This window comes from Mustela nigripes, chromosome 12 (assembly GCF_022355385.1).
Source record: "Mustela nigripes isolate SB6536 chromosome 12, MUSNIG.SB6536, whole genome shotgun sequence".
NCBI lineage: Eukaryota > Metazoa > Chordata > Mammalia > Carnivora > Mustelidae > Mustela > Mustela nigripes.
In genome coordinates this window covers 73255891-73327200 of record NC_081568.1, presented here as the reverse complement: position 1 = coordinate 73327200, position 71310 = coordinate 73255891, and the positions used below count along the sequence as shown (strand labels likewise).

Genomic DNA, 71310 nt, shown 5'->3' with positions numbered 1-71310 from the left:
GGGGCTACGTTCACCTGTACCGAAGGGTATCTTTTTCTGTCATATACTAGGCACCAGTTGGGCACAAAGGAGAACAGCGGGGAAGGTACTGGAGTAATCATTGCAAGGATGAAATGATAGTGGAGAAAGAGAGAAGTGGGCCTAGGACATATGTGGGGGTAGAGCTGGCAGGGCTTACTGATGGATTAGATGGGAGGCTGAGGGGAACAGAGAAATCAACAGTGAACCTTAAACCCATGGGGTACAGTGCTATCACTGACTGGGGTAGGGAAAACTGGGAGTGGACCATGGTTCTTTTTAGGAGGGAGGGCAAGAATTCATTTTGAGCTAGATTCAGTCTAAGATACATGCTAGATGTTGAACAATCAGATGTAGGAGCTGAGGGAATCTCTGATTTCAGAAATATAAAGAAATTATTGGCTCTTCTCAGGTCTTCCTCATGATGCTTGACCCACTGGGGACTGGAGCCAGGCAGAGGGAGGGAACTGGAGTTAGTCCAGATGGGTATTCTTCACCCAACAGAAGATTTTAAATAGTTTCAAACTCTCAGATTTCCATCCCTGAACACTTCTCCCCCTCAAGGTGATGGGAGACCCTGGTGGCCCCCCAGCTGTGCTTGGAAGGAGTCTTTGTATCTTCTGGCATCCCCTACCTGCTGTGGGCTCTAGAGCAATACATCTTACGCACATGGGCCCGGTCCCTGCTTGCCCTGCTGGCATTCATTGCTGACGCTGGCAGCCAGCGTGGCTTGGTGAGAGCTTGGTGGGGGCTCAGAGACTACCTGGCTGACTCAGCCTCATGCCAGCTGGCCCTGTACACCTATCTAGGTGTCTGCCATATTCTCCACCCAATTCCTGGCCCAAACACCCACCTTGGCCCTGTTGGTGTTTACTAGCTCCCTATCCAGCTAGGATCCATGGACGCATTGCCAACACGTGAAAATTTCTGAGTTCTATCCTCACCATGTGGAGACTGGGGATAGCTTAAGGAGCCACCACCCAGCTCACCTCTACCTGACCATGCCATAACACTGATGTTACTCAGATATGTTCATCCACCATCTGCTCCCCAACACCAAGGTTGGCAGAAAGGCCAGCTAGGTGATGCTCTCCATTCAGAGCTTCCAAAGTAAAATGGGCAAGGACACTCAGCATTCTCCTCCCTCTGCCTAAGTGGGAGTTCAGGGAGGAAAGACCAGCACTCCTATATCTCCTTCTGTCTCTTCTGCCCTACCTTCTTTTCCCTATAATCCCTTAATACCAGAAGAAATGGGCTTCCAGTTTTCATTCCTCTTGGTCCCTTCCTCCCCTGCCCTGGGGCAGCAAGCTCTACAGCCCAGCCAGCAAAGTCAGGTGGCAATCTTCTATTTATATACCTAATCCTAATATATTGAAAGATACAAAAATTCCTTCTGGTCTCACTGCTAAACCCTGATGGCTAAGGGAGTGTGAGAAGTGGTGATGATTCTTCATGGGAAACAAAATCTGGACCTGTTTAAATATATTACACTTGTAATGCAAGTTTGTAGTTTGTAGCCCAGTGAAGCTGTCAGTGAAGGAGACATAATTGGAGACTCATCAGCATGTGGATGGAGTAAAGCCAGGAAGGAAGGAGACATCTATGTCATGATAAGAGAGCTGAGAGCCCAGCACTGAGTACTAGGGAAACCCAGTAAGGAGAGGCTGAAATGGAGGGAAAGAGCCATCAAAGGTTACAGAGAGAAAGTGTATGAGATAGGAAGAAAGTCAAGAATATGTGGTGTCACTGAGGCCATGAAAGGAGCAAATTTCCAGAGGAAGGGAGCACTCAGTGGAATCAAATGTTCCCAGGAGGTCCAGACTATGATGGATCCTAACCCGTACTCTGATCCTGATCCTGACCCTACCACACCTTCAACTCTTCCTTAGAAGGATACTGAAGACAAATTGAAATTAATAATAATAATAATTTTTAAAATGCCTTATCTAAAAAGGCCAGTGGTAACAAAATTTCATAAAACCGTGTCACTATTTTTAATTATAATGAGGCTCTATTCAGAGAACGCTGTGCTCTTTGAGCCAAATTGAAACCCCATCGGGATGACTGAATTAATGAACACTGGTGATTGGAGATCCCCACTATTACTGAGAATTTTTAGAGGTACTCCACAGGATCTCATGAGAAGCAGAACAATGCTTCTTTCTTTGTTTTGCTTATCTTGTTCTGAAATCAACTTGGAAAACACACTTGTCTCTCCTCCTTTCAAACAGACACCAAAGCACATGGTTTTGTGGGCAGGGCCTCTGCTGGGTGCTGTGCTTGGTGTCCCACGTGCTCTGGAGACAGCAGAAGTATAACAAGAGGTAAAGCCTCCTTTTCCACCAAAAGGAGCTTTGAAATAAAGCGTTGGGGTGGGTATGACACTGATGTCCTTCTGCATCTACCCACCATTGTTCTGAATTTCTGGTGCCGCCATCCCTACCCTGACCTTCACTTTCAGTTGTGACTGTGACCACAGTAGGAATTTTATTCATTTTCTCTGTTCCACTTTATCTATTTCATCAAACTGAATAATCTAGAGTATGGAAATAATAAACTGTGAATACAGTGTTCAAGTGCAGAGTTTGAATGAACTAGTTCCTTAAATGGTCAGCCTCTGAGCAGAATGATAATGCAAAGAGAATGGGTTGAGTCCTGACTCTGTCTCTCACCAGTTGAATGACTGTGGAGGTCTACAGAACAGAGTAGGTTTGTGGATAGGTGGTGAGAAGCCTGGCCTCCAACTTGGGCTGGGTTTCTAGAACCTGTCACTAGTCACGGAGGGGGAACAGAGCTTGCCACGACTTTGGGGAGAAAGACTGAGTCAAGAACTGAAAAGAGAGTCATTTTGAATAACTCCATCGAAGGGAGCAAGATAGAGAAGTAGAAGTGGGGACAGAAGCCAATAGCTTGCATTTAAGGCCAACTCGATAGTTAACCAGTCTGAGGGGGTGCAAAGGAAGTGGATCCCAATATGATCCTACAGTGCTGCTGCACAGAGCCCTGCCTCCTCTGAGATGGAGAGCAGAGAGCGGCTCCATGCTGGCTGATGTCCAACCTCCAAGACAAGAAGGAGGCCTGGCTCTTGAGATAAGGTGAAATTCTACTCCAGAAGCTGTCCGCACTGCTGACCGCACTATCCCTATTCTGAACCACCACTCAACCTCTCAGCTGCTAAAGAAAAAGCATACATCTAAATTTGTCTTCTATTTTTGTTAAGGACAGAAAGAAATTGCACTGGTTTACATGGGTTCTGTTGGGACCCACCTCAGTTCAGATTATCTTTCAGAACAACTGTTCCTATGTATCAGCAGAGCAAAAATTACCGGATATATAAAAACACTCAGCCTTTTAAACAGAACATTCAGAGTGAATAACCCTGGGGGGTGGGGAGGAAAGCTTCTCCTCTCTCCCGTGTATTTATTTTTTTTAATAATTTTTTAAATAATTCTTATTCTTCCATTGCATTGATAAAATGAGAGCAGGCTATTACGGCAAAGAAGCATAACGGTTCTTGAAGATAAAAATTATAACTGCAAAACTGAAAAGAAAAATGGAATCCCAGCAGCAGTAAGCACAGCTAGCTTCCGTCTTGCTTTCTAATGCCATTCTCCAGTAAAAGGAATCGGCATTCTTTGGAGAAACAGCTGCCTCCAGACTGCCCCAGAAAATAGACAACGTGAACCTGGAACACCTTGTAGTGCCAGAAAGTAATGTGCTCACAAAACAAAAACAGAAATGGGACAATCACAGGGTCAAAAGGGACACAGGAGACAAAAAAAAAAGCTCCCAATGGTCAAAGCTGCAACAATATGAGCCACAAAATAAATAAAGCTGTAATGGATTGCAACCTGAAATGTAAAATAAATACCCGAGTCCACACTGATATAAACAATTGAATAAATAAATAAACAGGAAGACAAAGGTGCCATGCAGAATAATCCCAAATAATTTATGTAGATACTCAGCCCACAAGGAAGTGAAACCTAACTCCCCACTCTTTATGTGTGGGCTGTGTATGGTGACTTTCTAAGTCTACTTTCAAAGACTACAGCATGGAAAGAGAAATCTACTGTGGAGAAATCTGACAAACACCATCTCTGCCAGACCATCAAGGCCAATATCAACAGGGATAAGTCATGTTAGTGTTTGTATTCTTAAATGATGTGATGAAAATAAATCATTTCTGTGGTCTTCCTCCCTAACCTCAGTTTAATCATAAGAGAAACAGCAAGCAAATCCCAACTGAGGGACATTCTATAATACCTAACCTAACCAGCACTCCTCAAAACAGTCAAGGTCATCAAAAATAAGATCCTGAGAAACTGTCCTACCTTGGAGGAGCCTAAGGAGACAAAATGACCAAATGTAATGTGTTCTGGATGGGATGCTGGAACAGAAAAGGACATTAAGTAAAAACGAAGGAAATCTGAATAAGGTAAGGACTTTAGTTAGAAATAACATGTCAATATCGGTGCACTAATTGTAACAAATATATGGTAATTATGTAACAAATGTAAGCTGTTAACAATAGAAGAAACTAGATGTGAGATATATGAGAACTTTCTGTACTACATTCAGGATTGTCTTGGAAATGTGTTCTAATAGAAAAACTTTATTAAAGATCAAAAAAGAAGACAGGAAGACACTGGTAAAATGTGGGAGAGAGTAGGCTGCTTTTGGGTTCTGGTAGTATAGTCAGATTTTGGAGGAAGAGGAGCTGGATGGCTGAATCCAGGTAGAAAAACCAGTGGAAGTGGAAGTTTCAGTGGGATTTTTAATTAATGTTAGTGGAAAATATAAGGCCATTTTATGTGTCTTTGTGATTTGTATGTATCACCTTCCTCATTTTTATAAAAAATGGTACAAAGTGGGCTACATGAGCTTGTTACTTATTTGGGGGGATGCAAATTAAAATTTAAAAATATTAAAACAGTCATTAATGGGGGGGAAACCCATCCTCAATAGAGGCTTTTAAGCAACAGACTGGGTTCGCAGATAAATGAATTGGCAATTAAAAGACACAATCCAGAAGTGCCCTTAAAAATCAGAAGTAAAGACAATGGTAAGAAACTTAAGGGAAAAAACAAAGGCATGAGAAATAAGCCTATGAATTTCAATCTGTGTAATAAGAATTACAGAAGGAGAAAAAAGAGAACTGGAGATCAGTGAACTAAAAGAAAGACTTTTACTGGAGAAAGACTATGATCTTAAGATCAAATGGGCTACGTGCTGGTCAGGAATAAAAAGCATAATAGCCACAACTATTCAAATTCTGGTAAAATTTCTGAGTCTGCCTGAGGATGTAGATCATGCAGGCAGAAGGGAAAAGGTTTCCAAAAAGGTTTCCTACAGAGGAAAAAGAAATAGGAATTTCATCAAAGATATAATTAAAAATTGAAATTACAGATTCTTAAGAAATTAATGCAAATGAGCCAACCCAACACCAAAACCCACAGGATACTGCCCAGGCTGTGCTCCCAAGAAGGTGGGTCATAATCTGCTAAGAGCTGTGTAATTCTGGGAAAGTTCCTTAATTTTTCAATGCCGTGTCTTTAAATAATATCAGTTACTTCCATGATGCTACTTATGTGCCAGACATAAGTGCTAATTTATCCTCCACAAGAGCCCTATAATGTAGATGATATGATTAATCCATTGTATAGCTGTAGAAACAAACACAGAGAAGACACTTGCACAAGGTCACAGATTACAAGTGGCAGTAACCATCGAGCCCAAATCTGCACTCATCACCACTAAGCTATAAAGACATCTTATGAAGCCTTATGCAGTGTTATGAGGATTCAGTGGGATAATGCAAATAAAACGTGTAGCACTCTGCTTGCCATACAGTGTACTCAGTAAGTGAAGCTACTGTTTGTTTAAAAAATGAAGCAAACATATGACTCAAGGAGCTAGAATAGGAACAACAAAATAAATCCAAATCCAGTAAGGAGGAATGCAAGTATATAAAATGCTAATTTGGAAAGCTAAGAAAAATCATGCACAGAATTGATAAATAAAAGCATAACCTGAATATCTGAAAAGAATTGAATATATACATTTCTTACAAGGTTTTTTCCCAAGAGGAAACATAGGTAAAATGCACAATCTCACCACTTTGTTAGCATAAATCTGGGATCATTGTCCAGGAAAATGCACACAAAAAATTAAGAAGTAGAAAACCTAAAAGAGCACTAAAAAGAGAAAAACCAGAAAATTCCAAAAAATTAATGCCCAAAGGCCATCAGATCCAGGTTTTCCAGACAGGTTTATCAAAACTTAATTCATTTAGAAAAAAATTTTTTTTTTCTTAAGAAACATTATTTTCCATCAAGCTTATTTCCATATTCTGCTTAAGAGTCTGGAGAAACAGGGATGCCTGGGTGGCTAAACTGGTTGTTCATATGACTCTTGGTTTCTGTTCAAGGCATGTTCTCAGGGTGGTGAAATTGAGCCCTGTGCAGGGCGCTGCCCTGAGCTTGGAGCCTGCTTAGGATTCTCTCCCACTTTCCCTCCCCCCACCCACACTCACGTGCACACCAGCATGTGCATGTGTGTGTGTGTGCTCTCTCGCGTCCGCTCGCTCACTTTCGTTATCTCTCAAATAAATACATAAATAAATTTAAAAAAAAAAAGAGTCTGGAAAAACAGCTTAAGACCATTAGGTGATTGTTCCTACCCATTAGCTGCGGTCCAGTCCTCAGTAGCGGTGGAGGGCGGCAGTCTTCTGCTGGGATGGGCTGAATAAGCATGAGGGCGCCCACTCTCTCAGACAAGTCTGCCACATCGGAGCGAGTACCAGTAAATTTGGTAGCTGGAGCAGTCCAGGCACCTTGGGGTTCCTCCCAGATCAATCCCTTTCAGCAGCCGCAAAGCTCGTCCCTCTCAACAATCTCCCAGAACTAGAGGTTAAGCATGGCCTCTCGCCACCGCTCGTAGGAAATGGTGCTGCACATGCGCAGAACTTCCCGGGGCCGTCATCCTTCCCCTCAGACTCACAGAGAGCTCCCCTGTTGCTGCAGGGAATGGCAGTGTCCACAAAACACGGAGGACATTCTGTGTTACACGGAGCGATGATAGGCAGATTAACTAAGAGGCCTCCATGAGGGGCTGGTGGTGAGCCGTGGGGCCAGTAAGCAGCAGAAGTCATGGCTCCTGGGTCTGGTGAGGGAAGGTTCTGGAAGCAAAGTGGCCAGCAACAGGAGTGGCTCCAGGGGCAGCAACAAACTTCAGGACAGCCCTCCAGTCAGCATTCCTGGAGGTGCTAGGACACTGACATCAGTCAGGTTTTCAGTGGCAACCATGGCACAAGCTGCCAGCAGAAACTTCTCCCCAGTTCTTTTCAGATTTATGACATAGATGCCATCACTTCCTTTTGCAAATGTACTATTCCATTTGGAAGTCGAGGTTGGTGCCACCTAAGTGGTTTCCGCTGCAAGGAATTTAAAGACATCTTCCTCCATCATCTGCATTACATCAAGAACTTTGAAGATTGTGGAAGTTTCCCTTTAAGTTACAATGAGTACCCAGAACAATGCCATATGGACTCCTTTCTGGGTACCACAGAAAGGCCAGGAAATATTCCAGGTGCTGTTGTAATTGCTGTGCCCCAAGCTCTGCTTTGTTACTGGGTTTGTGGAGATGAGCAAGAAAAATCCCTTGCTCTTCACAGAGGAATAATGGCACAAAAAATATTCTCATACTATTTATGCTCTTCCAAAGTGCAGAAAAAGATGGAAAACTCCTAATTCACATTAGAAGGATAGAGTAACCCTGGCCAAGACCCTTAAAAAAGGGATAACTAAGAATGAACTCACTTGCAAATGTAGATGAGGTAGGTAATGTGTTAACCAGATACTTCTAAAAGAGAATTTGGCCTTAAATTTTTTTAGCTTTGTTCCCCTGAAAACCAAATGAAGGTAAAACGTCAACTAGGCCTGATTGGCAAAATGTATCTAGACGGGGAGGAGTCTAAATGAACTTATATTCCTCAAGGGGACACCACAGCCTCGGGCTCCCAAGTTCAGGGGCCTTAGAAGCTACAACTATGGAGCTCTCCCAAGAGATATTGACAACAATTGGGACATAAGGGTTTTAAGCCAGGATCATGCCCATCTCCTTCAAATGGGAGTTTGCGTCACACCTGAGCCATCTCATCTAGAGACATAAAGGAATAGCTCCTGGATGACTATATGGACCACTCCTGCTGAGAGGAACACCTCGTGCTGTCATCCTGGCAAACTGTGCTTCATCTACTCTTCTGAGGAAACACATATGGAGTGTAACCCAAGATGGTCTTATGAGTCTGAATGCTTAGTTGGCCCTATAACCAAACTTGGTTGAGTGACCGAGTCTAAAAAGACCTCCCAGTGAGCACTGAAGATAAAAATTCAAAAGAAAGGAATAGCAAATTGAACACAGCCTTTTTTTTTTTTAATGGTGATAGAGTAAGACCAAATAGAATTTATTCCAAGAATGTAAGGATGGCTCAACATTTGATAATCTATTAAAATAATTCATCACATGAATTACCAAACAGATAAAATTCATGATCCTGACAGGAACTAAAAAGATATTTGATAAAATTCAGCTATCATTTCTAATATGCAAAACTATTCCCTAATATGAAATCAATAGCAAACATGATACTTAAATGAAAAATATTGAAAGTATTCCCAGCAAAATGAAGAAAATGTCAGCAATGCTTGTTATTACAAAGAAAAAAAGGGAAGGAAGGAAGGACAGTTGGAAGAAAGGGAGGAGGGGGAAAAAAGGAAAAAAGACAGCATTCTAAAGGAATTGATTACAGCATCAGGGATCAGCCAACTAGGGCTGGCTGCCTGTTTTGTTTTGGTTTGGTTTTGGTTTGTTTTTTGCCTATTTTTCTTTTAAATAAAGATTTATTGGGACAAAACCGTACACACTGATTTACATTAGGTCTATAGCTACTTTCCAGTTACAACCAAAGAGTTCAATAGCTGCAAACAGAGACCACATAGTCTACAAAGTTCATAATATTTACTAACGGGATGTTTACAAAAAACGTTTAAAGAGGATCATTATTTTCAATGAAAACATACACTTAAGAAAAAAAAAATAAAGAGAATCAATGGAAAATCATTCCAACTAATAGGAGGAGGGTTCAGTAGTTGGTGGGTATATAAGATAAAGATATAAACATTAAGACATCCATTGTGTTAGATTGCATAGCCGAATTCTTTGCCATGTAATTGTTCAGTGTGTGCTCACCATGGGCAAGGTGACCTGCTTTGCTCATCAATCGGTTTCATGGCTTGCTTTGGCACTGAGATGTTGGCAGAAATGATGCAAACAGAGGCTGGAGATGACACTGAGAATTGGTCTTACTCCTTTTATACTTCCTCCACTACTGTGAGCATAATGTTTCTGGATTATCTTACTGGTCTTGTGCATATGGGAGCTGAGATGCTCTAACCAATACAGCTGTATCTACAGTCTACCTTCAGGCCCAAAGCCATACTTTGATATATGGATTGCACTCAATGGACTTGAAATATAGTCTATATAGTTGGGTCAGCAGAAAACAGAGGTTGATAAATGGCATAGCAGACGAGATCACAGGCTTTGGGATCAGAAAAACCCAGTCACTAGCCGTGTGTTTAAGGCAACCCTCTTAGCCTCTCTGAGCTTCAGCATCTATGGAGTGGGGCTAATAGAGACTGTGCAGAAGGCCAAGGGACATAATATATATATATAAATTGTTTCATATATTACCTTGCACATAGTAAGGGTTCAGCAAATTCTAGTGCCTTCCTCAATGTAACCCAAAACAGAAGTTCTCATCCCTTTTTAATTAGATGTACACCAAGAAACTGTCTGCTGCAAGGGGAAGGTGGGTCCCACATTCTCCAAGAAACACGGAGGCAGGTTTCTGCTAATAATGGGCTCTGTCAATGGGAAAATGTAAAGAATGCATTTACAAGGATGGCCTAGAGTATTATTCACTGATAGTGAGAAGGAGCAGAAGCCAAAAAGAGAGGAATGGAGCCAAGATCTTGGAGCTCTGGAAATTGCTTGGAAGCTAAACTCGGAGCTGTGGGCCCCGAGTCCACGGGACCCAGAATGTGCTTTGGAGCAATATGAGGGGAGAGGTCCAGAGCACCACCTAGAAATCACCCTCCCTGGGGGAGAATCCCCTTCAGGGATAACAGCATCCAGTGGGGTTTGCCCGTCACAGTTGGTTGGGAAACAATGACTTAGAAGTAACTATTTGGTTAAGAAATTCGTGCTTGAGGATTCTCATAACTAGCTATCTCTTGGCTATTTAAAAGAAAAGGCAGAATGGGTTTTACTTAGAAATTCTGTGTCTTTTTGTGTGTGTCATTTCATGCTGGGGCTTCCTAGAACAAATAACCACGTTGTTTTATTCCTAGAGCAATAATCCATGACACATGGGTGTTTAATCACAAAAATGTCAAACTTTATCTTTGAAACAAAATAATTGGTTGAGTATTTTCTTTTCTCATTATTGTAAAATATGTTATCTACACTACATCTTGGTAAGCATCCCACTCTCAAATCTTCTTGATATTTAAAACAGGTGAGTAATTAATTTCTGAGCTTGGTGTATTTCCTCTGTAGGAGATCATTTGCTTACTAACATTCTGGTATCACAATAAATCCTAAAAGCTAAACCTCAAAAGCTGTAGACTTTGCTAGATAAACATCTGCTGTTGTAATGGTGTTTTAAACTGCAGAGTTGCTATTTAAATATTCTTAATTCTTTTCATTTTTATAACTGAGTGGTTGGGAGGATAGAAAAGAGCTATAAGGAATAGTCACCTAACTTTCTTTCTCTTCCCGCCCCCCCACCCCGTTTCTACCTCTATGGAGTCAGAGTTCCCACACCTGGCATGCCTTCTTCATGTAGTGACTATGAGAACTGGAAGGGAGAAGAAATTGAAAAGCTCTCCAAAGTTCTGAAGGGACTGCCCTGCAGGAGGCTGTATTTTGTTGATTGCTTACTCACTCTTCAAATGCTTCCCTTGCTCAAATTTCATGAATGTTATATCTGTTCTTTGTTAATGATCCACTGGGAACATGTCTTGGTCATTTCATAAATAATATACATTAAATACAGTTTTACAAAATTAACGTTATTCATTAGTCATTCACTTAACCAGCAATTCCTGAGTACTTAGAATAGACCACGCCCTGGGAATACAGTAATGAACCAGAGTCTAGCATCATACCCTTCTCATGGAACTTAATCCCACTTGGAGGAGTAGATACAAGACAGGATTGTGCAGATTGCAATGACTGCTGTGGTCATGGAGGGCCACATGGAGGAAGTGGCACTTGAGCTGAAGCCTGAGGGATGAGAACAAGCCATACATGGAAGAGCTGAGGAAGAACATTCCGGGAAATCTTAGCAAGAACAAAGGCCTGGAGGCTGGAAATAGAAAGCAACCAATATGACTATCAGGTGGGAGCTAAGGGGAAGAGCAGAATATGAGCATAATCTGGACCAGACCAGATCACATTTCCAAGAGGAAATGTGGTTCCCTCTTGAGGAAGCATACCAAATTGATACCCCTATCCTTCTATGAGGTGGGGCTGAGTAATCTGCCCCAGATTCCAGTGCAGGTGAGTGTCAGTGGTACATGGATATGTGGAAAGGCTAGGTAACCAGCCCAAGGAGCACCAGTGTCCAATGATGACATTTCCCTGCAACAGTACTTGGGGGTAGATACAAGGGTAGGTGACCCAAGGCCAGTTTGTCAGGCCAGTATTTGACCCAGAGAGAATGGAATGTTAGTTCACCCACTTTTCTCCTGACTTCAATATGTAGGGCTCTTCACATAAACTGGGACCTACTTGAGATAATGCTGATGGTAGGTACCAGGCTACACCAAGAGAAGACCTTTGGCTCATGGGACCAGGAAGCTCACTCTACAGCCCACTGCAGAAGATGATGGGTATCCAGCACTTCAGAGAAGATGGCAGCCCATGATTCCAGAGCTTCCCCTGCCCTCCCTTCTGTACAGAGCCCTGAACTGAATAACAGGAAGGGGAATGGGAAGAGAGACGCTCAGGCCACCAACTCCTAGCTCAACATTTCCCAGGAGGGGAAGATCATAGATGATGTCTACTGATGAAACATTTCTTTGAATCTTTACAAGACTCTTCTGAGGTAGGCCTTACATGAAAACTGCACTCCCATTCCCCTTCCCATCATCCACATCCACGTCCTTGTTTTACAGTCAGGAAATAGAAGGATGAGAGGCCAAGCAACTCGCCCATATCCTTATGGCCAGCAAGTGATAGAAGTAACATTGGAACTCAGGCAGTATGATTGCAAGGTCACAGGTGTTAACCACTACACTCTCCTATTACCCCGCTGGTAACTGGGCAGCCCAGTTTTCTTTCTGGATCTAGCCTCCATCTATCCAGTAAGGGGGCAGTATGGTGTTTTCCTCAGTGTGGAAGGCACATCTGAGGCGATGAGAAAGGATCTCCACGCCTTACATACATGGCATTAAATAGTACTGATCTACACAATGGGAAGGTGATTGCCTTTTCAAGTCTCTTTTACATCTTCTAATGATGTTAGAAAAAGAAACATTTGATCTGATGCTGGCATATCTTTGACATTTCTCTGGCAGGTGCCGATTTCCATTTTTAGAAGAGATTTCCATTTTTACTAAGCTTCAAGAGGCAGGGTCTTCTGTAGGCAGTGATCTCTAGCTGGAATTTACTAGCACTATTGTATTCTCATTGTTACCTTCTATTGTTGCTCTCATGATTTTATTTTTCTCAGTTTTTTAAATGATTACTTCTACTTCTGTAAAGTGTTCATGTTGCTATTGTTACAATTCTCTTGTCCATACCTGCATGGTTATAAGATGGCCTCAGAAGCTCTTGTTATCATATCCACACTTGAATTGCAATAAGGGTTAGGTAAGGGCAGGTCTCAGCTACTTTAGGCTCCTGTTCACCAGAAAAGCTAGTGAATTCTAGAGGCATTGCATTGATCAGAACATGTCATGTGGCCCCTTGCAGCAGCGCAGTAGAGGGACTAAAAATGTGGGTGTTTGGTCGGGCCCATTGCCACCCCGAAATAGTGAGGATTCTATCAGCAAGAAAAGGAGATCACTACTCTGTAGAGATCAATACTCTGTAATCAAAGAGTTTGCCATAGGCTGGTAGGCCTCTGTAATTTCTCCTTAGTGCCTGCAGAGGACAAGTGTGGAACTGCAGGAGGATTTGGGGAAGTTAGCAAAAAGCCAGTTTTCCCCTTGTTTGCTCTCAAGAGACCTCCTTTCCCCATAGTCCGTCACGGCTCCTAAGGGATGGCATGAACAGCAACAACAATATTACCACACACTCTTACAGGGCTGGTGACTAAATCGTATGGATTTGTCCCACTTACTAGTGTGGCTCCAAGGAAAAGAATCCCCACTTTTGCAGCCTCTAGTCTGAGAAAGACACACTTTGTTAAGCCCACACACCCCCAAATGCCTGTCCCTGAAACTAGCTTTGAAACCTCATAAAATCATAGTTTTTGTGTATGTTTCTTACTATTTCAAAAACTGCTTTTCTCATTTATGTTTTGATTTAACAAGCATTTAGTGATAGACCGCATTTCCACAGGTGCCTGCCTGGGGGCTGAGGATACAAGGCTGAACTAGACACATATACATCTCTGTTCCTCAGCTTTCCCACCTATAAAACAATGGGGATAATCATAGTACTTATCTCATAGAGCAACAGTGAGACAACTTTCTGTCTCATAGTGGAAAAAAACAGCCTCATCAAAGAGGCAGGAAGCTAAGATACAAAATTATTTATTAAAAAATAAAAAATGGGCTCAGGTCATGATCTTGGGGCAGTGAGATTGAGCCTCGTCTCAGGCTCTGCACTCAGCAGGGAGCCTGCTGGAGATTCTCTCTCCCTCTGAGCCTCCCCTTTCTCTCTCTCTCTCTCTCTCTAAAATAAATAAATAAGTATTTAAAAAAAAAAAAAAGATAAAAAATGGGGATGACAAATTAGTATCCACCTAATTTGGTGTCTATATGTCATACATGGCTTAATTCCCATCAGGTGCTTAAAATGGTGTCTAGTATGTAGTACATGCTCAATAAATGCTAGCTGTTATCCTATTTCAAGCACTGAGTGTTGACTGGATGCTGTGCAGGGTTACATAATTTCCCTAAAGACACTAAGGAATCCTCAAGGCCGATTTTAACAGACACTGTTGCTACATTCTTGGTGGTACAGTTAAAGAGTTCCTCCTTCAGGCACCCATTTAAAGGAATACTTGCCCAAAGGTGCATTTGTATAAGATAGAGAATCTGGCCTGAGGCATGAAAAACACTGTTATGATTTGAGGATAAAGTACAGTAAGGTTAAGGTTGCAGTGGGTTCACCAGCGTGAGCTTGCAAAATCCTGACAGAGCAGCTCACAGGCATAATTTCTCATTCCCCACCTCCTCCTGGCCCTTCATTAGAACACCCATGACTGGCTAGTGGATCAGCATTTCCAATAAAGTAAAAAGGGGAAAATACAGACCTGGGTGTTCATGGAAAATATTCTAACTCTCACAACTAGAGCATCTGTCTTAAAAAAAAAATTATGGTTTTAAGATCTTTAACTTTTCCTTCAGCATCTCGGTACCCAACTTTTGAAAAGCATCTTTTCTGGAGAATGACATTTCCCAGCACAATGTCACATAGTCTTTGCCAAGTGACTCAATTCAACATATACATGTATATTTTCAATGTCAAGTGACCCAATCTTACATAGAAAAAGTGGGCACCTAGTATCAGTTTGATGTCAGGGTTTTCCCAGGTTTGCAGGGGAGCTTTAAATACGACTCCATCTCAAGGCATCTGCAAGCCAGCTTGCACCTCCGTGTCAAGATGCTCCTGCCCGTGGTGGTCCTTACCTCTGCCCTGCTCCTCTGCTCCGTGACCAGCAAGAGTTGTCCGACCTTCATAGGGATCAGGGATGTCACACACCTCATTGACAAACTGCAGGTAAACAGCAGAGCAGGGTGCCCACCGGAAAGGCAGCTATTGAAAACTTAGGTGAAACGTAAGAATGAAAAACTCACCCCCCATTATGGGTTCTTGTTTTTCTACTTACTTTAGGAACATCCAGCTTCAAAATGCAACTGCAGCCGCGCCAATGTGAGTCAATGCTCTTTTAAGAACTTTGCAAACTTACTGCCATGCTTGCGTCGGGCATCCTCACTCTGGAATTTTTCTTTTGCAGGTGACCGATTGTTTGTGTCCGACTATTCCTTCTGTAAGTATAGTAAAACAACATAATCTCGACCTTGTATTCTTTAAAAGTTTCAAGTAAAAATGAATTGCTCTATTTGATCTTTTAAGTAAGAAGATGTTACTCGATTGTAATTGTTATGGCTCAGTGTTTCCTTTTAAAAGCAGCCTCCTGAAATTCTATACCATCTACATCACTTCGTATCTAGTCAGCTTTATGCCCTTTCAGAAGGACTGAACACTCTTCAATCCTTTAAAAAGAATCTTGTATGTCTTTTTAGATTAGTGGCCATGTGCACAGATAAATGACACCAGAGCTGAGAATATCAGAATATAGCTTATATCATATTGCTTACTGATTTATTCCCTAAAACTCTAGAGTTGCAAAATGAGTAAGTAAAAGTAATTCTTTTTTCTTTCCTCTTGCATGAACTATCCAGGTGCTAGACTTTCTCTCCCCTTTCCTCCCTTCCTATCTGTCTTTTCGGCTGATGTAGGGTGGCTGTTGCAGTTTGAATGCTGGGAGGTTAGGGTTTCTAAGGCAGAGGGAAGGTGAAAAAAAGGGTTCCGGAGGGTCATTTATTCCCCATGTAAGCAAAGAGGAAGAGTGGCAGAAACTTTCTGGTTTAGGTGAGGAAGGAGGCAAACCCTGGGAGAATCTGAGCTTCTCACTTTAGCTGGGGTCAGATATCACAGCCCATCAGGGGGCATCCCTTCAAGGAGATGAGTGTAGGGTGCCTTCTGAGGATGGACCATGCATCTATAGTCCAGGCCAGACTCTCAGTTTATGGCCCATGATTTTAGTTTGCATGAAACACCGGCTCTATTCATTTGGCACATCCCATCAGACTGGTATGAGAAAGCTTTTCCTCTCTCTCTACTTTGGACCTTACTATTACAAGACATACAGCAGAGGAACATCAGGGGCTAAGGAGACTAGAACTAGTTTCCCAGCATCCATAGGCTTTGTGTTCCTTGGATGGAACCAACTGGAAATCTCCAAGGAGGGTCACTGAGGAAAAATGGTCTCACCTCGAAATGCTGATCATTTCCTAGACTAGGAAGGGACCGGTCTAAATACAATACCAGTTTAGGTTACGTCGGTTAAGTTAAAATAGCATCTGAAGGCATTCTCTTTGTGATTCTTCTCAAAGTAGTCTTCGGAAGGTTTCTTTGAATCAATTCTTTTTATTTATCAGGACAGCTGCACCACACCGTGCTTCCAGGAAGGTCTGTCCCAGATGACCAACTCCACTGTGGGAACAAGATACCCCCTGATTTTCAATCGAGTAAAAAGAACAGTCCAAGACCTAAAGAAAAACAAGTGCCAGGTGACTTTGTTTTTATCTGTGATATGCTCTGCTTAGTTGTGTTTATGTAAGGGTCAATGACAACTCTATCGAAATGAAAAAAGGAAAAGGGATGATGAACTTGGAATTGGTAGCTCAAGGTCAGTAAGAGAACTCTAAAAATTTACCCAGACTGACAAAAGTAAAGTGAGATCTGCCCCAGATAGTCCATTATTCCCTCTAGTTTTAAAAAACACTCACACCCATGTTGCCATTCACTTCTCTTGAATGGCGAAAGCATTTGTCCTGATTGTAGTTAGAAGCTGAAATCTGGGGGATCAGAGCTGTGTCTCAAAGGATGCTAGCTAAGTTACACTAGGGCACCTTCTCTTCTTCAGCATATGCCCTGGTCCCTGGAGGGAAAGTTGGGTGGAACTCCTTGGGATTTACCATCTCCACAACTGTCCCCAGAAGGCTGAGAGTCCTTCCTTCAACTACTTACTGAGCTACTTACCATCAACAGCACTGGAGTTCTAAATGCTTAATATTTACTGTTTCATTGCAATACCATTTCAATGACAGTTGTTTCAATGATCATTTATCACCCTCGCTTTATGGGAGGAGGAAACAGAGAAACAGATGCTCAGTGAGCTTAACCAATTTGCCTAAGGCTAGATACTTAATGAGGGGCAGAGTTGAGATTGGAAGTCTGGTCTATCTGACCCCAAGTCCCACTCTTAGCCATGACCTTGGAAGGACAACCAAAAAGGAAAATAAAACATTAAGACTCAACTAATCCTGAGTTTTCCTCTAATGAGGAGATTTAGGACCATTTGATGGGAGTGTGTGTGTGTGTGTGTGTCTGTGACACCGCAGGAACAGTAGCAGAATGTTAGCCACCTGCACTGTCTATGCAACATGCTAGCCCCGGACCTTCCCGAGTATTTGCCCTCTGCTGCCTGCATACCCCGCCCTACGGCACCCCTACCCCACCTCAGTACTCTAAGCAGGGTGATTCCTGGTCCACACTGTTCTAGTCACTCTGTCTTCGCTAACTTTTCTCCCCACAGTTTTTTTCCTGTGAACAGCCATGTAACCAGACCACAACAGGCAACACGCTGACGTTTCTGCGGAGTCTCCAGGAAACTCTTCAGAAACAAAGGGCGATAGGCAGAGTCTGAAGATGAAATATTATTTATGCTATTTATTGAATGAAAAAGCCTCCCCTTTAATCTGGGGCCATTAAAAACTCAAGTAAAGCCATGCTAAATCAAAATCAGTTGTAATTAACTTTTTAAAATTGTATTTTATTTTGGAATAAATATATATGAAGAAAAAGAACACCATCTGGTCTCCAGGTGCTTATTTGCTCCTTGCTGCTCAGAAAAAAAAGAAAGCTACAAATACCGTGAAGGGACTGAATGGATCAAGGACTCCTGTAATAACAAGATTCCTTGTCCTGAGCATACTGGGAGACCCACTGCTCATGCCTGGGGACACAGAGGTCACAGTTAGGAGTGGTGTGTGCGGTTGGTCTGAGGGCTATTCTCAGTGAGGCTCAGGGAACCCTCCTTGTGGGTGCTGGGGGAGGGAGGCTCAGGGCATTGCCAAAGAGTTCAGGGTACTGAGAAACCACCTGTGTACCTGAAACGGGAGAACATGTGGTAAGCCCAGGAAGTAGAAGCCTACCCAGAAATGTGGGCACCTACACACAGAAGACAGCAGTGTTTGAAACTAAGCCGGGGGAGACCGACAAGACACACCTCTGAGTTAGAGGAACCCAGGGATCAATAGTCCCCTATTCATCCCCAAAGACCTTCCACAAGTGCCCACCACACGCCGGGCAGCGTGCCCAGCCAGGGTGCGGAACCTAACGGGGACTCTCCCGAAGGGATCCTTGGACTAGGTTGTTGATTTGGCATATGGAGTGCTCTCTGACGTTACTTTTTTTTTTTTTTAAAGATTTTATTTATGTATTTGACAGAGAGATCACAGGTAGGCAGAGAGGCAGGCAGAGAGAGAAAGGAGGAAGCAGACTCCCTACTGAGCAGAGAGCCCAATGTGGGGCTCCATCCCAGGATCCTGGGATCATGACCTGAGCCGAAGTCAGAGGCTTAACCCACTGAGTGACCCAGGTACCCCTCTGATGGTACATTTTATATGTCAGCTAGACCAGGCCACAATGTGCCCAGATATTTAACTAAACATTGCTTTGGGGTGTGTCTGTGAAGGTGTTTCTGGGTGGGGTTAGCTAGCATTTGAATGAGTATACGGGCAGCGCAGCTCAGTGTGGATGGGCCTCATGCAAATCCACACAGGCCTGAAAAGGCCAAGGAAGCATTGGCCCTCTCTGTGCTGACCCCATAAGCTGGGACACTTGCTCCACATGGACTGGGACTTACACCATCAGCTCCTGGCTTTCAGGTCTCTGGATTCATATTATTCCCACACCAGCTACTTTCCTGGACCTGGAGTTTGCAGAGAGCAGAGCATGGCACTTCTCAGCCTCCTTAATGGCATGAGCCAATTCCTTATTATCTATCATCTGTGTGTCTATTGTTCGATTTCTCTGGAGAACCCTAGCTAATACACTATCCACCTGACTTCAATATTCAACCTGCCCTTTCCCTCAGGAACCCAGATCCTATCTTCTGTTCCATGGTACTGACTACCTTCTATGATGCTCTGGCATTCCTGACTTGACCATGTTTGTTGTCTGTTGTCTGTCTCTCCCTGCCCAGATGTCAGCTCCCTGAGGGGAGAGAATTTCCTCAGCTCACTGTTGCAGCCCAGATGCCTTTCCTGAGCCTGTACTCCATGTATGCCAGAGCAGAAACTCCATAAACACAGACTGACTGAATGAAAGACTTTCGAGATGCAGAAGCAGAGTATGAACTGGTCTGGTGGTCAGGCATGTACTCACCTAGAGAGGACATGGCGACACACTTGATGTGCTCACAGAGGTGAGGTCCCTTCACAGAGCTCCATGCTGGCCCCAGGCTGGGGTTCACATAGCCTGGCCACTTGGGAGGGGGCCCTCTGTCAGCAACTTCCTGCCTGGCTCTGTGGGATTGACAGGGTGGAGGCAAGGTTAAGGCAAGGGTCTTGGGGTTAGGATGGTCTGACTATCACAATCACCCTCTCCCCCACTACCTGAAGGGTTAGAGGCTTGGGAAGAGCTTATAGGAATCTACCATGGGAAGTATTTTTCCAGAACTGCTTCTCCTCTCTATTGAGCTAGAACACCCTTGGGTACTTTTGATGACAATAATACGGAAAGTTCAGAGCATCAAGATTTCTTCAAGGAGCTTCACTCAGCTTTTTGTTTTTTCTTTTAATCGGTTATGATGTTAAACAATATCAGAACTGACCTTACTTCATTTTTTAAAAATGATTTATTTATTTTAGAGACAGGCAGAGAGAGAGGTCGGGGAAGGACAGAGGAAGAAGGAGAGAGATTTTTTTTTTTTTTTAAAGATTTTGTTTATTTATTTGACAGACAGAGATCACAAGCAGGCAGAGAGGCAGGCAGAGAGAGGAGGAAGCAGGCCCCCTGCTGATCAGAGAGCCTGATGCGGGGCTTGATCCCAGGACCCTGAGATCATGACCTGAGCCCAAGCCCCAGGACCCTGAGATCATGACCTGAGCCGAAGGCAGAGGCTTTAACCTACTGAGCCACCCAGGCACCCCAGAAGGAGAGATATTCTTAAGCAGACCCACAGCCCAACACAGAGCCCAGCATGGAGCTCGATCTCACAACTCTGAGATCACAACCAGAGCCACCGACACAGAGAGTCGAGTGCTTAACCACCTGCACCACCCAGATGCCCCAGAAGTGACCTGTCCTTTAAAAAGCCCTTATGGCGCCTGAGTGGCTCAGTTGGTTAAACCACTGCCTTCAGCTCAGGTCATGACCTGTATTGGGCTCCCAACTCCATGGGGAGTCTTCTTCTCCCTTTGACCTTCTCCCCTCTCATGCTCAGTGTCTCTCTCTCTCTGTCTCAAATAAATAAATAAAATCTTTATAAATAAATAAATAAATAAAAAGCCCTGGCCAAAGTTAAGATTCTCTAACACTCTAAGTAGCCCTGATCCCCAGAGTTATGCAAACACTTTAGGGATGGGAGGCAGGGGGGTGGAGAAGGAATTTTAGCAAGGACTGCCTCACTCAGGGGGGCTGGGCTATCTTCTGGAGTGCAGAAATTATGGGTACCTGGGGACATCCAATCGTAATTGTTTTAATCTTAGTTTGCACAGAAAGAAACAAGTTTCTCAATGATTTATTTATAGTGACATGAAGATGAAAGGGCCAAAGCCGGATTTTCTCAGTCAAGAGGCTTTCAAAAGGGGACCCACCATTTAGCCTTTGTTCTCTCTCAGTGCTGAAGGCCATAAGCAGCTTGGAGTGGACACAGACCTTAAGACAAGTAGACGGTCGTCACAACTTGTTGATCCACCTGCTTCCCAAGAGAAGTGAGAAATATCAGGTAGCCGTGGTCGGGGGGTGGAGCGGGGACATTGGGTCTGCCAAGGAGAATTCCTGAGCATCTCCCATAAGAGTGAGTATAGACTTCATGTTCCACTGTGACTGTTTATAATGGTATATCTCAGCATCTCCCACATAACTTTTTCCCTGACGCTGGAAGTTCTGAGTACTAAACATCCTCAGCACCCTCCCTCTTTCTACCCAGGGCTCCTCAAGCTGGGTTCTTGTTCCTGCCAGGCAGCCAGAGCATGGAGTCCAGGTGTGGCTACCAGACTCCCTGGCTGGTCTGGGATCCCAGTGCACAAGGCACTGAGGAAAAAGGTCTATCTGGCTAATACATACATTGTTATCTATTCATATTAAGCATGTAATTACTAAGCACTGACTCTGTATGCACTAAGCATGCATTATCTCATTTAATCCCCTAATAAGCACAGGAGGTAGGGATTATTATTTCTGTTTCATAAGTAAGGAAATCAAGACTCTGAATGGCTGAAGACCTTCCCAAAGCCCTACAACTAGTGAGACCTCGAGCACCACCTCTGCCCCAGTGTCTCATCCCAAACCTATTGCTCTCTCCATTCTGTTCCTTTCTTATTTTGTTTGTACCAGCTGTGTTTTTCCTCTGACGACAGTCTTAAGGGTAAATCAGATTCATAATAATATGGGCCCACACTCCCTGATTCCAAAACCTGAGGACCAGATAGTTTTCAGAATTGAAACTGTTTGGCCTTCTAGAAAGGGAACACATAGCTCACGTGCTATGAATTACATAATCCCCAGAGCAGGGCCCCGGGGCAGGGTTCTATAATGAAATACATTAATATTCTGAAAAAAAAAAATCCACTTGAGCTGTCACACAAAGTAGTCAGGTTTTGCAGCCAAATGAGTCAGCAAATCCTGGGCTTTCAGAACTGTTTGGACCTCAGAATTGTGATAATTCCCTAGTCCTGGCCCCACTTAAAGAAGGGGGGGACTCCCTCCCAAGGGCTTATCTGTGGCCAGGCTGGGCATCTCCAAGAGGGACAGAGGCTTTATGGCCTCCCGGGTCTTGGCCACAGGGCGTTCTCTCATGTCCTCCACTTGGCTTTTCTGAATGGCCCCAGACAGGCATTTCCCAGTGTGGTCTACAGTCTGAGGCAATTGGGGCCTCCCCCTCAGCAGAACTCACCCTGTACGGGGATCAGAGGGAGGACAGATGCTGGTGGCTGGTGATGACTTCAGAATAGGCTGCCGGAGACGACGGGCCTGGAGACGAGCTGCAATCCACTGTCACAGATGAGTCACCAGTGCCGTCTGGTGGTTTCCCTCAGCTGTTCTGCAAAAGTCACATTAACCCACAGGATACACCCCTGCAGGCCAGCTCAGCCCACAGTTCTCAGGGCCTGTGATGAGGCACACAGTAATTACTCTCCTGCCTCTGTCAAGAGAGTTGAGATTTATCTAAAAAGCCCCTTGGAGAAAGGAGAAGAAGGAACATGTATTGAGTGTTTACTATGTGCCAAGGATTCTGCTAAGCATGTTTTATGGAATATCTAGTTGGATCCTTACAAGAATCTCATGAGGTAGATATACAATTTTTGTATATAGTTATTCCCAGTGCACGGATAGGGAAACTGAGGCCCAGAGAGGTTAGTATACCTTGCCAGGGCACACAACTCACAAGAAGTGAAGCCAATGTTCTGACTCATGTAACTGGCTCTAGAGCCTCATCTTCCATTTAACCAACAGGAGAGTGGAAGCTCTCAACATAGCCATTCACCTTGTCCAGGTTGCCCAGCCCCAGGCAGAGTTGTTTCCAGAAGATTCCAGTCCAGGGCACAATAACACTGACCAAAGCCAAGCCCACAGTTTACTGACTGTGACCAGTCCCCATATGTCTGTCTGTCTATCAGTTTGCCCATCCATCCAATTTGAAGCATGAAGATAGGGAGAAGGCGCAAGACTACCACTCCTTTCCTAGCCTGCTCCCCTGACCTAGTCTAGACCAAGAACTCTCTTCTGCAGCAAAGGGAGCTCACAGAAGAAATGTAAAGACCACCCACCACTTCAAGTGTAGAATTCAGTGGTTTTTAGTGTCATTATAGGGCCGTGTGGCCATCACCACAGTCTAAATTCCAGAAAACTTTCTTTACCCCCAAAAGAAACCCTGTACTCATGAGCAGCCATTCCCTAGTGTCCTTTCCCCTGGGCTTATCAAGCAATGATCTACTTTCTTCTCTGTAAGTTTGCCTCTTCTGGATTTTTCCTATAAACAGAATCATACAGTACGTGTTTTTCTGTAACTGGCTTCTTTCACTTAGTATGATACTTTCATTCATATTGTAGCATGTATCAACACTTCATTCCTTTATTGCTAAATAATATTCTGTTGTGTGGATATATTGCATTTTATTTATCCATCTACCAGTTGATAGACATTTGGGTTGATTCCACTTTTTGGCCATTATGAATAATGCTGCTATCAACATTCATGTAAAAGGTTTTGTGAGAACATGTTTTCATTTCTCTTGGGTATGTACCTAGGAGTAGAATTGCTGGGTCATATATATACACACACACACATACATATACATACATATATATACACATATTATACATACACACACACACATTTTTTTTGAGAGGATGAGAGAGGGAAGGGAGAGGGACAGAGGAAGAGTGAGGGAGAGAATCTCAAGCAGGCTCCATGCCCAGTGCTGAGTCCGATGCAGAGTTCAATATCATAACCCTGAGATCATGATCTGAGCCGAAATCAAGAGATATTTAACCAACTGAACCACCCAGGTGCCCCTATGTCATATAGTAACTCTATTTAACTTTTTGAGGAACTGCCAAACTGTTTTCCAAAGTGGCTACACCACCTCACATTTCCACCGGCAATATACGAGGGTTCCAATTTCTTTACCTTCTTGTCAGTAATTGATATTTTCTGTCTTTTTAATTATAACCCTCCCAGCAGCTATGTGGTGGTATCTCATACTTCCCTAATAACTAGTGATGCCTCTTTTCACGTGCTCTTTGGGCACTTGTATATCTTCTTTGGAAATGTCTATTCAAATACTTTGTTTTTTTTTTTTTTAATTGGGTCACTTGTCTTTTTATTGTTAAACTGTCAGTGTTCTTTATATATTCTAGATAGTAGTCCCTTATCTAAGATTTGCAAATATTTTCCTCCATATTGTAGGCTGTCACTTCATTTTGTCAATGGGTTCGTTTGTACCACAAAAGTTTTAAACTGTGGTCCAAATTGTTTATATTTTGTCACTTGCACTACTGTTATTCTAAGAAACTGCTGCCAAATGCAAGTTCATAAAGATTTATTCCTATATTTCCTTCTGTGAGCTTTACAGCTTTACCATTTCCCTCTAGGTATGACCCATCTTGAGTTAATTTATCAAATAGGGTGTGCAATAAGGTCTCAACTTCATTCTTTTGGTATGTGGATGTACACTTGTCCCAATACCACTTGTTAGAAAGACTCTTCTTTCTCCATTTTATTGTCTTGGCACCTTTGGCAAACACCATTGACCATAAATGTCAGGGTTTATTTCTGGACTCTCCCTTGTATCCCATTGATTGATATCTCTCTCTTAATGCCAGCACCACACTCTGATTACCGTAGACTTGTAGTGAGGAAGTGTGAGTCTTCCAATTTTATTGTTCTTTATCAAGATCATTTCAGCTATTACACATCTTTTGCATTTCCATATGAATTTTAGGATTAGTATGTCAATTTCTGAACCTCTCTCTCCAAAGAAAAAGCCAAATGGGATTTTGAGAGGGGTTGGATTAAATCTATAGATCAATTTGGGGAGTACTGCCACCTTAACATTCATCTTCTGACCTGTGATATGGAATATCTTTAGATCTTTAAAAGTTTCTCTCAACAAGGCTTTGTAGTTGTCAGTGTATAAGTCTTGTGCTTATTCTGTTAAAATCTGCCTAAATATTTGATTTTTCCAAATGGTATTGTAAATGGAATTGTTTTCTTGATTTCATTTTTAGAATGCTCATTGCTAGGATATAGAAATATAATTGATTTCTGTTATTGATCTTGTATCATGAAATCTTGCTAAATTTGTTTATTGGTTCTGATATTTTTTCAATGGGTTCCTTAGGATTTTCTATGTACAAGATCATATCATCTGCCCAGGAGGTATTTTAGTTCTTCTTTCCAATCTGGATGACTTTTATTTCATTTCATTGCCTCATGGCCCCGGCTAGAACCTCTATACCATGTGGAGTGGAAGTAAGAGCAGCCCTCCTTGTCTTGTTCCTGATCTTCGTGGGAAAGCATCTAGCCTTTCACCGTTGAGTGTGATGTTGGCTGTGGACTTTTCATAGATGCCTTGTATCAGGTTGAGGAAATTCCCTTCTATTCTGTTTGTTGAGTGCCGTTATCACCAACCAGTATTACACATATGTCGGAGAGGAGAGGATGACACCAGTGAGGGCTCTGCCGGTAAGTGAAGCCAGGGGATAGTGGTGGCAGTCCTCCAAGGAGGGGTGAGTACCTGAGAATGGAGGGCTTCTGGATTGCTTATCCTGGGAGACAGCAATCTGAAAAGAGAATGCCTCCTGCCATCTGGCACATGGTGCAGCATAGGGAGCCCCCAAGATGGGCTTGATACATCAAGTATCTTGATACATCAAGCCCTTGAGTGGTTCTGATGGAGAAGCCAAGGCTTTCCCAGAGGACAGAGATGGGTCTAGGACTTGACAGAGAAGGCTGTGCATGGACCACAGATCAGATGGCCAAGATCAGAGAGGAATAAAGATGCTTCCCCAGAAGCCACTGTGGAAGGAAGGCCAGACCCCAGGACTAGACAGGAGGAACTCCAGCATAGGATGGAGCACCTCCCAAGAGCCAGGAGCCAGCCTCTCCCTATACCCCAACCCCCCAAAATCTAAGGTCATTCCCAGGAGATGGAGGAGAAGGAGAAAAATCCTGAACTGCCTGCCTTTAACTTGTTTCTGAGTTTTACCATGAAATGGCAAAATTACTTCTTACCGCCATCAGAAGGAATGGAGGGCTGAAAAAAAAGAAAAGAAAAATTTTTAAAGTTTTCATATAGGGACTCCTGGGTGGCTCAGTCAGTTAAGTGTCTGCCTTCAGCTCAGGTTATGATCCTGGGGTCCCGGAATCGAGTCCCACATCGGGCTCCTCAGCGGGGAACTGCTCCGCCTGCTTGTGCTCTCTGATAGATAAATAAAATCTTAAAAAAAAAAAAAAAAGTCTTCATTTATTTGTTGTACACCGGAGGGTGTCGTGGAATCATTCAGCAGACACCCGTGAAGAACACAGAGAGTGCCAGGGTCTGGACTCAACACAGAGAGGATGCAGGGGCATGTCCAGAATGTATGCATGTGGACCCAAGGGCTGGTCCAGGCAGCTGGGAGGCAGGAGGTACAGGGACTGGGGACCGGTGTTACGACTGGCAGCAGAAACTGATCTCAGAGCAAGCTGGCCCCACCACTCTTAGCCATGGGAAAGAGCTAGCGATTCTCCGGATAGTTTTTCTCTCAGGTACTAATGGGCTGGATTCCTCTGCTGGATCAAATGTTTTTTGGAAAGCCCTTTGCTATCAGCCTGACAACAAGGGCACTAGAAGTCAGCATCCTGAAGGGCTGGCATCTATAATTCATTAGACATCCTCAGCATCAGCAAAAACACACCAGTATCTATATCCACCCTACCCCAAGCATGTGCATTGACTGCCCCTTTGGACATCCAAAGGCCCAGGGTCCAGGCACCGGTAGTTCTCGGGTTTCAGCCATAGAGACAAGGTCCAAGGAACACCACTGCAACGACCCTGTGTGGCAAACCACCTGAAATCACAGAGAGGAAGGGCAGTCTAAAGAAACCAGAAAAATCAGATAAGCGATTGCCTTTCCTGCCTTCTCGAATTCCTGTTTTTTACTTTGTAGTTTACAAAACCATGTTTGCAGTTGATTCTTACGAAAGCCCTAGTAGGTAAATAATGGAGCCCCACTGTTAAATCCCCCCCATTTTACAGGTGAGAAAACTGAGGCCCAGACGGGGCAAAAGTGGGCCAAGCTCACCAAGGTAGTTGAGAATAGCCTGGGCCTGGAATACCAGGTGGAATTCCCTCTCACCTGAGGTTCATTCCACTACAGAGAAGTAAAAAGACAATAACAACGTAGATGGTGAGATCTCAAAAACACGAAGAGAAGTGGGACTCAGATACTCTCACCGTGGAGGACCCTGGTCACAAGCTACCAGAAGCTGACATCTGTGGATGGTTCTGTTGACCTTTGCTGCCACCAAGTGGCGATTCTGCAGTTCCTCAGCTTAGAGACCCTTTGAGTGACTGATACAAATATATTTTTTTCTTTTTTCTTTTCTGTAGTGCTGCAGGAGGGAAAAGAGAGATCAAGGAAGGGGAAAGGGGAAAGGAAAATAATCTAAGGATATTTCCCCCACCGGGATTTAAGCTAAGAATGGCAATTAATCTGTATGCCAGCTCTGCAGGCTGGTGGTGGCCACCCAGGGCCCTACACTGGGGATTCTCAGGTGGCATTTAGCGCATCAGGAAAAGGCTCTCTGACTGATTAGGGATGCCTATTGTGGGCACAGAAGTGACAGTGACGTCATGGATCCATGCCACAGGACAGCCAAAGAGCAGTGGCCTTCCCATGTGATTCTAGCAAGAGGGAAACTCAGAATAATGAAACCATCCTGGAAACCAGACTGTGGACAAAATATTTTATTATGTTTCGTTCTCCATGTGACAAAAAGGCCCGGAGAATGCCCATCCCAGCGCGCTCAGCACCACGGCCTCCGAAGTGCCTTACCAGCGCCTGCCACCCAGGTGGCGCCCTTCCTGCCCACCTGGGCCACGAGAAGCCTGGCAGAAACACTGGATTCAGAAATGACCTGAAGAGGTTTTCAGTGTTTTTATCTGACAATGTGGAGACCAGGGAGCTCCTCCTCGAACTCCCAGTGAACACACAGCAGGCACACGGGCAGGGTTGACGTTACCCTGCTTTGGACCCAGCGCCAGGGCAGATTGGAATTAGCTGGTGTCAGTCAGCAGTCCACTGCTCCCTTCGCAGGCAGCTGCTGAGGGGCCCCAGCCAGGAGGTAAGGAACGGAGTACTCAGATCAGGGAAAGAAGGGATTCTGAGGTCTTCTCAGCGCCAATGGCTGAGCACCCACCCAGCCCACAGCATAAGTGGAGAGGAGGCCTTCTTTCTCTTCAGTAAATTCACTCCCATGGGTTTCTAGATGGTTGCCTTCAACAGTAGCACAATGAGGCTGTGGTCAGGTGACATTGGCTCTGGGGGGAAAGGATGAAAAAAATAGCCTTAACCTAACCAGGTTATCAGTCAGCAAGATCTAAGGGTCAACAACCCACTGAGAAAATCATTTCTGTGAAGCAACCATGGGCAGAGGATCACCAGGAGAATAGATGTGAAGGGCGAAGAGATGGTCTGGGTTATTCCTAAATGTTCAAAAAAAGATATTACAAGAAGAATATATCTTCTTTCCTTGAAATTGAATTTCCTAGGAATTGAAAGTAGATCAGTGAGGTTTGGAGCAAGAAGGTCACAGCAGGAGGTAGACCAGAATTATTCCAGGAAGCTTCTGGGACAGCGGATCCTGGTCTGTGGGTAGCGGATGGCCCAGCTGGCATTGTGGGCTTCCAACAAGCTGAAGAGCTGACTGCTGACCCAGGCTGGGACTCGACTTCTTTTCATGGTAGTCTGGTATCTCCCTGTGAACAGATAAAACGAACCACATCCCAAAGCACCACCTCAAGTGGCATTCACTGGGTTTCACACAGTCCTTGGGTCACTCGTATGTGTAATCCTGGGGGACAAATAATGGAGAGGATGAATGAAAAGTAAACGTTCTTCCTCCATGGGAGCTGGTGGGGGGTGAAGGAGAACTCTGCCTCTGCTCGTTGGAAGGAGGCTGTAGGAGTTGCGGGTTGGACTCTGCTCCCTGCAGACACTGGAAACAGTCCCAGCCCTTCCACCACCTACATCCAGGGACACAAGAAAGTCACCCTCCCACCCCCTTGCAGGGACCGTGGGGGCTCTGTGGCTCTCTAATATGGATCACCTCTCACCCCGACCCCAGTCTGGACTCCCGAAGGAGCCACTGGTTCCCACGCCTTCAGAGACTGGACGCTGCCGTCACCTAGAGCTTGACTTGGGCATGAACTCGGAGCTACTTGGTAAATTCAAATCCAGGGCTTGATAAAGGGCCTCGGAAGCTGTAACTCCTTGGGTGAGATGATGAGGTCAGGATGAGGCTCCCAAAAGGTCAATGGGGATCCTTCTCTTCCACCAGAGAGCCACAGCCTCCTGTTCCACGCCTGTAGGCCAAGGCCAGCCCCTACCTGTACCTCGTTGTCCCAGGAAAGGACTTTCAGAAAGAGGAGCTTCCAACTGGGGTGGTCACTGCTCTGAAAGGCCAAATCCAGGACCATCAGAATTTGGCCTACTAGAAACTTCTTCCTTCCTCCTGAAGTAGTTAATCAACAGGGTGGTGACAAGTGGTTGGGCGTGACAGCTCACGCAAGCGTCCACCTCTCCAGGAGCTGCCAGATCTTGGCTCTCAAGCCACCCTGCTGCTGAATATTTAACCACATAGAAAGACGGTCCTAAGCTCTTAAATAGGAAGAACGAGTAGTAAAATAGTGCATAAAATAGGGGTTTTATTTTTTTCTGTTTATATTTTCTGTTGTTGTTGTTTTGTTTTTCTATAGTAAAGAGGCACTGATTTTATTACAGGATTTTTTTTAGAAAGCCACTCTCTTCTGGTCACAGGGAGAGTGGCCAGTATCTGAGCACAGCTTTGAGAACCAGACTATTCCTCTGCCTTGCCCCAGACAAAACCCAAGGACAGTAGTGCTTCATACAAGATGTTTAAGTATGCAAAATGTGTGACTCCCCTTTTCCTTTTGTAAGAGAGGGCGAAGAGTCAAGAGAGCCGTGAATGTGGGTGCTTTAGTGAAAAGCTAAAGCATTTGATATAAAGCCGCCGTTCCAGGGCTTGTCCTGGGCTCAGTCTTTTCGGCCTCATCCATCATGCCCTTCCCCTGGGTCTAGGGTCTGGCACCATTCACACAAGCCAGCAGGTCTTTGCTGCCTCAGGGTCAACAGCAGGGAGGTTTGCTAGACCTTTCTGACGAAGGCCATCCTTCTTGACAAAATTTGCAGTCACCAAGGCCAAAGCAAAATGGTTTCTTGTTGACTAGAAAATTCACGGACTCATTTCCCTTTGTCTTCTCAGGTCTGCAGTTACCACTGTGGAGCCAGAGAAGAAGAAACAGGGAGGAAGAGAAGAGAAGGAGCTGAGGGGATGCCGGAAGTCGATTGTCCATCTTCTCAATGCTGTTTCTGAGTGGCCGTCTCCGGGTCAGGTTCCATGCGAGGCACCAGCAATAGAGACGTGAAGAAACAGTCACAGCTCCCCTAGGACCTTCACGCTGGCTGGGGAGTGAGGAAAGTCATCAGGCAGTTATGATGCAAGGGGATGTGGTAGGGGCTGAGCAGGGGCTGCAGGGGAGAGCCTACAGCAGGCACAACTCATCTTGGCTGAGGCATAAGGGCAGGCTTCCTGGAGGAAAAGACTTGTAGACTAAAGCCTGGATGACAAAGAAGAATTGGTAAAGGACAAGGGGGATGCAGTGGGGTGTGACAAGATGGTGTGAGGTTGGGAGAGTTTGTGCAAAGACCCAGAGGCAAGAGTAAGAATGTGATTTTCAGGATGCTGGTGGTGACGGGGTTGATGACTAAAACTTTACCTAAAGGGCAATGGGGGAGCCACTGAGGACATTTGACGAAGGTAGTCACTTGCTCAGATTTCGTTTTTTAGATCCCTTGGGTTGCAGTGATCTTTTGCAATGAGAGATGAAGAAAGAAAGGGAGTAGGAGGCAGGGACCTGGGGAAAAGGCTGTCCTCCAGGGCTTTGGGAGCCACTGGTGGCTCTCAGACTCATGCTCTGAGTCCAGGAGGGAGGTGGGGAGATGATGCCTGTGACAGAGAGTGGACAATGTGGTTTAAGTCCTCACTTCTGGGCCTAACCCATTGAATTTGTATAGTAAAGTGAAGTACACTTCTCTCCGAGGGCTGCTGACACCACTGGATGGGAAAACAGATAGGTGAGCCCACTATCAACAGGTAAATTCTGTGCCAATCTCAGTTACTGGGCACCTGCTCACTACCAGCCACAGGTGGGCATTTCAGAAGGGTCTTCTGATGACAGAATTGTAGCCATTGTAGCCCCAGAAATGGCAGAGATTAGGAAAAAAATGAATGACAGGGAGGTTTCAGAAAGTCAAGTGTTCATGGCAAAGCAGAGTGTGTCAAGCCCCGGGGAGGTGCAGCTGGCTGGGAAGGAAGGACACTGACCTGGTGCTCAGGGGCTGGGCACGGTGTGGTCCCCACGGATCACCTTCAGTGAAAGCTCATACCCAAGGAACATGGTGGCGCTCATGGGGAAGCCGCGCACGGTGTTCACCGTGATGCCTCTGAAAAACACCTGTGGCAGGAGGCAGCGTTATCACAGAGGACTGATCCAGACCCCCTGCAGGGCCACCACTGAGGTATGGAAGAAGGACTGGGGATGTTGGCCACTAGTCCCAGGCTGGACTCCACAGAGCCCAAAGGACCCTGGTGAACCAAAACCACCCCAGATGCCCCAGTCATGCCTCTGCCTTGACCCACATCACCTGTGACGGGCTTTTCCAGCCCAGCCTTGTACATATACACTAAATACTGTGGGCAAATTGTTCATCACAGACACCCACATACACTTGCTTAATTGCTGCTCTTTCTCATGTATATACCCACCTGCACGTGTGTACACACACACACACACACACACACACACACGCAAGCAAGCACCAAATTCTCTGGAACCTGGATATCCCAGCTCTGCACCGCCCTCACTTTGCAATGGTAGACAGAGCAGCCAGTCAGGACCAACCATTTTTTTTTCTTTCTTTCTTTTTTTTTAAAGATTTTATTCATTCACCTGACAGAGAGAAACCACAAGTAGATGGAGAGGCAGGCAGAGAGAGAGAGAGAGAGGGAAGCAGGCTCCCTGCTGAGCAGAGAGCCCGATGCGGGACTCGATCCCAGGACCCTGAGATCATGACCCGAGCCGAAGGCAGCGGCTTAACCCACTGAGCCACCCAGGCGCCCCAGGACCAACCATTTTGACTGGGTGTCCTCCAAGGGGCAGAGTGGGGAAGAACTCAGGCCACACTTTTAAGACTGTAGATAAGAAGCGGAGACACAGCTTTGGCATTTAACAGCCATGTTACTTGGGCAAATGGCGAAGTCTCTGGAACTCAATTTCCCAATGGCAAAATGCGGGTAATGATACTACTGAGCAAATATGGCTGCCGAAGGAATAAACAAGATGCTGCTTTCAAAGTTCTTGTACAGGCCTGCCATGCAGCCAGCATTCCTGGAAAGCTGATGGGCCCCTCACTCTCGTTCTCAGTAGCCATCTTTATACAGAGGGGCAGTCAATCTTCAATCATCAGTATGAGTGCTGAGGGTACTGGCCTGTATTGATGACCTGCTTAACTAGCCATTCATACAAGAACCCTGTATCTGTCTTCCATCCTTTCTGTTGCAAGGGCAGATGATAAGATATCTCACTCCCTCTCTGAATCTTCCTGCCCAGTGCTGGGTAGAAGTTGATCAATGTAATATGATTCCAGCCCTTGCCTGGTTTAAAACCTACCAGGGAAAGATAAGCCCCATGTGGGAATTATTACAATATAGTCTAGAATGTGATGACAATAGATCAGGGCTTTGGGGTAGGGGGAGGTGGGGAGAGCCTGTCCTTGAATGTCTTCCCTGCAAAGAGACAACACATCTAAGGGAAACACTACACAAGCATAAATGATCCAGCAAGTGTCAGGAATATGATGTATACCTAGCTGACTCCTGTATATTTACTAAGTGTAATAAATAGAGCTGGTATGGGAATTTTGGAGAAGCAGAAATCCAGCCCTTGTACATTTCCCTAGTCTTCTTGGCTGTGAAGCACTGTGGTGTGAGGGTAGGTACAGGCCACTGTCACCGGCCAGGGCAGCAAGATGTCTTCCTTCAGGCGAGGCTCCTGCCCCCTAGTACTCTGTGTCAGCCTGCAAGACATAGCCTGGTTATGATGGGCAGAGAATGGCCTTTGTGGGTTTGGGGGGAGTCTTGACCCTCACAGGGAAAGGAGTTGATGGACAAGGATCCCCAAAAGGGAGCAAGTGGCTCAGCTAAACCCAGGACTGATTCAGTCAAGGGGCAAGCAGGACACTTGTAGCATCTAATGTCTAACCTTTCTGGAATTCCCCAGGCTCACCCAGAGTGACTGAATAACAACAAGGAACTGGCCCGAGCTCCAAAAGGAAAATTCCATGCTGGGTGCTCATAAACACTCCCTTGTGGGCCTGCGCTTGGCTCTGCTCTGTGAGGCCGAGCCAGGCAGGGCCTAGATTGGAGTGTGGCCCTCCTCTCCCACAGTGCTGGGCCCTATGGGAACCACAGAACACTCCAGACATATAGACATGACCTCCTTCCAGCAGCCCTGGCCTTCTCTGCTCTGAGGCCCAGAGATGGCAAAGTGCAGACGTGTTGGCTTTTACCCTGAGCTTTTGGAACACAAAACTACCAGAGCTGGTCTCTCCTCATGAAGCCTCGATGGCTCCCCACTTCCCAGGGAAGTCTACATCCTTCCCTGGCCTGCCAAGACCCTTATGCTTGGGCCCTGCACTTTCTCTGGGAAGCCTCTTACACCTGAAATTCTGGGCAAGTTAACAACCTGTCATTCCTCCAAGAAGCCAGCTCTCTTCCACCACTGGGTGTCTTCTGTTCCATCTGCTGGAATGTTCCCCAGGCCTGGCTGTATCCTTTAGCAGTTTTCCCAGGGCCACCCCAAGCTGGACCATGGCCCACTGTCTTCTGTGCACTCAGAATCTCTGCCATCACACTGTCCCTAACTACCCATCATCTGTCTGAATCCCTGTTACTCTCAGTCAGGGCAGCAGAGCTCTGTGTGGTTTACCTTGGAACCCCCAGCATCTACACATCTGAATCCCCAATATTTACACTTCAGAACCCACAGCATCTAGTGCTTTCCTTGGCCCAGTGGGCCCTTTATAAATCTTATAAATGAACCAGTGGACGGATGAATGGGAGGATGGAATGAACGAATTCCTTGTTGTGAAAAGGGAACAGTCTCTGAGCTTAAAGAGTCTTGCTGAGGTTGGTGGTAGTGGGGGATTCTGAAAGTGGCGGGACAGCCCCGGTCCCCAGATGGCAGAACCAAATGGCAGCCGGCTCTGCTACCTCAGGAAATGGCTCTTTATACAAATGTTCCTCCTCACCTCTCCTTGGTCTCAAGTTCAGTCTCAAGCCACTGTCACAAACCCCCTCCCAACAGCCACCTCCGTGCAGCTGAAGGATACCCACTCCCTCTTCTGGCCTCCTGATCTCAATGGTAACTCTCGCAATGTGTGCAATGGCCCAAGTAGTCCATGACGAATGTCACGGCAGGAAGAGAACAGACTTCTTTTTTGATTTGGGAATGCCCCCAAAGTCCTAGACTTCTAATTCCCTTTATCAAAAAGGCTGCTTTCCTAGTAATCATGAAGTGAGTTACAAAGAACTGCCAAACTTGGCAGTGATTGGGTACAATCACCATTATTCTACTCCTTCCTCAATCTTTATTCCCACTAAGTTTTCCTTCCATAGGGAGGTGGGGACAGGTTGGCTTACCCTGCCTCAGTGTGCCATGGTACAAACAGTTTGGGAATGGATGCACCGCAGAGCCAGCTGTGACAGGAGCCATCTACTGGGCCCCCAGAAAAGCCATTCCTCCTGCTGCTGGGAAGGACTTGGAGACAAGCCAGCTGTACAGGGCTATGAGGGACGTTGCTGTCACGTTTCTCTTTGTGTGTACGCGCAAACACATATAAAAACATATATAAATATAACTATCCACATATAAACTTGCACAGAATATGAATGTTTTTGGAATACATTAGAAGAAACTCACAACAGTGATTGCCTTTGAGAGAAGATTGAAGACCAAGGAGGGCCAATTCGGCCTTATATCCTCTTTTACCTTTTGAAACTTCCTTTGTTCATACATTATCTATTTTAAAACCAACTAATAAAAAAATTAAAAATGACTCGCAGTCAGTGAGTGGTTAATCCAAGCTGAATACTGCTACTTCTATCTAAAACCTGTCTCTGAATATAAACTATGGGCCAATGCTACTGAGATTAAGAAATCAATCATCTGACCTCAGTTGCCTTCCAGGACCTTGTTCTTAACAGAGCACAATAATTTTTGGATGAAATAATATAAGCAATATATTAAGACTCTGTAGACTTTATAGGATTAGGACACATTAATATTTTGACACATTAATTTGAGTAACTTGACACATTAATATTTTAATTAAGAGCAGACAAGAATATATAAAATAAAAGAGCATCCTGTTTGACTCTTTCTCACATGTCCCTCTGTACACTTCACAAACTGTGTCTCTACTAAAATAATACAAAAAACAAGTGAGGTGAGAATTCTAGGGAGATGGCAGAATCGAAAATGCCAGCAGTCTCCTTCCTTACCTAGATAAGAGATGCACTGACAGAATCCACCTGATGTAACTATTTTGGAATTCTGGGGCTTGTTAAAGGCTTACAACTTCCAGAAGAAGGTCTGGACAGTAAATCTGGTTAATTTCAGTACATTTAAGCTCATAGCAAGGTAGGAGCTACCCATCCTCCACCCCCAGACCTGTGGCAGCAGGTGCACACATGCTCTAGGAGCAAGCTGCACACACAGCTTGTGGAAGCCAGAGAGGACAATAACGACCATGTGTTGCAAATATTGGAGATCTGTGTTTTGATCACTGATTGCTGTTTCTGATCACAGACGTGCAAAGAAGAAAGTAGCCATGGTTGTTTCTTCTACCCCCACTGAGGCAAGTCCTTCCTCCTCTGGCCATTGACCCTTTCCCCTGTCATTTTTCTCTTTCCTTTTTCTCTTTTCTTTTTGGAAGCTAGATGTTAAAGACTAGGACATTCAAAAGCAACTTCATGTATGGGAAAGTTGGAAAGTGACCATGCATTCCCAGAGAAAGGCTCAGAAAAGAACTGAGAAGACCTTAAATTTACACTTTGGGCTGATCTTTGGCAAAAACACAGCCTACAACAATCTGAAAAGTGAAACAATAAACAAAAACAATAACAAAACACACCAGACACTGGGGAAAGAGGGGAGAAATCTGATTTCCAGAATTAACACATAATTAAATTAAATTCATAATTAAAGTCTAATCTTCAATAAAAAATAATAAGGCATAAAACGAAACAAGGAAGTATGGTCCATTCAAAGAAAAAAGTAAATCAAGAGAAACTGTCCCTGAAAAAGACCTGACAGCAGATCAAGCTGACAAAGACTTTGGAAGTATCTTAAAGACACTTGAAAAACTAAAGGAAGAGATGAAGAAAGTCCAGAAAATGATACATGAACAAAATGAAAACATCAATATGAAATAAAAAATCTAGAAAGAAACCAGACAAAAATTCTTCAGCTGAAAAGCACAGTAACTGGAATGAAAAATTCACTAAAAGGATTCAAAGGTATATTCGAGCAGGCAGAAAAAAGAATGAGCAAACTTAAAAATAAGACAATGGAAATTACTGCAGTTGAGAAAAACAAAATTGAAAAACAGTGAAAAGAGCCTAGGGGATCTGTGGGAAACTGTCAAGGAAACAAATATACACATTATGGGAGTCCCAAAAGGAGAGGAGAGGACAGAGAATGTCTGGAGTAGTAATAGCCAAAAACTTCCCAAGTTTGGTGAAAGACAGGACTATAAACATCAGAGAAACTTAATGACTCCAAGTAAAATAAACTCTAAGAAACCCACATCAAGACACATTAAAATCAAACTTTTGAAAGCAGCAAGATAGAAGGAGCACATTATATAGAAATAATCCTCAATAGGTTTAATAGCAGATTACTTATCAGACACTTTAGAGACCAGAAGTCAACAGGCAGGCCAACATAGCCAAAGAGCTAAAAGAAAAAATGTCAGTCAAGAATCCTGTATCCAGGAAAACTATGCCTTGAGACTGAAGGTCTTATTCCCAGGTTTACTCCCAGATAAACAAAAGCCGAGGAAGTTCATCACCACTCAGTCTACCCTGCAAGAAATGCTCAAAGGGGCTGTGGAGGGTAAAACGAAACAGCACTAGAGAGTAACCTGAATCTGTATGAAGAAACAAAGAGCTCAGTAAAGGTGAATTAATGATGAGAGTGACATCAGCATAATGACAGTATAAAATGTCCCTATCTTGTCCCCACCCCAACAACATAAATTGGGCATCCATCCACTCACACAGGTGCCTCTGTGGGAGTTCTGGGATCCAGGAGCACATCCCGATGGAAGCAAGAGTCCTGCCTGCCTGTGTATCAGGGGCTGGGCAGAGAGACATCAGTACTGGCAGTGGGAGCTTCAGCAGCCCATGGACTGGCTCTAGCCTATCTCAGCTGCAGTCTGGGAGCATCTGGAGAAAAAGGACTTGGCCAGCGTGTGCGTGTGCGTGTGTGTGTGTGTGTGTGTGTTAGAGAGAGAGAGAGAGAGAGAGAGAGAGAGAGAGAGGAGAGAGAGTCTGGATGTACTGGAGTGGATAGTGAGCCAAGACTGGAGGGCTGGGGATGAGGCAGCCATGTGAAGAAAGGTCCAGCATCCAGTAGTAACATTAACACTAGTGAAACTACTAACACTAATAGTAAAGCCAAGAACAATGCCTAACTCTTTGTAAATACACTCTATATGTTATACATGAAGTTAAAGTATTTCTTAGATGCCTAATTTAATCCTACTAGCAAATATCCCTGTTGTTCATGGTAGGGGTGATTATCCTTGGAGAAATGGAGGCCCAGAGTTGAAACAGCTTGCCTGGACCTCCCCCACCTCATGAGTAGCCAGGCTGACTTTAACTTGAGTCTGCTGACTTGAAGGGGGAAGTCAAGAAACCTGGAGGAGCCCCCCTGGAGGTAGAACATGCATGACGGTTTCTCTGGAGGATACTAGGAGTTATCACAGGTGGCAATATAGACAGAGATGATTTTGTTTATAGCTTTAGATGCCAAACTTGGAATTCCGGTTGTCATCCTAGGACAGTTCAGACACCAGAAGGGGCTTGGATTTAGACAAGCCCTTTGGGTGCAGGGAAGAGGAAAGAGAAAGGAAGCAAGGCCAAGTTGCAGGCTTCCCCACAGCTGAGCCCAAAGGTGACAGGATGTGGGCTCGAATGGGGTGAGAGAGAAGAAGACAGACCAGGGGACTAGACATTGTGAGATGTGATGACCAATGTGGCTCTGGGACCCCCTACTTGGAGGATGAGGCACCAAGTACTGAGTGAGGAAGTACCTCCAAGCCTTTCCTGATGATGAGAAGGCAAGCTTTGGTGACAGGGAGATGTGGCTCCAGGTCCTGGTTCTTCCATGTACCGGCTGCATGACCTCAGGTAGGTTACCAGCCCTCTCTGAGCCTGTCTCTTCCTCCAACCTGGGGCATGAACTAGATGAGACAAGGATCCTAAGTAGGGCTTGATGTGGTAACTGCCAGAACTTCAGTTTCCTGATTTCGCTCTCTGTAATCTCATATCCCCCAAAATGTCTGGCCCACCTTCCCGGGACTGACATGACCCCATGTCACCACTGTGGGGCTTACTTTAAGACCTTCCTTCTGGTAACTCTGGGAGATACAATCCAGGACACCTTTGTATTTGTTTAAATAAACCCCGTCAGCTTGGAGTCGACTTTTCACGACATCCATAGGAGTTGCTGTCCCCCAAGAAATTGCTCCTGTAAAGAGAGAGACAAACAGGTGTCAGGGACTGGCTGGTTGAGATCTGTTGGGGACGTGGCTCCCTGCCCCTTCCCATCATTTACAGGCTTAACAGGCTTCTGGGGGACATGGAAAGAGCTCAGTCAGGACCTGTGAAGGCCATTCCTGAACTTCCCTCACCAGTCACTGTGGAACTTTAGAGAAGTCTCCTCCTCTGGGCCTACAGTACTGACCTTTACGAGGTTCCCGTTAGGATGAATAAATGGATGCACACAAAGCATTGAGCACAGTGCCAGGCCCACAGCCAGCACTTTGTCCGGATGCCTTTATTGGCAGCTTTTACTGGAGAGACAAGAATAGGCCCCACCAATCCTTGGCAGTGCCTTTCCAGGGCACCAAGGGCCACAGCCCAGAGCAAAGGCTGTGGCAGAAGGCTTGCAGCTCCCCAGAAACAGAAGGGACTCTGAATACAGAGAAGTTAAACAAACACTTGCAGATAGGCTGCTTGCCAACGAAGGGCCAAGTACTGGAAAGAGCAGGAAGGTCTTTACAGATCTGGTCACTTTTCTGAATATCTGAAACTGAAGCCTCGGGATGATGTAACACTAGATCATCCTCACTGGAGAAGCTCAGGTGCCCTAGTTTGAGCACTTCTGTGACTTTAAAGGACTCTTGGAAAACAATGCCAGGTTATTGTATAAACATGAAAATTGGCACGTCCTTAGACAGGAAGAGAAAAACAAACTGATGCCAAAGTCCAGGGCAGCTGGTTTGCAAAGTTTAGTAATTGCTGTCCAGAGACTCCCAAATGATGCCTTAGCCTGTCCTGGACCACTGCCCATCCCAGCCTCCAGCCACTATGGCCTCCTGCCCATGATCCTCTGGGAATCCTCCACACCTCCCTTCCCTCTTGCCTCCTGCCGGATAATGGGGCTGCTTCCCCTGGAGTCTGTCCATGTACTCCCGGGTGTACTCTCCTGTTCCTCAGCCCATGGGCAAGGGCAATACAAAATGTAGTCTACCTACCGGGCCACTCAAACCTGCTCTCACCAGAATCGAGAATGGTAGGGGCCTTGTCCTCTCAGCCAGCGAGTGCTTAGTAAGCACTTACTAGGATCTGGCAGAGGCCGGACCTCACACACATGAGGGCAGAGGGCGGACACTGGTGTTTGGCAGGTAAGAAATGGGCTTTTTTATGTGTTTGCTGAGTTTTGAGCATAGCTAATAATGGTGATATGGGGGCGGGGGAAGTGGAGAAGAATATCAATTTTCTTCTTTCCAGAAGATCTTTCCCATCAATATCACACATGCTGTGTTATCAGTCTTTTTAAAAAGCATCCCTCTCTTGATTTCCCTACCTTTCTCTGGAGAGAGCTGCATACCACGCTTTCCCATCACAGCACAGCTAAACCCCTCAGACATGTTGTGTGTCCTCAGACTGTCCAATTTCTTTCATCCCATTCTCTCCTAGTCCCACTTCAGTTGAGTGTTTACACCCCTCTCTTCACCAAAATGGGTCTTGTCACAGCCCCTGATGACCTACATATTGCTAAATCCAGGCAGCAGGTATAGCAAGTGCAAAGGCCCTGAGGTGGGGAGAAGCCAGGCATGGTCAGGGTGAAGCAAGGAGACCAGTCTGGCTGGAGCAGAGCAAGCAAGGGGAGAGGAGCAGAAAAAAACTGCAGAAGGGTAACAGGCAACTGGATCATAAAGGGACTGAAAACTACTGTAAGAACACGGATTTTTACCCAAAACGAAGTGGGGATACTGTGTGGTTTCTGAATAGGGAGGGTGAGTAACCAGCCCATGGTCACCAAATGAGGAAGAGAGGATTTGAACTGGGATCTTGCTGACTGCAGAGTCCCTGCTATGCTGTCTTAATTAGCTGTGTGCCCTTGGTCACTTAATCTCTCTGAACCTCAGTTTTCTCATCTGAAAAATGGGAAGACTGATTCTTCCCTTAAAGAGTTAATGAAATTCTCACTTTAGAAAGGGTTTGCTGTGTCAACATTCAAAAACAGTGAACCCCAATAACAGATTTCCTCTTCAAAGCTCAGTAATACCTAACACAGAAGAAAGGGTCAGAGTACATCTTCTGACTGGAAGTTCCACAATCCTGAATAGGAACTTGCCATTCCCACAGATCCAGAGGAAAGGAGAGGCAAAATAGAGGGAGACCATTCCCCATTCCCAGGCTTTCCTCTGACTGACTCGGTCTGGCACATAGTAGGTGCTGAATAAAGAATTGTTGGATGAGTGGCTAGATGAATTGTGCCCTTTTCTGGGCTGAGAAGGGCATGATAGGCCTCCCAGTCATCCCAGGACAAGGGTCAGCCCAGGGACAGGGGTCAGTACGGCTGTCCTTACCTGCCATGCCACCGGCCAGCCACACGGCACAGGGGCTGGGACCTGTGCAGGTCTCAGGTGTGATCCACTCATTCAGGAACACATAGGGGATGAAGTAGAGGCAGTAGCCTGGGACATCCCTCAGGAGCATGGCACCAACGCCCCGGTACATCCCTGCCAGGCCCTCAGTCCGCACGATGGTTGCGATGCAATGCACAGGCCCCTGGTAAATGGGCTGCACCCCAAGAGCCACTGCCCTGGGTTTCAAACCAAGGTTGGCTGCAAAGACAGGGAGAAGAAGATGAAAAGTGACCCAGGGGGCAAGATACTGGCCCATCTCCAGCACTGGAGCCAGCCTGGCCCATTGACAATTTCCACTCCCATGGCCTGTTGGTTTTTATCAAAACTTCTGACCCTAGCAATTCAAACCGAGATTCTCAAGCCCCAGCAGGAAGACCAACATGTGCAGCCAGCTGTACAGCCAGACTGGAGACTATTGCCTGCTGGGTGAGAAAGCACCAGGTGTCTGAAGGGCTTTTGGTCAACCACCATTATGTCTTTGTAAGCAGCAGTGACTGCGGAATGTCCAAGATCAAAGATGACCAAGCTGTACCAAACTTTTCCCTGAAGCAGAGGTTGCAAAATCAATGTACTCTGTATGAGTATGTGGATGTGTGTACTTGTGCACAGTGTGGTTAAAAAAAACATACGAATATTTTCTCCGATTCTGTCAGTTGTATAAGGGCTAGTATCCAAAATCCATAAAGAACGTATCAAACTCAACACCCAAAGAACAAATAATCCAATCAAAAAATGGACAGAAGACATGAACAGATACTTTTGCAAAGAAAACATCCAAAGGACCAACAAACACATGAAAAAGTGCTCAACATCACTAGGCATCAGGGAAATACAAATCAAAATCACAATGAGATACCACCTCACATCCGTCGGAATGGCTAAAATTAACAAGTCAGGAAATGCAGATGCTGGCGAGGATGCAGAGAAAGGGGAACCCTCCTACACTGTTGGTGGGAATGCAAGCTGGTGCCTCCACTCTGGAAAACAACATGGAGGTTCCTCAAAAAGTTGAAAATAGAGCTACCCTACGACGCAGCAATTGCACTACTGGGTATTTACACTAAAGATACAAAGGTAGTGATCTGAAGGGGCACGTGCACCCAAATGTTTATAGCGGCAATGTTCACAATAGCCAAACTATGGAAAGAACCTAGATGTCCATCAACAGATGAAAGGATAAAGAAGATGTGGTATATATATATACAATGGAATACTACGCAGCCATCAAAAGAAATGAAACATTTGCGACAACATGGATGGAACTAGAGGGTATTATGCTGAATGAAATAAATCAATCAGAGAAAGACAATTATCATATGATCTCTCTGATATGAGGAATTTGAGAGGCAGGGCAGAGGGTCTTGGGGGGTAGGGAAGGAAAAAAATGAAACAAGGTAGGATCGGGAGGGAGACAAACCATAAGAGACTCTTAATATCACGGAACAGACTGAGGGTTGCGGGGGCGGGGGGTGGGGTAGGGATGGGGTGGTGGAGGGATGGACATTGGGGAGGGTATGTGCTATGGTGAGTCTTGTGGAATATGTAAGACTGATGATTCACAGACCTGTGTCCCTGGGGCAAATAGTACATTATATGTTAACAAAAAAAAAAAAGGGGGAAAAAAAAGCATATGAGATTTGGACCCAGACTGTTCTGGTTCCAAATCCAAAACCCACTACTTAAAAACTTCTCAACCTTGGTAGGCCACACTTTTCAGCCTTTGGTTCCTTAACTTTAAAAAAAGATAATAGGCCAGGGGCACCTGGGTGGTTCAGTGGGTGAAGCCTCTGCCTTCATCTCAGGTCATGATCTCTGGGTCCTGGGATCAAGCCCCATGTTGGGCTTTCTGATCCACGGGGAGCCTGCTCTCCGCTCTCTCTCTGCCTGCCTCTCTGCCTACTTATGATCTCTGTCTCTGTCAAATAGGTAAATAAAATCTTAAAAAGAAAAAAAAGATAATGGGCCAACTACTTATTGCATAAAAAGTTGCTAAAAAAGTAGATCTCAAAAGTTCTCTCCACACACACACACACACAGGGTAACTATAGGATATGACTAATGTGTTAACTAACCTTACCTCGGTAACCACTTCACAATACACATGCATATTAAATAATCAAGTTGTATACCTTAAATGTACACAATGTTATATGTCAATCATTTCTTAATAAAGCAACAAACATTTCTAAAGGACAAAGAAGAGAACAGGTCAGTATGCGTAGGGCAATATTATAAAGAGCTGAGCATGGTACTAGGAACTCTGTAGGGGGAGAATAATTTACCCACAAATCATTACTGAGACTGAGACGATGGGCATGAATTTGGAGGATACATGGGCTGGAGGGCTGGACATGCTGTCCCTCCAGCCTTGGCTAGCAAGCAGTGACTCTGTCTCTTCCTTTTAATCCTTCCACCAGGCTCCCGTCTCCTTCTCTGATGCTCATCTCCCCAGCTGCGGACGCTTTATCTCAGCTTTGACTCCTGACCAGAAAGGCTCCCCAGTCCCAGGGCTGATGCAGTGCACTCTTATTTTCAACACTCCGTTCTTGAGGAACCAACATGGTACAGCCAGGAAAGAAACAGAACGAAGCTTCCCTGTGACACACACCTACGTTACCACCTGGGTTTAGTTCCCTATATGTGGCATTTCACTTTGGTTTTGCACATGCTGACAAAGAGGCAATAACTTTCATTACCGAACAGCTGAATTTCCAAGTTCCCCATACGGTCCCATCCTTATCAGATGAAAGGTTAGGAGCAAAGATTCAGGTTCATGATTCTATATTCCAAACTGAAGATCTGAGAGTCAAGTACAACCTTTCTTTCTGCTCATCCCAGAAGGAGGTAAGGTAGAGGGGGAGATTCCTATTTGCCTGGGAAGTGTGCTTGGACAAATGAATCCTGTATTTTCTTTTTGTGCAAGAGGAAGAGACTAATTAGAGACTTGTGCATTCAGCCAACTACAGCATGGCCAGGAGGCTGAGTCCTGTTCACTTCCACAGCAGATCCCCCAGGAAGGGAGCAAGTGTGGTGGCCACCCCTGAGGGCAAAGGGCCTCTGAGCTCAGAGCAAGATCAGACACTGTGGTCTTTGAAAGCCCACTGAGATATCATTGCCCACCCCTTCCTTTCCCAAATCCACTATGATGCTGCCAGCATCACCCTGGGAAATTCTGGGATGAGACAGAATAGATATAATTGTCCCAACATCTCAACCTTCCCTGGGTCATGCCCACGTCCAAGTAGCACTGACCTGACCCAAGAGTCAAGGTTTTCATGAATCAACTACCGGGAGGATGTGGTTCTCAGAAGTTACTGATTGAAGGAGAGTGTCCTCATAATATTCTGCTTATGTAGAGGTACAAATGTTGAAAAAAATACCTGCCCAACCTCCAACATGCCTTATCAACAAAACACCTGTACTTTTTTCCCTTTTCTTCCCAGGATAAGCAATAAGGAACTTCCCTGAGATTCTCCCACATTTGTTATATAAGCAATCTAGTTTTTACTGCTTAAGAATTCTCCATTTATGGCTATTATAGCAATATAATTGTCATGGGGATTGCCATCCTCTGGAATACTAACATGACTCTAACTGGCAGCCAGCACCTTCTGAACACAAGGCCACTGGAACTCCTTCTAGCTCCCTCATCCCCAGCGTTAAAGCGCGCGCGCGCGCACACACACACACACACACACACACACACTTATTTGGAAATAATTCCCAGCTTGCAATAAAGGTCAGAAAAGAAAAATTTATACAGAGAACACCCTTATACATCCTTTCCCTGGATTCACCTAATGTTAACATTTTACCTCATTTGTTTTATGGGTTGAGTGCTCTCTATCTCCCTCCCCACTCCTATCTCACTGAACAGATGTCCCTGTCCCAGTGCATAAACTTTGCCTGGGCTGTGTTCATCTTCAAGATCAGTGACCTGACCCGGAATCAAGGGTTTCATGAATGAGGTATGGGTATGACTTGGCTTTCAGGAGTTACTGATAAGAAAGATCCTCATAAAAATCTTCCTTGTTTGGAGGTGCCAATGTTGGAAAAACATCTGATAAACTTTGAACTGGCTTTGTCAACAAGACCCAAACTTGCACTTTTTAAAAAAAATCCTTTTCTGCAAGGTAAGCAATAAGGAAATTCTCGGTGTACACATGTATATCTTTTTCACACATATGTACATAACATTATTTTCTGAACCATTTCAGGGTTAGATACCGAATGGTTCTTTACCCTTAAATCCTTCAGTAATTGTTGCCTAACAATAGAGATACTGCCTTAAATGCCAGAGTAGTTATCAGTCTCATAATATATGTTGACAGTACCTTTACCTAATGTTACTAACTATACTCAAGTTACCAATCGATCTTGTACTGACCTGTATGGCATTCCTCCCTTCACTAGTGCAGGATCTAGTCCAGCGAGTTACTGCACTTAGTCGTCATGATTCTTCAGGTTTCTTTATTTATTTTTGTTTTTAGTAAGCACCACACCCAGCGTGGGGCTGAAACTCATGACCCCAAGATCAAGGGTCACACTCTTCTGCCGACTGAGCCAGCCAGCCCCTAGTTCCTTTAATCTGGATCATTTCTACAGCTTTTCTTTCTTTTTAACGACACCAGCATTTTTTATTAGTGTGCTGCCTCCCTTCTTATGAATAAAACCTTCTTCATTTGTGGTTTGCTTCATGTTTCCTTGTTATCACATTGAGATGATGCATTCTTGGCTGAACTTCCTCCCCGTTCTCTCCTCCTCTCCTCCCATGAAGACTAATGACTCTCAGGAGCCCCTGGTCTTCTTCTCTGGCCTCCTGTCCTAGTTTTATTAGTTTCCTTTTTCAATTTGGATATAATTCACATTCAATAAAAGGTGTAGCTTGTAGGTGTACATTTGATGAGTTCTGACAACTGCATGTACCTGGGTTACCACACCCTCCTGAGAAAATGACAGCTTTAACTTGAAGCAACCTGTTTGATCACAGCCCACTAAGACACAGTGAAGATTCCAAGCCTACCTACCCTCTCCTGATTGTTTTTGAAGGTATAGGAACTCTGTGACATCAATGATGTGTCACTCAATGAGAAACAAATCTTCCAGCTAGTCGATGGTTGTTGCTGGCCCATCGCATTAGCAATAGTGGCATGGACTGTTCATATGGGACCACAAAGCAGAAAACAGAAGCAACTCTTAATCAGTTGCACCAACCAAGAGATGCTCAGAGGCTGGGCCCATCAGGGGGAGGCTCCCCTAGGGAGGGGGCGTGGTCCGAGAGGCGTGGCCCGGGGAGGCACAGCTTAGGAGGTGTGGCCCGGGGAGGAGAGCTTGAGACAGGACCTGGGGAGGTGTGGCTTGAGAGGCGTGGCTCCCGGGGGAGGTACGGCTTAGAAAACGTGACTGGGGGAGGCGGGGTTTGGGAGACAGGCAGGGCTTGACAGTTCCACTTAGAAAAGAGCTGAATCAGAGTTCTTGGTAACTCTAGCTGTTTAAAACAAACTTGGGTGACCTTTAAAAATGGACTTGGGAGGTTGCCTGCAAGCAGCTTTTGGAAATAGGTGCAACAGAAATGCGTAAATCTGCAGGTTGTTTGTGCAAAGAACCCAAGGAAGGGGGTGAGGTGCTTGGTGAGTGAGTACTTTGCTCACACTGAACCACCTGTTCTCAGCCAGTTGTTTTTGATCCTTCAGGGCTTAGCTTAGGGGGTGTACACGTGCGTGTAAAGGGATTCACATAGGGCATATTTTTTCTGGGACAAAATGTATTTAGTTTCTCTAATGAGAATTTTTTGTTCCAAAATGCAGATTAAATTACAAATCAAACTTTGATCATTTTTTATCAGGAGGCTTTGCTATTGACACCATTTTTTTTTTTCTGTACTCTAAATGAAGACCCTGTTACATTTTATGATGATACATATGGATTAAAACTCTGAAACACTCAGGATGCTTGTGATTTTCTTTGTTTTCCCAAATTCACTTAGGACCAATTCAAGCTCCCTATATCAAGACAGGCAGGATGTGGGGCACCTGGGTGGCTCAGATGGTTAAGCATCTGCCTTTTACTCAGGTCATGATCCTGAGGTCCTGGGATCAAGCCCCACATCGGGCTCCCTGTTTAGCCAGGAGCCTGCTTCTCCCTCCGTTTCTGCCTCTCTCTCATGAATAAATAAATCTTAAAAAAAAAAAAAAAAAAAAAAAACAGGATGCTCAAAGTCAATGAAATTGGCCCCTACCTAGCTCCTAATCTTCTTCAAGGAGCAGAGGACAGCCTCTACAGTTCTAAAAACAAAACAAAACAAAACAAAAACCTCTGGGGCGCCTGGGTGGCTCAGTGGGTTAAGCCTCTGCCTTCGGCTCAGTTCATGATCTCGGGGTCCTGAGATGGAGCCCCACATCAGGCTCTCTGCTCAGTGGGGAGCCTGCTTCCCCCTCTTTCTCTCTGCCTGCCTCTCTGCCTACTTGTGATCTCTGTCAAATAAATAAATAAAATCTTTAAAACAAAAACAAAACCTCTCCTCCAAGCTCCCTCACCTCAACCAGCTGGCCTACCTGGTCGGTGGGGCTGGGAGACAGGAGACACAGAAGCTGGGGACCATCATTCCGTAGACTATACAGTGTGGCTGTTTAACTTCACTGCTCTGCCCACCAGTGTAAGGTGACTTGCTTACTGGCCTCTGACTGGGCCCTCCTGGCAAGTGCCTCTGCAGGAGGTAGTTTTCAGGTTTGGCCTGTCCTAACAGGTACCCATGCAGTCACCTCTTGGGAGTTCTCCCACTTCGGAGGGCCTGAACCAGCCTAGATGCAGGCTGGGTCCCCACAGATTTGCCTCTCAGAAGCCAGGGGTTTAGCCATGCATACTGCTGGGCCCTTCCCAGGCACAAACATGAAAAACTTTCATCTCTTTCCTTTCTCAGATATTGTTCAATGTCTTCAATGGGCCATAACTGGAAACAGGAAAGGCACCTGAAATACAATGGTTGGTCACTGATCCACTGCAGTAAGGGGTAGCCAGCCCTCAGAAACACAAGGTCCGGCCACTTTCTGGAAGGGAAAGGCCCATGAGACTTCTCCTATGTACGCATAGTCAGGCATGGGATGAAAACACAACATTATTTCTCAACAGGTCACTTTCTACAGAAAATCCTTAATAACTAAGCCATCCCAGATGAGGTCCCACTGCTCCCCAGTCAGTGACGTACAGGGTTACCATGTACAGGTTACACAGGTTATTGTGCTCAAATATTTCTAGGCCAGGGAACTCCCAAATCACCGTTGGGAGCATGCACTTATTTCAGGGACCCACAAACTGGTAAGCATTATAGATTCACAGGACTCCTAAAGTATCTCACACACATGTGTAACCATTTTTCTCCTACCTGTACATGCTATTGCAGGGAACACAACAAAAATTTACTTAAATATACTAATTATCCAATAGTAACTGATCGTATGTGGCTTCTTAATCCACAGACACTGAAGGTACAGCAGCTATTCTGTGGGTTGGACACCATTTAACGGATTTAAAAGGCATTCAGGGAAAACCTGGGATTAGAAGCAGCTGGGATTCACTTTGCTGCTCAGTGGCTGCTTACCATACAATCCAGTGCAAGGGAACCCACCACATTGGCCCGCAGTTTCCTCCACCGCTTAGAAAAGGGGAAGAATAAATAGGCTGCCACCTCTTTCGCTTTTGTGAAAATTGAGTGACAATTGGCAAAGGTACTTTACTTGAGGCAAATAGTCATTCCTATTTTATTACCCCTCTCCTGATATGACTCCAGATTCTGGGAGTGCTGGATCTGCCAAACTCAGGCAGCGGTGGCCTGCAGCCAAACCTACTGGGGGAGGTTGTAGATGCCCACACAGGACTCAATACTAGCATTGAGTCCCCAACTCAGGACCATACTTGCCCTCCTCAGTTGATATAAAGACCAAATGGATGTGTCATCCCCGTATGTAACCTCACAATGGTGAGTTACGTGGTAGGCACCATCATTTCATCTCTGCTAGCTGTGTGGGACCACAGTTTGGAAAAGGTTCAGCCAAACCACCCAGAATTCAAGGACTCCTCTTGAACTACACGGCTAAATGCCTGGCCTCTTCACAAATTTCTTCCCTTTCCTTTTGGGCTGCTATGGCTCCAGCCCTCACTTCCTATTGGCAGCCCACAGCCAAGAAAGCTCAGGCTGTAGTCCTGGCTTGTCTCCAGTCCCTTGTCGTACTCCAGGGATTCTTCCTGCTCTCCCACGTAGATTTTCTTCTTTGGGAGTTAAATGGAGCAACATTCAGGGAGTTTAGCATTAGTTATTCTTGATCTGCAATGGGAAAGTCTTGAAAAATCTGCTCTATCAGAAGGCTGCTCCTCCCCAAGGCCATCCTGCCTGGAGAAGAGTGTTTTTCTTGGCAGCCATACATCTTTACGGTAGCAATAAAACTATGTTGCCAAAGAGACAAACTGAAGTACATGGTCAGGGCCTCTGAGGCCCAGTTGGTGACCTTCCCAGCCAGACATTGCCGAAGACTCAGAAAAATCAGAGAAATGGTTTCATCCCACTTTTGTTATCATTGGGCTCAGGTGGGCTTTGTGTTCTGGTGTGTGGTTGATGATCTCTTCCACCCCTCATGAGGCCCTCTCTGATGTTACCATTCCAGCCCTATTTATCTTGGCTCACAAGCTCAGAAATTAGGATCCTCTTCTCTTCAAATCCTGGCCGCATTCTGTCCCCTTCATTCTGTTCGAGCTCTTGAACATGGTAGACGCTGGCCTTGCAATGAGGTCTCCCTCAACCTCCTTTCTCTTGCCCTCAAAATCCTTTCTGGGGGCGCTTGGGTGGCTCAGTGGGTTGAGCCTCTGCCTTCAGCTCAGGTCATGATCTCAGGGTCCTGGGATCGAGCTCCGCCATCGGGCTCTCTGCTCAGCGGAGAACCTGCTTTCCTCTCTCTCTCTCTTTCTGTCTGCCTCTCTGCCTACTTGTGATATCTGTCAAATGAATAAGTAAAATCTTTAAAAAAAAAATCCTTTCTGAATTGTGTTTTATTCTCCTCTCCCAACCCAGAAACAAAAGGCTTGTTCCTTCCCCAGCCCTTGATCTCTGTCCCTAGTATCACCTCCCACCTCAGCCATTCTCCCCTCTTGATTCCCTTTTGCCTACTTCAGTGACAGGAGTTTTCCAGGACTCTGGCTTCTGGGGCACTGGAGGTGGATGGGCCAGGGCCATGCCCTGTTGCAGCGTGTCACACCTGAGGGAACACATCACCTAACACGTCACCCAACCCGAGCCTCAGTTTCCCCATTTGTAAGATAAAGAGAATGACGGCACCTCTTTTACACAGTTGCTGTGACAATTTAAAGGTAGGGGTGTGTTAGCACAGCGTGCATGGTATGGGCTTGGCCGCTGCTGACCACGGCCATTGATGCCACTGGAACTCCTCCCTGAGCTCTTTCCTGGGTCTTTCCCTTCATCTCCACCTCTTCCTATCTGTAGCTCACCTTGACATCTGCACCTAATTCATGGCCTCAGTGGTCACTTCTCAGTCACACCCCTGACTCCTCCTCCAGCCCCGACATTCCAGCTGTGGCACCTCCCACATGAACCGAGCCAGACTCAGCATGTTCTCACTCAAGCCAGCCCTCCTGCCAAGCTCCAGAACAGCAGCAGTGACAGTAATGTGTATGGGTGACACACCCCACACCAACTGCTGCCTCACACACTTCGCCATTTCATTCCCGGTGGCGGGGGGGGGGGGGGGGGGGGGGCATCCTCCCTCACAGTCACCCAACTGTGCAGTCCTGGGTCAGTGCAGACACTCCCCTCTCCTGCTTGGCCCACTGATTCTCTACCACAAATACCTCCAACTGGCCACTCCCCTCCATTCCCAGAGACCAAGGCCCTGGGCCCCCTGCTCCTGTTTCTTACCTGGTCTGTGGCAGCACACCCAAATCAACCCACCACTACTACTTTCCCCACCCTTTCCACCTCTCCTGAAGGCCAGATCCAGCTTCCTCCCACACAGCTCTGCTCAGGTCATTCTGCTGCCCAAGAGGCCACACTGCCTGCTGAACGGCGCCTAAGCCCACGCTCAGCTAAGTAAACCAAGCTCTTCACAACTCCCCCCTACACCTTCGCCCTCCCTGCATTGTAGTTAGAACTCCAACTCTGTGCTACAGTGCTCTCCATTCCCATGTGTCCGTCTCCAAAGCCTCACCAGTATTCCAACACCCCATCAAAGGCCCCTTCCTTTCTGGAGTCCTCCTGACCTGCAGAGCCAGACTCCAAGGTTCCAGAGCCTTCCACAGACTGTTCTATTCTGCTACACATCTGATTTCCCCCACCAGACTGTGCACTCCCTGAACAGGGGCTGTGTGTCTCATACCTCTGATCTATCTACTCTGCTTGGATCCCAGCAAGAGCTCAGGACATGTTTGTGAATGACGGAGCCAGAGAGTGAGTCCCAACAGGTGCCACACTCAGCCCTCTGCCTCCAGTGGGGCCGGGTGCAGTCTTGGGCTGGTTGGCACAGAGTTAAAGCTGAGTCCTCCTCCAGTGCCCAAACTCTGCCTTCTTGGGGGGGTTGAGGCCTTTGTGATTTGCACATTAATTAGGCTGTCAATGAAAACACAGACCAGAAAGCTCCCAGACTAGGGAAAAGTTGAGTGTCACTGGCCATCGGCCTCCAGGACGTGACTTGGCCCGGGCAAAGGAGGTACTGCTGGCCTCTGGGACCACAGCCCTGAATTCCAGTTCAGGCCCAGCAGGGCACCCAGAGAGGCTCATGCCCACATCAAGGGTGATGATGACTTCTAGAGGGAGGGTTTCTTCATCAGAGCCTTACAGTGCAGCTCACGGCTAACTGAACTCAGGCCAGCCTCTCCTTGCTGCCAAGCGGCAGGGGCACCAGGAGCAAACCTCCGTTAAGTTGCAGCAGTTTTCACAAGGGGTTACTGCTGTTTAGTATGCAACTCTAGTTGGGGCCAGATGGAACTTCCCTCTCAACTTCAGCCACTGCCAATGGAATGTGGTTAAAAACACACACACACACACACACACACACACACACACACACACACAAAACCTTTCTGTATAACAATTTCACAGTATGTGCCAAAAATCTAAAAATGACCAGACCCTTTGACTCATTCATGAAGCAAAGAGCCCACACATTTAGGGAAATAACCCTACATGAAAGCAACTCCATATGGACAGATTACCTGATCATATCATTATGTCTGAAAGAGGATGAACCAGCAACAATGTCAAGGTCCATCCCTAGGAACGTGTGACCTAAGTTTAGTATTACAGTGAACATCTATTTCAGGTGTTCAGTGTGTCAGGCCTGATGCTCAGATCATCATGTGAAATCCGTCATCCTCCATCCCAGTTATGAGGTAGCTACCGTCACTATGTCTGCTTTGTAGATGAGTCATCAGAGACTTGGTGACTTGAGGGGAATTGTCTAGAGTTCCTGGGTTGTGGGGGAGAATTAGAAGCAGGTAATCAAACTCTAGAAACTGAATTTTTGCCACGCTGCACCATCCCTCTCAAAACATGTGTGTGCTCATGGACACAGTGATGGAATACGGCACGTCTATGTTAAATATTAGTCGTCTATTGTTAATCATTTTAAATGTCATTTTCATAACATGGAAAATGTTGTAAACTAAGTTAAAAAGAGGATACGAAACTGGAGGAGTACCATTTCTTAACATGTTTTATCTATGCATTTAGAAAAGGAACACATTACTGTATTCACAGCGACTGGACGGGTGGATGGACGTCTTCTCCCTCCACATTGAATGTTCTAGCTTGTGTGTGTTTTCAATGACAAGTCAGCATGAATAGTTCATCAGGATGAGCTCAGTGGCTTTCTATTTGCAAGCCTTCAGGTAGCTTACCTCTTACCTCGATGCAGCCTCTATTCTACCTGTCACATGTCCCAGATGCCAGAGGCCTCCAGCACTCAGCTTCAGTATATGGGGGCACTCCCTCATGGCCCATCATCTCCACTCAGAAGTGGTTAGGACATTCTAGGGTAAATCCACAGACTATGGACAATCCCACAAGCCCAGCCTGAGGCTGCCTGGAAACACCCATCTCAGCATGGTCACCCCACAGAGTGGGCCTGACCCAGGGCGGAGACCACAGGCTCTCAGGTAGCACTAGCCCCACACCACCAGCTCCATGCTCTGCTAGGCTTCAGGGTGTGGTGTTCGCATCTGCTTTTGTTCTTAATTAAATTATATGACAATTTCCAATTCAGGCCACATGGCATCCATCACCTAGAACAGAGCTGAAGCCACCCCCTCGGAATAGGATGTGGGCTTGGCTTGCCACAGTCTCCACCACTCCCTATTACTCCCCAGCACCAGAGCAGACACGTGTGGGACCTGCTGCTTTTGTAAATGCAGAGTCATAGGGAAGTGAAATGTGTTTTGTGCTCACATTTTGAAGAGGAAAAGGGAGATGTGGTTTAGCAGGGCTGTGGGTGTCAAGATAAATGGAAGAAGTTACTCACTTATGTTACTTCCCTGGTCCCAGTGAGTCTTTGAACTTTCCATCTCTGGCCTAGAGGGTCTCTGAGGGATAAGTAAAAGAAAACCACATCCTTTCTCCCTTCCTGGGAAGATTCCTGGCAAAAAGCACTGATTACCTGCTGCCCTCCTCCAGCCCCAGTAGTGATCCTGCCCAGCCACCAAAGACCTACCCCCAAGCAGCTCGGGTGGAAGGTGAGGAACAACAGGTCAGGCAGAGATGGGCTGTGCAAAGCCATGGCATTCGGACCCACCCCTGGGAATCCAAGAGCTATGCCCACTACCTGAACAATGTAATTTTGGAGACGCTCCCAGCCTAATTCCCCCTTCCCATTTGAAACCGGATTTGGGATGAGTTTGTGCAAAGGCCCAGGTGTTATGAAAGCTGCCATCATCTCAAAATCCCAGGGCAGAAGCAGAAATAGCATCAGTGGGCTGTGAGTCAGAAAGCCTGGGGCTCCATCCCAGCTCCACTTCCCACTAGGGGAGTGACCCGAGGCCAGCTACAGAAGCTGCTGATGCCTCAGGCCCCCCTTTGTTAATGTCTAGGAATTGGGTTGCTAGAAAGATTAAACACTTACAGAGCTCCTAGCGTAGTACCTGGCGCAGGGTAAGGGACCTGGCGCAGGGTAAGGGACCAGTAAATACTGGCTATTCTGCCCCCACTGCTGTGACCTGGCTTCGCCCAGATCAGAGGCTTGAGGAACACAGCTCATGTGAACCCTCCACTCCTGGTTTCTACTCTCCCTGCACTTGCTTGGGTCAACTGTCTTTGTCTCTAGCTGCCTGCTAAGCCACTGGGCCCAGGTGCTAATGACTTAGAACTCTGCAGGGCTGAGAAACCCTGGCCTGCAGGAACCTCCCTTGGCTTCTTGTTGAGAGCCTTCCCTGAGTTCACACAAGGCCAGTTCCTGGCACACTGGAAAGGACAGAATAAACACATGTTCATTTTCTGTTGCTGCCTCAAGGGACTGACGAAAGAGGACAAGTTTCCTTCTAGCACTATGATGAACTAACAACCTAAAGCCACGGACTGTGGCCTACCCACACAGGAGTAGAGCCAGGAACTCACCCTCCTCGGATGCTGTTCAATGCCTCCTATGGTGGCAAGGGCAGGGAGAGCACCCTGGACCCTATGTTCTCACTGCTCAGAGAGCTTATCCAGGAAACGAGGCCCCAGAAGGATCTGGACTTCCCAGGTAGGCAGTTGTTCTCCAAAACTGCTCAGGCCCTGGCGAGCAGGCAGGGGTAAGCCTCAATGTAGCCGTGAGCATGTGCACAGACCTGATCTGCAACAATCCCTCCACCCTCCTTCTACCTGCCCAAAGCCCTTCCTGACCCCCAGCCTGTCCCGATTCCTCCCCTACCACCACATCTGGAGTTGCCCAATTGCTCAATGCTTTGAGCATTACAGGACAGATAGGATGTAGACACTTCTTCACCACTGCATCCCTAGCACCTAGCTCTGTGCCTGGCATACAGCAGGTGCATACATAGCACATTGGATAAACGAACAGGGCTAGCAGCCATGAAGACCTTATGGTACTGTAATGGGTATTAAGTATCAGGCATATGGTGAGTGGCTTGGCAGCTTTAGCAGCTGCCGATGGGGACTGCTCATGTCCCTAACATTGGCTGCTGCTGCACACTCAGCTTTGGGACCCCTCTTGGGTCTACCCATTCTTTGACAGCCTCCCATCCTTCTTCCGAGCTCCAGAGGCTTCTAGCCTAGCCTCAGGATTCCTTGAAGTTCAGGCCTCCGCCTGCCAAGTTAGTTACCAATCTAGCACCCTCTGCAGGGAAGGCAGGGGTGAAGAAGGACAGGACAGAGGGTGCAATCAATTAATTTACCTCCACTGTCCCAGGTGTTTATAAGGAAGGTTTTTTTTTGAGAAACATCTCCTTTGGTGTTCAGGCTCACTGTGCCTCACCTCGCCAATATATAAATGCATGCCTCCCCTTCTTCCTCCCCTTCCAGGGTCAAAGTGTCAGGTTGTGAAGGAGGCAGGTCTGCTCCCAGGAGCAGAGGAGATCCATCACTGGTAATTCTTCCAACATCTGGACCCAAAATGTCTGAAGACTTAGGGAGAGAGATTTCCTCCACACCCGAGACTGACACAAGCTTTTCTGAGAGAGGGACAGAGCCAAATGTGAACTTGGGGGTCAGGCCTCCTCATTCTCAATCAGCTCTGGATGCCCTTCATTCCTCAACATGTTTGCTTTTGTCTCTTGGATGGGACCAGATCAGTGAGCTTCAAACACTTCTATGAGGTGTCACCCTTTGGTGAAACTAAACTATACCAAGACATGGCTCAGTATGTCGAGTAGAGGGATGTGGAAACCCCTTGCCCTGTATCTCTCTGAGTGGCCCCCAAAACAATATTCTGTGACCCTCAGGATGAGCCAGCCTGCTGGGGTCCCGTGTCACCCCACATGCTGACAGTGACCACTTAGTGTCCCTCAGGCATGACCCGACATGTTAGGGCAGCTGGTCCCAGGCTCTCCACGGGCCCCAGTGAGGATAGCAGCAATAGGGGCTATGCAGTCCTGTCCTGGAAACCTCCTGGGCCGGGCAAGATATGCAGGCTGAATCAAGGCGCTGGGGCTGGGGGCAAGAGAGCTGCTGGGCTGGAATGCTCCCGAGTGCACTCTCTGGGCTTCAGCTGCAGAACCCAGATGAGCCCAGCGAGCCTGGCCTCTGTGGGCAGAGGGCTCAAGGCAGCCCACTCAGAATGCTGCCAGCAAGAGGGGTCTTGTCCACGAGAGCTGTCAGCCCAGATCAGATAACTGAGGTGTCAGAAAGGACCACAAATCCAGCCCTTCCCTTATGTGGACAGGAGACGGTGGCCCAGGCAGGAGCAGTGCCTTGCCTGAGGAGACAGTGACATCAGAGCCAAGAACCAAACCTGGGGAGAGTGAAATCTGTCTAAGACCCCAGATCATCCTTTCTCAAGAGCTGGCACCTTCTACTCCAAACATCAAGCACCTTCCCATTCTTTCCATCCTCCTTTAGGCAAAGCACAGCAGACACAGACACTCCTCTCTCAAGACGAAGGAAGTAACACACTCAGCCTGTAGTTCAGGAGGGCTGTTTAACACACCAAGAAATGAAGTTCCAACCAGAACGTCAAAGAGGGGAAGAGGAATGACCCCTCACCCCGGCCACAGGTGGTGCAGGGGTAAGGCCTCCCAGAAAACTCCCTGGTGTTGGGGATGGGTGTGGTTTTGAGACTCATGAGTCCCTCAGGGCCCCAGGCCTGATTTAATGCTCTGGGTTGCTCTTCTAAAATTCTTTTTTTTTTTAATTTTTAATTTTTTATAAACATATAATATATTTTTATCCCCAGGGGTACAGGTCTGTGAATTGCCAGGTTTACACACTTCACAGCACTCACCAAAGCACACACCCTCCCCAATGTCCATAACCCCACCCCCCTTCTCCCAACCTCCCTCCCCCCAGCAACCCTCAGTTTGTTTTGTGAGATTAAGAGTCACTTATGGTTTGTCTCCCTCCCAATCCCATCTTGTTTCATTTATTCTTCTCCTACCCACTTAAGCCCCCATGTTGCATCACCACTTCCTCATATCAGGGAGATCATATGATAGTTGTCTTTCTCCGACTGACTTATTTCGCTAAGCATGATACGCTCTAGTTCCATCCACGTTGTCGCAAATGGCAAGATTTCCTTTCTTTTGATGGCTGCATATTATTCCATTGTGTATATATACCACATCTTCTTGATCCATTCATCTGTTGATGGACATCTAGGTTCTTTCCATAGTTTGGCTATTGTGGACATTGCTGCTATAAACATTCGGGTGCACGTGCCCCTTCGGATCACTACGTTTGTATCTTTAGGGTAAATACCCAGTAGTGCAATTGCTGGGTCATAGGGCAGTTCTATTTTCAAAATTTTGAGGAACCTCCATGCTGTTTTCCAGAGTGGTTGCACCATCTTGCATTCCCAGCAACAGTGTAGGAGGGTTCCCCTTTCTCTGCATCCTCGCCAGCATCTGTCATTTCCTGACTTGTTAATTTTAGCCATTCTGACTGGTGTGCTCTTCTAAAATTCTTAATCATTTTTGAACAAGGGGTCCCCCATTTTCCTTCTGCACTAGACACCACAAATGATGCCACTGGTCCACTGGTCCTCACCCACCAGTCATTCATTATCTGTGTGGCCCTGTCTAAGGGTCGTCACTTCCAGGAGCCTCCACTTTCTCCTCTGTAAAATGGACATGGTCATAGCACCCACCTTAAAGAATTGTTAGGAAGACCAATGAAGAGAGCATACCCAGAACGCTAAGCAGGTGGTTGGCATGGAATAATTAATGACTGTTTACTACAATTGATCAAAATGCTAACTGCAGACTCTTAGACGACAACGCAGGTACTCTGCTCAACAAAGAAAAGACAAGCAGCCACATCCCAGATCTGGCGGACCAGGGAAGAGCCACTGGTGCCCAGACTCCAGGCCCCTCCCCTCCTCTTACCTTCCTGAAACGGCTGCGTTTGCATCTGCAGCCGGATCTTGATGAGGTCCACGGGCGTCCCCAGCCCAACAGAGACCACACCAGCCACCATGCTGGCTAGGAGAAGGTCAGACAGTGTGTGGGACCGGCTGGCCTCGGACTCCCGGCCGTGGTACTGGCTGAGGAACCGCTGTGTGTTACTGAAGACCCCAAACACCACCGAGTTGTAGACAGCGATGCTGGCAAGGGGAAAGGACATGCCCTTGAAGAAGCCGAACACCTGTGGGAAAACCAGGGGGCAGGAGCATGAGGGCCTTGGGCTGTCTGCAGGCCAGGTGCCAGGCTCCCCATGTGGCACTTAGCATAGACCCTGCCCTCTTGGAGCCCGCAGGCTGGGAGGTGACACCATGGGAAAACTAAATCATCATGTCGGTGACAAGAATTAAAAAAAAAAAAAAAAAAAAAGTTGCTGGTGTGATGGGAGGGCCCAGGTGGGTGAGTGAGGGGTGGCTCTCCATTCGCCCGCAAGGCATAATCTGGCCCAAGGGAGGAACCCACTTCTGTAGGCAGTTCTGTTTCCTGAGTCCGGGTGCCCTGGGCCTGGAACCCATATTTGCCACCAGAGTGGCAGCGTTCTTGGGCTGGAAAGCTATCAGGCTGCATCGAGCTCTCATGGGCGGTGGTCTTGCTGAGCACCCCTCATAACTTCCTCATTTGCCACTCGACCAAAAGCATTCTATAGGGCACTTGTCATGGGCCAGGCCCTGGGGGCCAACTATAAGAACGAAATACTCGCTGCCATCACTGAGCCCACATCTGGGGGTAGGAGAAGGGAGGGTGCAACAGATAAACTGACAGGTGATTAAAATTCAACCTGCTAAGGGTGTGGTAAGGGTCTGAGGGGAAGGGAGCTGCAGAAGGACAGCACCAACAGGCTTCCTTTGCACATAAGCAGAGACCACAGCAGAGGGTGCTGGAGTTTGAGAGGAGAGGGTCCTTTCCACACTGAACTCTCAGGGAACATCACAGACACTCCTCTGAAATCTGGAATATTCCACAGGCCCTTGAAGGAGTCAGGGCAGCACTTACTTTCAGCCCCGTGCCAAAAATGAAAAAATACCAGGAAGCTATTGTACCAACTCCAGGCTGCACACAAACCTGCTAATCCTGACCTGGCTCAGAGGTAGGACACCACATACATACGCACACACACCTTCACACACACATGCATGCATACACACATGCACACACTCCTCCTCCCCACCTCAGGTTCTTCTTCCAAAAAAAGCTTCCTCAGATAATGTGGGACATCACTCAGCCTTGAGGTGCTGTGTCTCCAAGGAACATGTGCAGTCCCCACAAAATGGCCCAGAAACAGGGGGGTGTGCAGCTGGGGCTGGCAGGCACTGTGGAGAATGTGTGCCCAATAGCAGAATCAGGGGCCACTTCTCAGAGAACTGGGGAATCACACAGCACCCCGAACAGCTTGCAGTCCATTGTAAAGCAGCCCAGCAAGAGAGTTTGAGCAATGCCCAGGCACAAAACACACCTCTGAGGAAAAAGTCCGGGCACAGGCAGGAGGCTCCTGAGCCCCAGGGCACTTGCTAGGATGGAGGCTGTGGAGATGGTGGTCGACAAGAAGGCCACATTTCCAGGTACTCAAGGGAAAGCCCAGGGCTGCTATCAATGATTTCTTTAAATCATCAAGTCATTTCATCATTAATTAGAAAATGTATTTTAAATTCCCCAAAGCAGGGCTTTAGAAAGTCTTTGGAAAGCACACACTCATTCTTAAGAAGGGCACATGATACATCTTCCACAAAATATTATTCGCATTTTCCTGTTTGGGAAGGAAAATCCTAGGTCCCCTGCCTTCTAGCAACCTGAGGGACAAGCCAGCTCTGGGCATCTGGAATCCCAGGGCCTAGCTCCCGCCACCCTAGGTGAAGGGACGCCTGTGAGCAAACAGTTTACCGGTCTCACCTTTGGCTCTGAAAACTGACAGGTCCCTCTGTTTCTGCAGGAATTTTCCACTCTGTGATTCTAAATTCCTCAGAATTTCTCTAGAGAGGTTTCACAAAATCAGCCCTCCCCCCCACCCCCGCTCCATAACAGCATACAAGATGGCTGGGTTAAGTTTAGAGGACATACAATATTTGAGGTGTGGCGTGAGATGGAGAGAAGAGGCAACACAGAGCCAGAAGCGATGAGCAGGAATGAACGGGCCTCCAGCCTGACGGGCTGGTGTTGGGGCTCTGGCCGCAGGGCCCAGGCCCTGGGCAGGCTTCGAACTGTGTGCAGGAGTCCCTGAGGGGGACAGCTCCAGCCCCGGTCCCGGGTCCCGGAGGCACTTACACTCTCCCTCTTGTACACCGTGCGGATGCAGCTGAGGGTGTTCCCATAGTTGATGCCGGCCTGCAAGCGAGTCTGTGGAGAGATGCAAGGAGGTGAGGGCCCAGGCCAAGAGGGTTCACATCCCCACTGCCCCAGAGAGCATGGGCTTGTGACACTGAGGCTCTTCCTGGCCCAGCCAGGAAGGAGGGCAGGATTTCTGTCCCCGCCAGGCTGGTGCTCTGTCCTCTGCCGACACTGCCTCCTTCAGTGTCCCCTTCAGGCCTTGCTGAGCATGGCAGAAGCACTCTTGGGCTGAGAGAAGAACAAAAGTCTCTTTTTTGTTCAAAAGTAATGTTTGTTGGGGGACATGATCCCCACCTCTTGAGTGCAAGCACTTTCCAGGGCTCTGCCCCATCCGCTGCCCATCATTCTGCCATCCTAAGTATTCCCCGAGTGACCCGCCCTTCGTAGCTCCAGAACCCCTTTCATCTCTCACCGGGATGGTACGCTGGTTGCCTGTGGGTTTCCCCACTGGCTCCTGCTCCCTCTCAGTCCTTGGCCTGCGTCTACATAATAGTCACACTGATCACTTCTGACAAGAGCAGATTGCTATTTACAGCTCACTGGTGGCTTCCCACCAGACTCAGAGTCAACCTCCCACTCTCTACCAGTGTCAAAGAGGCCTGGGTTGGCACCAGGCCTGCCTCTCACCCCTGCATGTCCTTTCCTCCATGCCCCTGCCCTCTGAGCCCACCACGTGGTACATCCCCCAGTCCCTGGCCTTACTTTCCCCTCCCCCACCCTGCCTGAACTCTCCACCGGCTCTTCCTTCCCCCAGAAGGCTCTTCCTTCAGCTCCTGCTTATCCTTTGTGTCTGAGCTTGTCATATCTCTGTTTACTTTGGGTTTATTTGGGCTCCCCCTCTATGGCAGGGCTGTCTCACATTTCCCTCTTGTCCCCATGCTGAGCATGGCCCTGGCACATAACCCCTTTGAACCGGCTAAATGAGGGACTAGAAGGGAAGACATGGTGTCCTCTATTGGAGGTTGGCTCTTGTGACCAGGGGATCAGTAGATAGGCATGGGGAGTCTGAGGAGGCTCTTAGAATTGTCAGGGCACCCCCTCTGAGCCTGGTAAGAAGGAACTCCAAGAACCACAGGAGCAGTGACCTCACCCGCCCACTAAAACCCAGGGATCCCTGAGGACTAAGACCCAGAGTGCAGCCTAACACATCACACTAACAGCCTGAACTCAGTGTGTAGACAAGGAGCAAAGACTCTGGCAGAACACATATCATAAAGGTGATGGTCTCTGAGGTGAAAATCACAGGAAATGTTTTTTCTGCCCTGAATGGTGTTTCATGTCTGACTTTCTTACGATAGACAAGGGTTACCTTCATTATTTTCAATTTACATCATTAAAAAAAATAATAAGTATACAACTAATATGGGAATAAATTTTCTTAGTAAAAAAAAAAAATTCAACATTCTCCCTCCTCAGTCCACCCTGCCCCCCTGCCTGAGCTAACCAGCATGGCTAACAGTGTGGCTACAAGCTTGATAGGCATTCTTCTCCATGGGCTTAGAGACCCCTACGGCCGTGGAAAATCCACAGCACTCTCACAGGCAGGACAGGTAAATGGTAGTGTATGTTTTATAAGTGTTATTTTCATAATCAAAGAAATGTAGCCGGTGACTCATCCAACCAGTACGATTGAATGCCTGTTTTCCAACAGCCACTGTTCCACTCTCAGGAGACTTTCAGCAGTAGAGGAAACCAACTTCCTGGCCTTGTGGAACTTAGAACTAAGTGGGGATGGGGAGAAAAAAGAGTCAATAGTAGGTAATTCCCAAGCAAATATCTATGTCTGCTGAGGACAAGTACCATGGCAAAAAACAGACCTGGGTGTCAGAAGTGTGGGCTGATTGAGGGAAAATGCAGTATTTAACTTCTGGAGGTCAAGACATGGGGAAGGCACAGAGAGATGAGAAGCAGGCTCACACAAATGGGCAGATCCACAGAGCTCTACCTTGGGGTGAGGTATCCCCAACCAGGACAAGAATGTAGGCGAGGAGACTTGAGCACAGGCCTCCCTCTTTCCTTTATTTAAGGCTGGTGTGGGGGTGATACTCTCCACTGGCCCCAGTGTGGGCAGGGCTGCCTCTGGGGACTGAATTCCCAAGAAGGTTCAAGTTCCACTGAAAAGCTCAAGGGCCCCAGTTACTCAAGCAAATCGTACATGAGGAAGCTCAACCTAGGAGTCAATCCCAGGTCACAGAGGAGTTTTAAAACCATGGAGCAAGGGTCTCCCAGCCATACTGAGCCCTTGGGAAGGCTGCCACGGAGGCCAGGTGCATGGCACACGCCTCTGGGGCCTCGGCTCCAACAGAGGCTGGAATTTAGTTGCAACAATTGCGTTCTTGGGGAAGTACGGGGCCTCTTCCAGAGCTTACCTCACAGAATCCCAAAAATGCCATGCAGCCTAGACACTCTCCCCGTTTTACAGATGGAGAAAGCTAACTTCTTGTATTAGTTCTCCTACTGCTGCCATAACAAATTATGACCAATTTGGCGGCTTGCCACAAGTATATTTCATTCCCTTACCAGTTTGCTGCTGGTCTAAAGGCAGCTGAGCCCCGATCAGGAAGTCCTGGGCATACTGCATCAGGCATACACCCCAAATGCACCAGCTGGGCCAAGAGGCATCTGAGAATCTGGATCCCAGCTTCAGGGCCACTGTGCAGCCAGGGGCTGGCCCTCCCACCAGTGATGGGGCAGTCATGGGCAGGAAAAGAGCCTCCGACCTAGGTTAGCAGCACAGGAGTTTTTAGCTTGGGTCTTCCCACGGCAAGCTCTGGGACCTCAGAGAAGTCCCAAGGCACTCGCAACACAAGACAAGCTTGTGTGTTCATCAGGATGGCAACGGTTCACTCATGACTCTGCCACAGGGACGATCTTCACAAAGGCCCTGCTGGGAGATGCTCTTTGCCCATTTTTCAGATGACGAAAGCAAGGCTCGGGGAGGTAAAGTGCTGCACCCTGGTCACAGGAGAGTAGGTGGGCAGGCTGAGAATGCACTCCAGATTATTTCACCTCTAAAGCTCTTACCTGGACCTTTCTAAGACAGGGACTGCAGAGAAAATGTAAGCCAGAAGAAAGGAAGGAAGGAGCATGTTCTGGGAGTAACAAGGGCCCTGGGCCATATCCCTGGGCTGAGCCCAGGCCAGCCATACTTATAAGCTGGCATCACCAGGCTGGTACCCTGCCCAGGGAGATTCTCAGGCTGCGCAGAGACTGGATTTGATGTATCAGGAAGGGTTCCCTCAGAGACTCCAGGGGCAGAGAGGATAGGAGGAGGAGCACTCCAGCCTCTTCAGGTGGCCAGACTTACCTCTGTGGGGAGAGGGCACCTTCAACAAGCCCCTGGCCTGGCGAGGGGTAAGAGAAGGATGCTCTACCAGAGAGACACAAGAGGCAGTTTGTGCCAGGAATGTAGCTGGAAGGCAGGGACTGGATTTGCCTGGTCTACCACTGATGCCTTGCTATCCCCATACCGTCTACACACAGAACATGTCCAGTATGCGAAAGTATGAGAAAAAGCAAGGCCCATATGGGGCTGATCCCCATCAAGAAGAAAGCAGGCCTAGGCTCTGACCCAGGAGGGGCCCGCTGTCAGAGAGGGAGGAAGACAGGGCAGGGGGTGGAGGGGAGGCGGGTTGTGATCGTAGCAGCCATTTGGCGAGAGCCAGAGCAGCTTGTCTTAGCGCACAATCCAGGCAACGTTTTAGATAAGACTGTGCAAGTCAAGGGTGAGAAGGCACTATTTGAGACCATGCCCCAAGGTATGGCTCTGTAGTCCTGTTCACCACAGAGGACAGGGGGCAGCGACGGGGGTGGCATCAAAGAATATCCCTTTGTAGAGCGCCTCACTCCCTCACTCCTGAATACTTTGACACCTGGAATGACCTCAGGCAAGCCCTTTGCCCTTCCTGGGCCAGCTTCTCCGTCCGCAGAACAAGGGGTGTGGATGAGCTCCATGCCAGAAGGCCGTGCTGGGTCCTCAAACCTCCCCCACTTCCTGGAGTTATAATGGTTCCCTATTCCCAACCCAAGTCCACAGCCCTGCTCTGACAGTGAAGGCCTCCCAGGATGGAGTGCTGACCCACCTTTCCTGGTTTCTGATCTAGAGCAGCTTTCGCAAACCTGCTGCATCGGCCAAACTGGCCATGCTGGCTTTTCCCAAACGTGGCCTGCACATCGTGTCCTTACCTCAGTGTCTTAGCTCTAGCCTGGATATCTGTTCTCATAACCTGAAACCCAACCTTAAATTCCGGACTCAGCTGCTACCTCACGCCTGAAGCCTTTCTTGTTCCTTAGTTGCACAGAGACTGGCAGGGGATGCTTAGCATTGCCTTGGCTCCCTCCCTCACAGCCCATGAGAAGCTGGAGGCAGGTATGCAACATTCACAAAAACAAAATCACTGCCAAGTAACCAGAGGAGAGCAAGGATTCCAAACCAGTCCTCCCAGCACTCCACCCCACCCCCACCCCCAGGGTTGGCATAGAGAATCTGCCTTGGGCTGGAGACTGTCTTGGGATCAGCAAAGGCAGATACATTCCTGGAGACAGACTCACTCCAGGCCGCTTTCCAAGAGTAAAGACAAACATGGCTGCTGTACCTTGACTGTGTCTAGAGGGTGGCCAACGATGACACTGGCTGCACCTGTTGATCAAAGAAGAAGAAGAGCTGGTCACTGACCCCTGGATTCCTCACATGTACCAGTTGGTTCTTGGGATAAGACAAACAGCTCGGGCACTCACATTCACTCATTCAGTCAATGCCCAGTTACCAGAGCCTCCCCTGACCCACTGCAATGTGCTAGGCACTGGCCCAGTCACTGAGGAAGGCAGAGAAAATGAAGTAAAACCTGGGCCCTGCCTCAAGAAACAAGCACTCCAAACAAAGGGCAGTGAAGTTGCTGGGACAACTGGTGATCCACATGCTTAAGAATGAAGCTAGACCCCTACCTCATGCCATATACAAAAACAAACTCAAGGGAAACTAAAGACCTTAATGGAAGCATTGAAACTATAAAAATCATTTGCTGAAACACAGGGGAAAAAACTTCATGGTCTTAGATTGGCAACAGATCCTTAGAACACCAAAAGCACAAGTCACAAAAGAAAAAATAAATTGTATGTCACACAAATTAAAACTTTGTGTGCAGCAAAGGACACTATTAAGAAGGTGAAGACAAGTTATAGAATGGGGAGAAATATCTGCAAATCATATATGTGATAAGGGTCTTGTATCCAGAATTTATACGAAATACTTAAAACTAAAAAAAAAAAAATAAGTATTTTTTTAAATGTAGGCTTCATGCCCAACACGAGGCTTGAACTCACAACCCTGAGATCCCAAGAGTCTCACATTCTACTAACTGAGCCATCCAGGTGTGCCTCCCCATTCTTTTTTTTTTTTTTTTTAAAGCAAAGGATGGGAAGAGACATTTCTCCAAAGAAAATATACACATGGCCAAGGTGTACATGAAAAGATGTCTAAAACCATTAGACATTAAGGAAATGCAAATCAACATCACAGGGAGATTCCCCTTCATACCCATTAGAATGGCTACAATTATTTGTTTGTTATTGTTTTTTTTTTTTTTTTCTTAAAGGCAAACAGTAAGTGTTGGTGAGGATATGGAGAGACTGGAACTCTTGCTCATTCCTGGTGGGAGTGTAAAATGTTGCAGCCACTGTGACAACGGTTTGTCATTTCTTCAAGAAGTGGAACAAAGAATTACAATATGACGCAGCAATTCCACTCCTAGATAGAGAGCTAAAAGATCGGACCACGGGCACTGGAACAAGTACATGAACACACATATTCACAGCAGCACTATTCGCAATGGCCAAAAGGTGGAAACAGCCCAAATGTCCATTAGTACATGAGTGGGTAAATGCAACGTGATGCTGTAAATCCTTGCAATGAATCCTGTTGAACATCAACGGGAATGAAGTGCCGATGCCCTTACAGTTTGGAGGAAGGGTGCAAGAGGCCAGACGCAGAAGGTCCCAGGGTGTCTGATTCCATCTACTCTAATTATCCAGAACAGGCAAACTCACAGAGACAGAAAGCTGGTTAGGGGTTGTCAGGGCTTGAAGAGAGGGGAAATAGGAGTGACTGTTTGATGGATCCAGAGACTTCTTTGGGCAGGAGGAAAATTTGAAACTAGACAGAGCTGACAGGTGCACAACCGTGAATGCACTAAATGCCACTGAATCGGATGCTTGAAAATGATTATTTCTAGGTTATGTGATTTGTGCCTCAAAAGGGGGAGGGGTGTGAAGAGAAAACATGGAAACGTTTTGGTTACCTATAGTTCAGTTTACTTCACTTTCTTTAGACCTCACTTTTAGCAGGTGTTGGTGGGAGTCATATTAGCACCTACCTCATGATTCCATTGCAAGAATGAAATGAGCCAATGAAGGTCAAGTACCAGCAGAGTTCTGGCTCTAATAGGCTGTCACTATCCACTTTTAGTTGTTTTTTTTTTAAATTTGTTTTTTTTTAATGTTTTTATTTTTAAGAAGGCTTCTCTGACATGGTGATGGAATCTCTGGATTTTTCTTCTCACAGAAAAATGCCCATCTGTGCACACAGTTGCAAAGGCCTGAACAAATTCCCTGCCACGCTGATGAGGAGTGAAGCCTTTCTGTCTGCAGGGGTGATTTAACCAGGTAAGGCAGTCCTGGAATATGAGATGGGTAGAGGGGCAGAGGAAAAAGCTAACCCCAGAACAGACATGCGCTCTGTCTAGAACCTCCAGACCCTTCTCAGTCCCTCCTTCCCACAGAAGTGGGCGCAGGCAGAAAGGTGAGAGGCAGAAGGAAATGAGTATTCATTCTACAGGAGCCCCTCCCAGCAGGGAAGAGAGGACTTCTGGTCTCCAGATTCTAGTTGCTTCACTATGAGCATCCCTTAGCCCAGGAAAGCAGCCTCCAAGCCCACCTAGGACATGTATCTCCCTGGTATCTCCCTGGTCATTCATTAGCCCATGCATCTGAAAGCAGGGAATACAAAGATCAGAAATGGGACCATCAGGTCAGTGGTTTCCAGACCTTAGGGCCTCACAGACCAGTAAAACTTCCAACAAAATGTAAAGGATGTCATGGTGGGATTTTATCCTGCAAGTTCATTAAGAAAGAACACAGCTAGAGAGGAGTACAGGGGTTAGGATTGCCCTGGTACCAGGCTGTGTAGGTTGGATTCCAGGGCTCCAGCTAGATGCATGGCCTTGGGCAAATCACTGAATGTCTCTATGCACCCATTTTCTTGTTGGTAACATGAGGATGTAATAATGGTAGCTACCTCACTGGGGCTACAAAGAAATATACACCAATAGACATGAGACCATATACTGTCTGATTCAATTTGCATAAAATGCCAAGAAAAGGCTAATTTATCAAGCCAGAAAGTAGATTCAGAAAGTTGCCCAGAGGGAGAAGGAGGGCACGGAATTTAACTGTGAATGGGCATTAAGGATCTTACTGGGGAAGAAAATGTGCTAGAATGAATTTATGGTAACTGCCGCACCACTGGTAAGGTTGCTAAAAATCACCGAATTGTATACAAATTTGATGCATAAAATAACCTCAGAGAAGTCATTTTAAAATTACCTGTGGCACTTCAACAGCACCTGCTATTGACTTAGCATTCAGGTATGATCCTCATCCTCACTCCACGGAAACAAGAAAACCCCCAAATCAAAAGACAACAACAAAATGATAACATCAACTCGCAGAATAAAGGACAATCCACTATTTACTGTGTGACCTGGGGAGGGTCCCAGGATCATCAGAGACCTGGAGCTACTTGGACAGCCTTACCCTCAAATCCAGCCAGGGACAGCCCTTCTGAAGTTCGTCTGGCTATGCAAGCGGACAGCCTTAAGTAGGGACGGCTCTCCCCCAGAATAGCTGACAGTTGTTCAAAGAGGGCCCGAATAGGGCCAGTGGGCCCCTGGGTAGCACCCCTGACCCCATGGTGAGGTTAGAAGAGGGAGGTCTAGAAAGCCTGTACAAAAGAACTGCTTATAGTGAAAGGGACCTCCTGTGTTCATGACAGCAAGAAGCAGGGGCCCTGCAGCGGTGTGCTGGGGGACAAAGGCAGGAGGAACCATCAGAAAGGGATCCTGGAATGCTATCTGGTCTGTTGTTCTTTTTATCTGTTTCATTTTCATTTTCCTATAAATCTCCTGGTCCCCATTTCCAGAACACTTGGTGAGGCACAAACACACTAATTTATAGCCTCTGCCTCAGCACCTCAGGTTTTTGGTTTTGTTTTTGCTTTTGACTTTGGGTGGAGGTTGCAATTGCCAACATCCCTTTTTCGAGGATCCTCTTAGAATGGGCCAAAAGAAAGATAACCTTCTACAGTAAGTGCTAGTGCTTCCCATCCCCTCCCTGGGCCCCATCCATAGCTGATAAAAGGAGAGAAATAAACCTACTGTAAAGAGATGATCAGAGAAGCAAGGAAATGCAGGCAACTCTTGCCCAAGCAAACCCATCCCGGGCCCAGCAGACACTGGCTCCAGGAGCGGCTCCAAAGCAAAAATGGCTCTAAGACTGCCGGGAGGAGAAACCGGACAGTCAGTGGATAAAAGCTGAAAACTGGAAGGGTTCCTCCTATCTGGCAATGGGCACCTGCAGCCAGGCGCTGGGCTCGCAGCTCTGCGCCCGCACCCTTCAGCCAGGGCGCCCTCTAGGGCCAGCCAGATCGCGAGGCCGGGCTCCCCATCCCGCGCCCGGGACAACCGCCACCCTCACCCAGAAGTTCTTGCAGTTGTGTCCTCAAACTCGGGCGCACACCCGGTCTCCGAAGGGTGTGTGCGCGCCAGGCACTCCATTGGCTGTCGGCTTCGACGGCAGGTTTAAAAGTTACCGGAGACAGTCCTCGGGATCCTCACTTTGAGGCAAAGCCGCAGCTCAGGGGGAACCTGCGACGCTGGCGGGGCAGCGGGCGAGGGACAGCAGGCGAGGGACAGCGAGGCCAGCAGGCGCGGGGCGGTGGAGCACTCCGGGAGCAGGCGGCGAGCACGGTGTGCGCCGGGTGGAGTCGCAGGGGTGCGGGGCGCCCAGACGTATCACGGTCTGTAAACTCGGCCGGGTCTCTGGTTTTCTCCCCGGCCCGGACGTATCCTGCAAGCACACTCACCTCCCGGAGGTTCCCTCCCATCCAGGCTGGGGCTCACCTCCGATCCAGCCCGCCGCGAAGTCCTCCAGCTGGAAGCTGCCCATGGCCGGAGCCGCGGCTCCTCGCACTCCCAGAGCCCGGTTGGTGCCCAGTCAGAGGCCGCGGCGCATGCCCCGCCGGCCCGCGTGTCGGGGGAGGAGGTGGGAGACTAGAGCGCACCCCAGGACCTCCCGCAAGCCCTGACTCGGAGCTGCGAGGCGGCGGATCAGTAGCCGCGCTCACCTCTCCAAGCGCCCGCCGCCGCGGCTAGTACGCCCCCAGCGGACCTTAAAGGCGCAGCACCTCGCCGCTCCCGGACACTGGGTCCGGTGCGCGGGGTATTCCCTCAGTGTCCCCTTCTCCATCGTCCATGCCGGGCCACCTCACACCCTCCACGCCTCGAGGTGAAGATGCCGGCCCTGCCTTGTTCACACTTTCCCCCGAGACACTGCAAGAGATGTCAGGGACAGTTTTGCAAAATTCATTAGAGGTGGAAAGGGAGGCTTTATCCCAAGTCTAGAAGAACGTGATCACAAACACCAGGAGGTGATAGGATCATTTATTTTATTTATTTATTTATTTATTATTTTATTTTATTTTATTTTTTATAAACATATATTTTTATCCCCAGGGGTACAGGTCTGTGAATCACCAGGTTTACACACTTCACAGCACTCACCAAAGCACATACCCTCCCCAATGTCCATAATCCCACCCCCTTCTCCCAAACCCCCCCCCCCCCGCAACCCTCAGTTTGTTTTGTGGGATTAAGAGTCACTTATGGTTTGTCTCCCTCCCAATCCCATCTTGTTTCATTTATTCTTCTCCTACCCACTTAAGCCCCCATGTTGCATGATAGGATCATTTAAACCAGTGCTGGAGGACTTCTAACTGACTGCGCAGGGAGCAGCTTAGCCCCAAGTCCTTAGTTTTCCGAGGAGCTGATTGAAAGCTAGGAGACAGTTCCGCTGTGAAAGACACAGGACACAATTTTGCAGGCCCTTTTTGGAGGTCAAGGACTCTTCCATGGCCACACCCTCCACACCCCTCTGGCTAGTCCCAGGCTGCAGAACCCTATCTATTCAAGAATAAAGAGTCTGTGGAAAGCACCTAGCCCCAAGTTAGACTCAAGTCAGCTCAAAATAAATACTTGCTATCTGGATGTCTTCAGGCCAGAGTCTGTGCCCAGGGCCTTGTGCATGGTTCCACTCCTCATGGTTCCTCCTCCTCACAGCAGCTGGGAGCAGGTATTAGGGTCACCCCCGCTATGGGTCAGTTCTGTGTGTCTGCCTGGCCTCCCAGCAGAACCCAGCGATTCCATCAAACACTAACCTAGGTGTCGCTGTGGAGGTATTTCTATAGATGAAGTTAACATCCCAAAC

At 46.8% G+C, this 71310-nt stretch overlaps 2 protein-coding genes across 7 annotated transcripts; one reads left to right on the top strand and one right to left on the bottom strand.

The window, feature by feature from the left end:
* Positions 1-14922: 14922 nt before the first annotated feature.
* Positions 14923-17755, top strand: IL9 (interleukin 9). The gene is made up of 5 exons (XM_059416346.1): positions 14923-15039; positions 15154-15192; positions 15278-15310; positions 16485-16616; positions 17645-17755. Exons 1-5 carry the CDS (start codon positions 14923-14925, stop codon positions 17753-17755), a joined length of 432 nt encoding a protein of 143 aa, XP_059272329.1.
* Positions 17756-27782: 10027 nt separating this feature from the next.
* SLC25A48 (solute carrier family 25 member 48) lies at positions 27783-70182 on the bottom strand. 6 transcript variants are annotated; one of them, XM_059417611.1, is made up of 8 exons: positions 69948-70182; positions 65370-65413; positions 60712-60783; positions 58378-58636; positions 41290-41547; positions 38806-38939; positions 31451-31580; positions 27783-30528 (listed from the first exon to the last, which is right to left on the bottom strand). In XM_059417611.1, the coding sequence occupies exons 1-7, from the start codon at positions 69991-69993 to the stop codon at positions 31458-31460; spliced, it is 936 nt and encodes a 311-aa protein (XP_059273594.1). In that variant the 5' UTR covers positions 69994-70182; the 3' UTR covers positions 27783-30528; positions 31451-31457. The 6 variants fall into 6 exon arrangements, 3 of the variants coding, with proteins under 3 accessions (XP_059273594.1, XP_059273595.1, XP_059273597.1); XM_059417612.1 differs by having other exon boundaries at positions 27783-30524; XM_059417614.1 differs by having other exon boundaries at positions 27783-28364.
* Positions 70183-71310: the final 1128 nt, after the last annotated feature.

Bases quoted from the DNA above. Each gene is read 5' to 3' on its own strand.
- SLC25A48 (XM_059417611.1), bottom strand. From the start codon at position 69,993: ATGGGCAGCTTCCAGCTGGAGGACTTCGCGGCGGGCTGGATCGGAG. The intron at 60,784-65,369 runs GTACAGCAGCCA...ATCTCTCCACAG, and splicing joins ACCCTCTAGACACAGTCAAG to ACTCGCTTGCAGGCCGGCAT. The intron at 58,637-60,711 runs GTAAGTGCCTCC...GTTTTCCCACAG, and splicing joins CGGTGTACAAGAGGGAGAGT to GTGTTCGGCTTCTTCAAGGG.
- IL9 (XM_059416346.1), top strand. From the start codon at position 14,923: ATGCTCCTGCCCGTGGTGGTCCTTACCTCTGCCCTGCTCCTCTGCTCC. The intron at 15,193-15,277 runs GTGAGTCAATGC...TTTCTTTTGCAG, and splicing joins GCAACTGCAGCCGCGCCAAT to GTGACCGATTGTTTGTGTCC. The intron at 15,311-16,484 runs GTAAGTATAGTA...TTTATTTATCAG, and splicing joins TGTGTCCGACTATTCCTTCT to GACAGCTGCACCACACCGTG.